Here is a 72,089-nt window from a genome sequence, read left to right on the forward strand (position 1 = left end):
GGGGGGGCTGTGGTTTGCGTGCTCTCGTGTAGATTCCACTACGCGTGCGCTGCTCTGCATGCGTTTATAGACCTGTGGGTAGATGCTGATGTGGACGGTTCGCTGTGAACGGGGCTGTTTGTGCGTCGCTTGGACCGGCTGCGGGATTTGCACTTCTTGGCCGCCGCCTCTCTTTCTTCAGTCTTCTTGCGGTATTTGCATCTTGTGCGGCAGGACTGCTCCATAGCCAGAGTGCTAGCAGTATCCCATTTACCACCCTCTCACTAAATTTGAGTGCGGAAAACAGCATTAAATACGCGGAAAGGTATTCTTTCAGCATAGGTTTCGTCCCTGAAACGCGTTCAGGCCCCTTGAAGGTTTCAAAAGCAAAAGTCATACCTAATTTACCTTTGTGAATAGGGAGGCAAGGTACCTTGATTTTATGGAGAGCCGTGTAGTAACTAAGCTCGTGGGTACACAGCCGACTGGCATCCCTCAGTTTTTCACTGTGATATAAATACTTAAAGGGTGAGTTCACCGAGGCTGATGTCTAGCACTTTGGTTTCGGTTCCACTACATCCTCGGGAGTCTTAACTCGAAAACCTGCATGAAACGAAAAATCGCGAATTTTTTTCAACTTCGTGAAATCCAGGTCTATCTGGGACAGCCTATAAACAAGCTCTCGTGATACCCGTTACCAGGCACAACGAACGTTTCGAGGTATTAAGAATTCATATACCCTGGAAGAACTGATAGAGCCGCAAAGAGTTGCCCAGCTAGAGAGGCTCACAAAGAGCTCGACTGGCTGTCAAATTGGAATCCGGTACGAATCTTGATTCGGGGCCAAACGTGAGATTCTCTGTGAAAATGCATACACCTCCCTACCATACCCGAGGAATATGCATCCTGAGCACAAAAAAAAAAAAAGAAGGCGAGAAAGAGCGAAGCCTTTACGAAAGAGATTCCAAAACACAGAGATCGTGGTCTACGTTGACGCCGCCGAATACGCGCCCCGCGATGCCATGACTGGGGTAGCAATCGACAGCAACGCCAATTGCTTGACTAACGGCACGATACTGACGTCGTCGCCGGAAGCGGCAAAAGAGGCGGCCATTGCCATCGCAATGGCTTTGACGAAATCTAAATTTGTTGTCAGCGATTCAAGAACTGCAATTCAAAAAGTTGCAAATGGGCGGATCTCGTCTGAGGCCCTGATAATTATAACCGGCTTCAAAAACCGGTGAAAGGTCCAAATCGTATGGATGCCGGCACACTCTTTTCTCTAGGTTTGGATAACAGAGCCGATTACGTCGAGGAAACACCTGAGCATTTCTCACGTGCTGGGGTGAGGAGTAACCGAATGGTCTTTTACAGGGACATAATTAACCATTACAGCCTGGAGCGGGCTCACTGTACTCTCAGCAAATTGGAGCTTGCCGCATGGCGCCTCTTACAGACAAATACGTTCCCCAATCCGGTCATGCATATACAGTCACTGCTACCTCGGGCTCTACACGAGTGAATGTAAGCCATGTACGGGCTGGGCCAACCTATATTATTTGAGAATGTCGCCAGAAGAAGAGTCCCGTTAGGTGCTCCGTTATTAATTCAGACGGCGGAGCAGTGGGAGACCGTTCTTCGCAGCTCCGACCCGGGACGTCCAGATCCGGGTTGTCCAAAGCGACTAAGACGCCGCCAGAGCCCAAAGACCTCTGGCCGCCGTCTGAGGGGGGTGAAGAGGCTCCGCCTCCTTTACTTCAAAACCATTTCGCACAAATAAATGTTGTTTCTCTCGGTACACTTGGGCCTGCTTACGGGACTTGAAGGCAGACGCCTGGTGATACTAAGTTATCAACGACTTATGTATGGCTACATGGTATTTGCGCCTTTTTGCTTTCGTTTTATCATCTTTTGGCCCGAATTACTTCGGCAGGCCTCTATACTGCTACGTGCCCCCATAATGATTATACGGCTACGAAATCCGCGAGAGTGGTTTCACTGTTACGGAGATTTTGCAATATGAAGTCGGGTATGCGTAGAGACATTCTCCTAATGCGCCAAACTATACCCACCATCACCATGCACACTATACACTGATGCCACCCCCTACCCTCACAAACCTGCACACTGTGTAGCTGTTGTTGGCCATCACACATCACCAAACACCACAGCGGCTACCATCCTAACTAGCAACACAACCACGGCGGAAAAGGCAGCCATTGCCCTCGCGCTCACCCAGCGCCCCACCCCCAATACGTCCTATGTGACTGTGAGCAGGCCATCCGCAATTTTATTCGTGGTAACATCTCTCCCATGCCATTGCAAATTCTCTCCAAAAATCCCCCATGCGACATCGTGACCCTGCTGTGGACACCAGCCTAAGCAGGCGTAGGCGCTAATGAAGTGATGCACGTACGTGCTCGCGAAGTAATTCACCGGGTCGCCATTTCTACTGCGCCTACACGCGATGACCCTGCAGGCAATCCAACCTCCCTCCTGCAATACAGGGATATTGCCCTTCACTACCGCCTTCTCCGCCGCCGATACCCAGCCCCGCACCCATACCTCTCTCCGGAGGCAGGCCACATGCTGCGCATGCTACAAACGCACACCTTCCCACACAGAACACAATTAATACACAGTCATCCACACCTCTTTACTGACCCTACCTGTCCATCGTGCGGGGCACTCGACACTCACTACCATTCCCTCTGCGAATGCCCCACAAACCCGCACCCCCCCGTTCCCTCCCCTCACCTCTGGGAGCAGATGTTGCGTGACTCGGGGGAGTCAGGCCAAGTCCTGACCACCTCCCGGGCCCTGACGGTCGCGGCGGCCCTGTTGGCCTCCTCCACCCCCAATACCTGATCCCGATGGACGAAAAAAACGTATTCCTTCCTTCTTTCGTTCTACCGCCTGTACGTTCGACCTATTGTAGAATTATGCTGCATCCGTTTTTCAATCTGAGAATAAGCAGGAAAAGACGACACGTAGAAAAGAACTCACATGATAGCGCGGTACTAGCAACTCGTATTTTATTTGGAAAAAGCTGAAAATTATAGTAAAAAAAACGCCAACTCATCGATGTGATCGCACGCGTATAAACAAACAAAATCACGCAGAAAAAAACGACAACAACAGAACGAGGCACGCAGATTACTACACGCACGATTCCAGAAATATCAATTCAGCTTTCTGCAGTTTCAGCTATGGTTGACTGACACACATCGACCCCTCCCGGCTGAATGGTACGCTTCAATTATCTCTCTTTGGGTTCTTTCCATAGAATGTAGAATTATGTAGAACTCCCTTATACCCGCCGCGGTGGCTCAGTGGCTACGGCGTTGCGCTGCTGAGCACGAGGTCGCGGGTTTGATTCCTGGCCGCGGCAGCCACTTTTCTGATGGAGGCGAGAGGCGAAAACGCCCGTGTGCACGAGATCCCCAGGTGGTCAAAATTAATCCGGAACCCTCCACGACGGCGCGCCTCATCGCCTGCGTTGCGTCGGCGCGTTAAACCCTACAATCAATCAATCAATCAATCAATCAATCAATCAATCAATCAATCAATCAATCAATCAATCAATCAATCAATCAATCAATCAATCAATCAATCAATCAATCAATCAATCAAGAATTTCCTTATGTAGAATTATGTACATGACTGTCGTCTTTTCAAAGAGAGGCCTGCATCCACGTTTTTCGCACTCCTTACAATGCTCTGCCAAGTGCGTGTAAGGCGTGCCCTTCAAAGGGCTGTTGTGCTCACATAGTCGGATGTTAAACACCGACCGGTCTGCCCGATGTAGGCTTTCCTGCAAGCAAGCGGAACACGATAGACAACTGAGTGTGCGCAAGGCACAAACTGCATCCCATGTTTCATCTTGCAGCCTCTGTTGTTGTTCTGCTCCGGCTTGTAATTCTTGTCAACCGCGGAGCAAATCTGGCCAAACCTTTTTCGGCGTAAAACACGACGTACACGCCGTATCAGGAACAGACTCTTTTTATGCTCTGCGACAGCCAATGGGCATAAGAGATTTTTTCTGTTCTCTTCTTTTCTTGTGACTTAGACGAGACAGTCTGATTTTTTTTTTGCACGTTGCGGAAACCCGCACCGTGTGAAACACTGAGCCTTTGAAGACTTTTAACGTGCGAATCAAAACTGCCGCCCATGCAGTGAACGCATGACTTTTCAACCGCTGAACGAAAACAGGCCCGAGCGACGCCATTCCCCAGGACATTCCCGGCTGGTTGAGAATGACAGAGGTAAGCGTTGAAAGCAAGGTGTATGGCCAACGCTTACCGTGTGGGGCTAATACAGAAATGGACACGATAAAATCAAAGCCCATATTTTAAAGGGACCATGCAACACTTTTTTCAACTTTTTTGGAAACCCTGAATGTTTTCAGACCGTAGTCCAGAAAACGAGGTGTCACAAAGTGCTCCCGACAAAAATTACTGCTCTTCATCACATAACTTAGAAACTGACTCAAAATAGTTTTCTCTCTTTGCCGTTATTGGCGTTCTTCGACCGCTGGAATTAGGTCATTATTGAGGTGTAGCGGCTATTGGCCGACTTTCCTTCGGTTGCGGCAATGAGCGCATTCGATAGCCACTTTAAAAAGAAAGACAAGAAAGCAAAGTAGAAAAGGAAGGCGTTTCTGTTGCGATGGGCAAATCACGCAGTGCCGCTCCGTGCTGGCGATAACTATAGCTTTCGCAATGCTTCCAGACGCGAAGGAAAGAATGAGAGCGTCTATCGAAAGTGTTGCAGAGTCCCTTTCAGGCTCACACCCCTTACCCACCGTTACATCGAGGCACAGATGACGTTCATTGTTGCGACACCGTCCCCTATCCCTTGGGAAACGAAAAACAAATGGAACGACCTCGACTGGAAACCGGAACAACGGTTATCACTGACAGGTGCTTAGATAGCCTCTTTGACCCAGAAATACTGTGGACCCGTGCCCCCAACGACAACAGGGGAAATACGATAAGCCCCTTTTGTCAAGTGTGCTTATCTTGAAAGGGTACTAAGAGTCCCGTCCTTCTTTTGCGCTTATCGGCGATAAATGCAAAAGGCCAGCGGTCCAGATAAAAACTCCTGTCGGGCATTCTAAAGTTGCAACTTCGACCTTCATTTTTATGCAACCGTGGCATCTAAAGTCGGAGTTTATCAGATATCTCGCGGTCGTCAAAAATTCTACAAATTCGACCGGGGATTGTTTTACGGGTTTTCTCGGAGTCATCTGAAAACGCGCAACCCTACAGATAAGGTGACGGGCTTTTAAGGAGGGGATAAAACAAAGCCTGAATTGTGAATCCCGAAAACGCAGGGGAAAGCAAGTTCGCAGTCTTCGTAGCGAAACATTAAAGTTGACATTGAGCCAGGCACGGAGGGGGTGCAGTTGTCATTAATGGTTACGGCCTGTTTTCTGCGATATCTGCGACAGCTGAAAACGCAGTTTTGGTTGCTGTTGCGTTTCGTTTTGTTTCATACTTACAACACGCGTCCGCAATGGGAGAGCAGCCTTGGGAAATAGATTAAGCCCTTAATGTCATTTCAAGCGACAGCTGTAAACACTGCTAGGAGAATAGGAGGTAACACAAACGCTGGAGCAAACCAATGCTTATTCTTAATGAGATTGATTGATGAATAAACTTTTTTGAAAACAACAAACGTTGTGGTAGGGCGCCGGTCTGGTGAGAGGCGTCCTTAGTCTTGAAGGTCACCTGCTCGAGCTGCTCTTCCTACCAACATGCCTCGTGTAGCGGGGTGGGAGCTGGCCAGAAACTCTACCCACTGATGTGCAGTAATGCTGGTGAGTGGGATTAAGGTAGGGGCGTGGGGTATTCTAGTGTGATGTGGTAGAGAGGGCCCATGTCTGGGAATACTGCCATGCGGCTATTCAAAGGCTCTTCGTCTGTAGTTTGCGGAATGCAACAGCTTTCATGGCGCTAAAAAATCCCGGTCTCCTCCACTAACGTGAAACGTGGTGAGGGGCGAAGCATGCAGTGTATGAGTGTATTCTTGGCACCTTGGCGTTTTTGCCCTCGGAGATGAAACAGTTGGGGCTAGAGGTGCACAGCTTTGCTGTAAAAGTATCACGTATTTAAGCACGAAGCGTTCTAGCTCGGGCGTAAACGAGTGTCCCGGTGTTTTTTTTTTAGTACGCGTCGCGTTCTAGCGCGAGGCGTAAACGATATATTGCCCCGGTGTTTTAGTACCGTGACTATATGAGACGACTGTTACGACGACGAAATTAGACGCCAAGAACCCGAGCCCCTAAGAGGCTTCGCCCCTAAAAGACCTAACTGAAGATATCTTTTTGGGCACGGCTGTACTCAGCTAACCTGACATAAAAGCGCGTAGAGTTGACGCGCCCTAACACCAGGAAAAGGACGGAGATCAACCGGTTGTCTTGTGTCTGTTTCTTGTTAGTTTACGTGAACTTCTGGCGCTGTTATGTCTTGTGGAAGAGCTATTGGCAGTGACGTTGGTCATACAAGCACCGTCACCGAAGCCCGTTAACGTCCATGCGATCAGTCTCAAGCCCACCACGCATCCCTGCCACTGGTGCCGCATCAGAAGGTGGGCTCTTATTTGCGTTTCCGTTTCATTGGCGGCTGAACCACGCGTCTTACCAACGAAGAGGTGGTGTGTGCGCTCGTCACGGATTTTAGCCTCTGAGGCACTACATGCGAGGAATGCTGCATGCACACTGACGCAATACTTTGGGATTGTGGGGGCTGTAAAAAAAGTCTACAAGAAAACGTTACGTCGTCAGTCAATACTATCAGACGAAACCAAAAAAGCCTACCCAATTTTACGGGAAAGCGCACGGGATTTTTAAATTAGCTTTATATAAAAAAAATTAAACCCAGTTTCATCCCGTGTGAAATCTGCTGATAAAGCGGAGCTGTGGGTTGTCTTTAAGAAGGTTTCGTTTAGAAGAGAGAGAGAGAGAGAGAGAGAGAGAGAGAGAGAGAGAGAGAGAGAGAGAGAGAGAGAGAGAGAGAGAGAGAGAGAGAGAGAGAGAGAGAGAGAGAGAGAGAGAGAGAGAGAGAGAGAGAGAGAGAGAGAGCGAGCAAACTTTATTTAAAGCGGCCCATGTCCGGGCAGCCGAACATGGAGTTCTGGTGGGCCTGGAATGCGTTCAGACGGGAATTCCGCAGGTGTCAGGGCCCCACACATGGGCAATGGGCCGGGCGAGGCGAGGCCAAAGGATGGGGCGAAGATCAGGCGGGGGAGCGGCCAAGCTTTTTCATGAGAATGGAATCTGGGATGGTAAGTGTATTTAACGTCGGGATAGGCACCACACACCTGACAGTGGGGCGTGCCATCTCGGGTCATTGTATAGTGAAGAACGAGGTCACAAGGGAGGGAGAGAGTCTGAGCCTGGCGGATGTAAGTGCCTTCGCGGCGTGTGAGGTCAGAAGTGGGAGGAGGAAGATAGCGGCGAGAACTGCGAAGATCCTTCAGCGGTTGCCTCCGGGCCTTGCGATGGGCGGCCCTTTCTTCCTTAGGGCTGTAGTCCTGGGGCCAGGGTTGAGGGTCGCTCGGGTTTTGATTCGCACTAGAAAAGACATGAGCCATTTCATTCCCTACAATTCCCTGGTGTCCGGGGACCCATTCCAGAAATACGTGCAGGGGACTGTGAGCTGCCGTGTAGCATGTCAGCTCGTGATGAATGTGCGGAAGTACGGAGCTAGTTGCGAATTCTCTGAGGCCACATTGACTATCCGTGCAGATGGTAATTTGGCCAGTTGAATGGGTTTGCAGCATGATCGAATCGGCAATGGCTTGAATTTCAGGCACTGTACAAGAACGTGCATTGCAGTCTTGACGGATGATGTCTTCACGTGGGCCTACCGCGACAGTTGTGGCTATGGTGTCGGTAAACGTGGCGTCTGTGTAATATGTGTCATGTGATCGGCTGGAAAGATGGAGGGCTCTACTTCGGCGCTTTCCGGAGTCTAAAGGCGGGTCCATGTGACGCGGGATGGGCTTTACCATTATTCTAGGTATTGTGTCCAATGGCGGAGGTTGTATTCTCTTGCTGAGCCTGGTGTAATGCGCACAATCATGGCTAAAAATTTCATTGCGCTAAATGTTCAGCGAGTCGTTCTTCCACTCGTAAAAGACTTCGTAACGGTGCTTGCAAGACAAATATCGTCAGTTTTTTATTTAAACTTCTAACGACCTTGACAAGAAGACAGTACTGAAAAATTAAAAAAAAATCCTAAAGATTATTCTATGCGGGAATACTTTTGTATTTTTCTTCCGTGTAATACCACGTGGCATAAGCTACAGTAATACCTCGTTAACTCGAACTCGCATGTCTTGAAAAATCGGCTATTGCCCGTGGCACTGAACCATTTTCCTATACCTCCCGTGTATTTATCGCCCTTTATTTTGAAGTATTTTTGGGACAAACTGCGGATATCTCGAAATCTTGACTGGGAGGGGAACGAAAATTTCGCAGCTGTGGACCGTTTCACAAGATTAGCGCGATGCTGCCGCGCCTAAGTTCCCCCATTTTTTTTTTCTCGTTTAGCCGCGCCTACTACAAAGTCGATGTTTTCCTCGAACGTGAAGTCTGAGCCTAGAGGCATATCAACTATGTCAAGCAACCGTGTGACATGTCATGTGATGGTAGAGACATGCGCAGAGGTACAGTGCACTAGAAGATAGAGGTGTGTCGTGCAGGGGAGCGCGAATGGAGAGCGCGGGTCCCAGCTGGTGAATGTCTTTTGTATGTTTTTTTCCCTTCCAAACCTTTATGAAAAGCAAGATTGGAAGCTGCTGCTGAAGAGCTGGTAAGCAGTAGCGCCTTTTTTGCAAAGAAGTAGATATTTTATGGCAGTTTACGAAACTTTGCTTATCTCGAAAATCCTCTTATCTCGAAATATTTCCCGGTTTTTACTACTTGAAGTTAACGTAATCCGCTATTGTTTTCACAAAACGAACTTACGCAGGCACGCGTGATCACATGGCGCAGCTTCGCGCATGCAGTCAATGTTTCACTTTTCACGCTTTCTTTGCAGATATGACACCAACATGCATTCCTCTTCAAAAACATTCGAACAAAACATATCGACCGCATGAGTTTTATCGCGAGTGATTCCCGGGTAGCGCCGAAAGGATAAATTGTTAGATAAGCAGAAGGAAATGCTGATTTCGGCAATATCGCCGTTACATAATTAATTTGTGGGCTAAAAGTAATTATGCTACAATATACGAAGAAAAGCTGGCGAGTCGGAACAAAGATGCGTCTTAGTTCGTAACGCATGAATGAGGGAAAATGAACCTAAGGGAAGTACAGAAACACGCATGAAGTATAAAAGGAAGCCTAACAACATACAGCTTAAACGTGTGCATTCAATGGACGTTTCTGAGTCAATGGTTATAGTTGTTCCACTTCAGCAAGATAATTATTAGTCCGCAAAACCGGACCCAATAGATATTATTGAACGTGTTATAGGTGTGCGGTTCAGCAAATGAATGGTTAAATAAATTGGAGTAAATAATTAAGTTGGGGCAATAAAAAACAAAGCATCAAAATGTGAGGGTATTGGATAGGTTTTGTCTAGGGGCTAAGCAATGCAAAATGGGTCAGATCCGGTAAACTTGTAAATCCGGTTATCACGAGGGAAAGGTGCTGAAGGGAACGCACAAACGGCCCAGTCTGCGTGTCATCCATGGCGAGACTAAGCGCCGTAGATGCAACCGTCACGTGGCACAACACCGGCGAGGCCCCGAGCTACGCCTTTCCGCAGCAGATCATGTGGCGTGACGTCACACCTGCCACACTTGCGTTTCGGCGGATCAAAGCGATTGCTGCGCGATTAATGACGTACCTTGCGAGATATGGCGTAGCAGAGCTTTCGCTGTAAAAAGTAGTGGTTGTTTCTCCACAATGTTACCACCAACAATATTTGGTTAAGATGTTAGAAAGACCTATGATGTGTTTATTGCGAATGAAGGCCTACAATGGACATATTTGATAGCTTTCTGTCAATGAATTGTTTTTTGGAGAGCCTACACTGTGAATAAAATGGTTTCTACAAGTCACGCATGCATCTCTTGTAGTGCCACCATCAACACCACGATAGCAGCATTGCCACGGCCTGCGTACGTAACTAGGGTCGAAGCTCTGGGTGGAGTTTAATTTGGGGACACATTCGCAGTGTAAAGCCCAGTCATGGTACGATCCTAATCTCTAATGTAAAGGCAACCTCTCATTTGTAATCGCAGCGCAATCTTGCAAGTGATGCGCAACTTATAGTATTTGCTAAGTTGCTTGTGCAGATGTCAGAGAAAATGATGGCCATGCAGTCCAGTTTTCATACGAAGGTGCATTCTGTGACCCTGATTAGGAATTGAAGGGGTGCCGACACCAAATCTTTGTTCTCTTCTTTTTGCTTTCAGCGATGCCCAAAGGACCAGTAATCCCGAAACACTTTAAATGCCTAGCGCGAGATAATTCATCATCATCAGCCTACTCAAGTCCACTGCAGCACGAAGGCCTCTCCCATTGACCTCCAACTACTCCGGTCCTCCTCTGCTCGAGTTCACAGCTTACCCCCGAATTTCCTTCTTTCGTCTCTCCATCTGATTACTAGCCTTTCCCTTGTTCTAAACCCATCTTTTGGTAACCACTCTGTAACCCTAATTGTCCGCCGGCTGTCGTCTCGTCTCACTACACGGCCAGCCCAAGTCCATTTCTTTTTCTTTGTTCTAATTATGGTATCGTCAACTGTAGTTTGTTCTGTGATCGAGGTAGCTCGTTTCCTATCCCTGAGTGTTATTCCTAACGTTATTCGTTCCATGGCCTGTTAAGCCGACCTGCGTTTGCTTTCTAGTTGTTTAGTAAGGCGTCAAGTTTCAACTTCGTATGTCACCACCGGCAGTATGCAGTGGTTGTAGATTTTTCTTTTGAGTGGCAGAGGTGGCTTATATTGAAAACTAGAGCGTGACTTAGAAAACGATACGAAGAAGAACGGCGGGACAAGCGCTCACTCGCAACTCGTGCCGTATTTGAAACATCGTCCCGTATTTATGCAGGTATTATCACTGGGAGCATGCGCACTGGAATACACTATGCAGAAAGAACCAAACAGACGATAGCCACAATCAAAGTGAAGTTTCCAAAAATTCAAACTCAGTGGCACGCAAAAGAGCAGATGTGTCACTGACGCACTTGTCCTTTTTTTCCTTAATGTAAAGGGCTTCCAAGAGCTCCCTCGCAACTCTACTATCACTCCTGCGGAGAATTAGAATCTGACCAAAGAAAGGTCTGGTCTGCATTTTGTTTCCAATGAGCTGACAGGCCAGCAATCTTTACAATGCGCGGGTAAATGCGCGCGCGTATTATTGCTAAGTGAAGAACTGTGCTCGCGTGCCTGGTCATTCCCACATCTGCCTGCATGGCCGATATGAAAACTTTATCTCATATACAACCCTGACGCCACAAGGCACAAAGCGCTTGGCATCCTTTTTCGCACTGTTTTTGTTTGTGCTGGCCTGAAATTTGCGGACACAGGCGGCCAACTGTTTGTGGAGCAGGAAACACCACCGGCACTTTGTACCTTTCTGCCACCTTTTTCAGGTTGTGTGTAACCCTATGTATATAGGGCAGAACAACAGGCTTCGCCTCAGGCTGTTCTGGCGGCTTCGCACATACTTCCATGGTCTCTGGCTCTCCGCAGCAAGACGTTGGCAACACCCGCCAAAACATAGCTCGGGTAACCGACCGACAGAAATCTCTTGAGTTGAGAGTCAAAGCTGTCTTGTGCAGAACCCCTGACTTTCCACGATTTCTAATTCCTCGGTGGAGCAGTGAGAGGGAGAACTGGTCAGCTCGAGCGCCGAAGAACAGCTTCGGCTGATTCACCGGGCTGAGACGGCTGGACGCTCCAACGGGGTCCTGGGCTGAGGAAACTTACCACTTGGGTCTTTTTTCTTTAATAAAGTTTACTGTCTCTCTCTCGCTCTCTTGAGCAGAATGTACGCAACACTTCTTCAGTGCGGGCTCTAGAAACGGAGACGCTATGGCTCTTTTGACCGTTTTTGAATGGGAAGATGATGTGGAAGAAGCCGTTTGCGGGCACGCGGGGTATGGATCCAACAAACATGGTCGGTTGAAAAAAAAATTACACCCTGCAGTTTTTAGACATTAATTTTAAGTTTTCGTGCGACAAGAAAATTTCGCGTCAGTACTCCTTCAAGGGTTACATTATGTTGCAAAATTAGCAAAGGGTGTCCGTCAAGGAGTATGGAGCGTAGCAGCTTACTTTTTGTCACGATATTGAAAAGAAAAAAAATTGTTTTGGGCGTCACTAAGCTGTTTCTGACGGTGCGAGAATACATGGGCATTCTCGTGTTGAGTGGTGAAAGCATACGCATGGGTGGGTACGTCGCTGCGAATGAAGAATCGGTGAACGGGGCTTGGGCCACTATGCTGTCATTGCATGTCGCCCGAGCTTACGTGAGGCCATACCACTTGACTGGACATGCGAGAGTGCCGGTTGGCATTTTGACGAGGGGTGAATTGTTTGGGGGCTCTCGCGGCAGCTGTCATCGTCATTAACTAACCCTTGGGATGGGTTTCGGGAATTTAGGGTTGGCATGCTGACGTTGCAGGCAAATGGTAGGGGGGCAGTTGGCTGCAAAATTCCCAGAACAGCTGTCATTCAGTGTACGTGGAGTGTATCCTCGTAAGTCTAGATAGACAGCGTGCAGGCTTTCTGATGTACAAAGTGATTTCCCATCAGTGAGGAATTGCCCCGAGTGTAGATGAGGTTGACATTCCGGCTGGGTTGATGTTCTGAGCGTAGCTTCAATGTTAACGGGGCTACCCTCTTGGCTAAGAAGCTTCAGCAGGTATACATATAGCTTAAATGATGGAGGAAAGGAAGCTTAGGAGAGGATCTGACGTCACCTCTACTGAAGCGGCAAACGCCATTTTACGCGACGCCCTTCTTTCTTTGCACTTTACGCACACTCACCGCCTCCTCCATCTGCGCTCGCCACTGTGGCGTCTACTCCGTCGGTGGCTGCCGACCGCTGGATATCAGCTGGGTGTGCCAAGACGTTGTGCCACGGGGAGGTTCCCGTTTGAACCCATTCCCATTTCACCCTTCCCGCTTGTTCCGTCCCGTTTCAACCCGGCGCAAAACGACCTTCCCGTTTCGCTCTTTCCCACTTGGCCCGTTCCCGTTTGAACCCGTTCCCATTTCAACCTTCCCGTTTGTTCCTTCCCATTTCAACCCGGGGCGAAAGAACCTTCCCGTTTAGTATTTTCCTATTTAGCCCGATCCCGGAATAACGTACCAAGTTTATGAAACGTTATAAAAACATTTTCATATTGTTTTTCATTTATTTCCGTTTGTTCACAGCCGCTGCGATAGCATGCTCAGTACATCCAGAGTCCTTGACTGCTTTTCAAACCTGGGCTTCACTTTTCGAATCTAGAGACGACAACATTGGGTTACAATTAGTCATACTAATTAACAAATCTTTTAAATTAACAAAGCCTAACAAACAAATTAACAATTAACAAATTAATAAACAATTTTTTTAAATTAACAAACAAGTCTTTTAAATTAAGAAACCAAAAAATGGTAAAAATAAAAAGCCCAGAAAAGCGCCGAGGAAGCACAAATAAAAAATCGCAAAAACACCCTCACTTTGAAAGAAATCGTATTTGGCGGACTAACACATTTAATCGTTATAATACCGCAAGTGTACATCAATGTCGAAAAGAAACAGATAAAAACTACAAAAGATAAAAAGATGTATAAAAATAAAGTAACCCTATGTATTTGGATACATATGCTATAAAAAATCGCAGTAATGAGAAGCAGCAAAAATTATAAACTTAGCTTTGCGTTTTATTGATTCTGTTTATTCCCGTCATTCTAGCGTACTCAATTTGCATAATAGGGCAAACTTTCAAAAACTCAAGCAGCGCAGGGTCGTCTCTAGCCTAAATTTTCTTTGCTACAGAAACTTAAAATTGTTGCGGGAATACTACCTCCAAGGGCCTTTCAGACGTTCAGCGAGAAGATATCATAGTAACACTATTAGGCAACCAATCAGCTGAATTACTATTCGAAAGTTCTCTTTGTGTACTCGTGCAATTTCTTACTAAAATAAGTTAACTGAACGAACAGTGAACTCGGTATCGTTAGAAGAATTTCCCTTACGTATTTTAAATATGTGTTCTGGTTGAATCGTCGTATTTTAAAATTGGAGTACATTACGAATGCATATCCTTGTTCGGACCCCTTTGCGTCTATTACATATTTATGTCTTTTACTTATTTGTGTGGGGCGTTTTTAAACTACGCCAACCAATACTGATGTGTTTTTATGTTCACTCCTGCATGAGCCCGACCAGGCCATGAAGTATCAGTAAATAAATAATAATATTTGCCCATTACTCACGTAGGAAAGGCATTTGTAGCCAATTCTCAGATTTCTGCACATGTTTTTGCTTTTTTTTAAAGTCTCTCCTACGGACATCTTTGATCTATAGATCTCTCGAACCCGAAGACAAAGCTACGCTCCAAACAATAAGCATAAGAGCGGCTGATAAATAAATTTCAGCCGCACGTACGAACACCAACTGGAGAAAAATCCAATGCGTGCATTCCTAAAGATATTGGGTATCTTTATAGTACACTTTTGCCACTACAAATTTTGTGTCAAGAGGGCAGTATCGGCCTAAGGCATTCGGAAACTTTTATCGGCCGGAAATATCGGTCGATTCCGGAAAATTTGGTGCATACAAGTTTTTAGTGCATGACCCGTTGCTTGTAAGCACATTTTGGGGAACAGTTTCGAAGACGGTAACGCATATTTTCAGAAATTCAAATGGGTTGCAACGATGAGGGTTCAAATGAAAAGGGCGCTTTGGGAGCGGGTTGAAACGGGAAGAGCGTTTTGGGAACGGGCTGAAACAGGAAGCGCCCAAACAGGAAGGTCGTTTCGGGAACGGGCGCACACGGGACGGGTCAAGCGGGAAGGGCGTTTCGGGAATGGGTTCAAACGGGAAGGGGTCAAACGGGAATGGGTTCTTTCGGGCTACACCCGTGCCACGGTGGGCCCGTCTTCGCCGCCGTTGCTACGACGCGGTTGCCAGTCGCCGCCAGGAAAGGACGAAAGAGCCACTTGATTTCCTCCGCACCTTTCCCAACGCGCCGGTTACCAGCAGCATTGATCTCGAGCTCTTCCCACTAGCTTACTCTGTGGCTAGTTCTGCCTCTCCTAAGCTATTGTTTTCTCTTTGGTTTAAGCTGCTACTGCTGGGTTTCCCCGAATCGGGGATGCGGGTTTAGTTCCGACAGCGCGCGGTTGCCGTTTGTTTGTGTTGTCTAGGAAATCGGATGCCATAGCGGTTAAAGCCTGGCCGATAGGGGATGTTATTTTAGGAAAGGAAAAAAAAAAGTGGAGGTGCGGGGTATCGATCCCCGTACCTCTCGCATGCTAAGCGAGCGCTCTACCATCTGAGCTACACCCCCAACGGCGCCTGTAGGGAGAGTTCTTTGTACTTGAACATCGCCTCCTGTATTCTTTCAATGCCAAATGCATCGCCCGCTTTACAATGGGAGTGAGTGGGACGCCTAATTCGCCGCATGTCCAAGATGGGGCCCCGAAATTAACATGGATTTTCGGTCGTGTCCCGGAGGGTAACTGAAGTCGAGAGCGGCTTGTTCCTTGTTGCTGGTTGCCAAGGCAACCGAAGTTTGAGACCGTTGAAGCAGCTGCGCCCTGGCCAGCAATGAGAACCTCGGCGCCGCGGCCGAGCACGTTTTTTCCTACGTTGCCGCTATCCACTACATGTCGCCCCAAGATTAACCGGTAACGTTACAAAAGCACTGTGAAGGCAAAGAATTGGGGAAGAGTGGACGGAGTAGAAGGGAAGGGCTTGATCGGCCGCTCGGGGTTGAAGGGTTTGGCATGTAAAAAATGAAGGAGGCGATGACTTGAGTATGAGCTAAAAAAAAAATAAAAAAAAAGTTCCTGGTGTGTCACCTACCAGTTTCCCCCCAAAATTTCGTGCGAAAGCCGGAAGAGTGGCTGCCTCTCACCCACCCTGACAACTTTCTTTTATTCCCCTCTTTTGCGCTAAATTTCCATTTTTTCTTACGCGGTAGCCATCGATCACACTGGCCGAACAAGCTGTGACCCAGGGTGCCTTGATGCCCGGCACGCGCATCGAGGCGCCTTACAAGGAACTTCGGCCAGCCGGTAGGTCAAGGAACGGAATGAAGCAGCCCGCTGTTCGATCTCTCGGTACTCGCTAGAAAAACGTTTTATTTAGTGGCTCTAGTACACGTAATTCGAGGACCTCGTCATCGAATCTGTCTGAGCGTGTACGTGCCATTAGTGCTTGTAAAAGCAGGAACATTCAAATAGGTGTCTCAAAGGTACCCGGCCGCCGGACGCATGAATCTCTCGTGTTTTCCGTATTTGTATTGATCGAACACTCGCATCATCTTGTGGAAGGCAATTAAACCTACGATCTGCACGGAACGTGTCTAATTTATGTAATCTTGGTCAGGAGCCTTGGCGCCAGTCCACGTACGCACCTAGTTCAGGCAAACTTAAGCAGCTAACGTACTATCTTGGCTGGCTGTGAGCAAATGCAATTTAAAGTAATCGTTTCGGTTTGCCTAGGAATGCATTACATGCGCCGTTATTTACCGGTTCGCGGCTGCTTTTCATAATGAACAGGCACCTTTGGTTCATATTTAAGAAGCTGCGTGCCTACTGTGGAGGCTACAGTGTTGTCAACAGTCCACCCACCGAGGGCGCCTAACTGACCGTGAAGGAAAGCCGAGGCGTTGCGGTTCCACTTGCCTAGAGGGGAGGAGGAAATGTCCTTTCAAGGACCCCTTCACGTTGTGTTAAGCGTGCTCAGTGACAGTGGGAGGACTGTCGACAACAATGTAGCCTCCACAGTGCCGCACGCAGCTTCTGAAATGAACTATAGACAAGAATTTCCACTTTGCACTGGGCGCCGCCATTTTTTAACGACTGGTGCGCCATCTGGCGGGCATTTCTTGGGGACTGCGTCGCGAGCAGACGACGCCGCAGTCATATGCTGTTGTTCCGTGCCGTGCGTGGATATCAGACGTCCCAGCGGCATCAAAAATAGGTAAGTGCCCTTTATTCGGTATGTCAGCAGCGCTTCAAGGAGAGCGTTCAAAGCGTCGAAGAGCAGTCAGGTGTGCCCATAAATTCCGTTGTCAACCCGCTAAGGCGGTGTGCCACCCTACGCACGCTTTGTCCTCACGGGGGTTGCCTGAGAGGCTATGTTTCGCCGCACCAGCAGGACGCCCGACTTTTTATCACCAACTGATGTGTGTTTTCTTAATTCTGGGCAGGTTGCCGTCATTGCCTTGACTTTCGATGTAAAGAATCTACTCGCCCGGGCGTCATTACGCCGTTGTTGGCTGCAACAACAACAATCAGCGGAAGCGCAAAGTGCTCATACAAGAAATGTGCGAAGTGCACCACGACAAAAGAAGTGTCTGCATGTGCGGAGTCTATTCGCAGCACAAATTTCTTGCGTCCCTTGAGTGCCGCCGCGAATGAGTACCGTATAAACCGGAATATAGGTCGAGTTTTTTTCCAAAAAAATCCGCACAAAAGTCACCCCTCGTCTTATATAGCGGTCATTGGCAGAATGTAAATCGTTGTCTGGCAACAATGTGCAAGCGCAGTCCGTCGCTATCGCCATTCGTGTCGGACTGCGCTCTCGCACTAACAGGCCTTTGTTTGGTTTCGCTTTTCTCTAGTTTTTCGTCTTTTACTCGTTTATTGTGCGTGCGTACCTCTCTGTTTCGAGATGAGTGGTGGCAGTCGACGCCAGTTCGCCGCAGCGTTTAAAGGGACAGACAACCGATTTTTGCCGAGTATATATTCTCTATCCCAAATGAAAGGGCATCACTTAAAGCACCTTGACGAGAAATGGTTTTGCTGATAACGCCCTAGAACTTTTTAAATCGAATTTTTTGATCTACGAGCCGTATGTGTCCCTCCCAAAACTAATGCTGGCAACCATGACATTGAGTAGCTCGGCAACATACTTTTGTCTGTATGCGAAATGAAAAACGATATTTAAAAACTTGTTCCCAGCTAAAAAAACTTTGAATCACAGGCTTTTCTGTTCCTTTATGTGTTTTTTAATGCAACGGTTTATTTTGCACGAATGCGCCATCTGTTGGGATAGACGATAGGTAGAATCTGGCTTCACGTTGTGGAGGCGGGAAGTTCGATTCTTCCCGGGCGCGGGGTTTTTTTTTTTTTTTTTTTAAGCTGCCGTTGGCGTATTTGGACACTGAAATCAGATATTTTGGCAGAACAAACGCCGCTGACTCAGGCAGAATAGTCACAGCTCCTTCGCTGGGTTTGTTTACTGATTGCGGCCGTTGATTCTGGGCATAGAGGCTCAGTTAGCCACACTGAGAAGCATGCTGAGAGGCACCCAGCGACGGCGGTAGGGTGCGCGGGCGGCGTGTCTCAAAATTTCAGAATAGTGTTTAGAAATACATATACAATTTAACCTTGTACAAAAACTTGTGTTAAAAGGTTTTCAATACGCAAATAAACGTTTGAGCAGTTACAGTAGCTGCTAGGTTTGCAGGTCACGTGACAGGGACACATATTGTAGTGTCAAGTTTCGACACTACGAACCGCCACCCTTCCGATTTCAGGAAGTTTGCTGCCAAATTAAAATTATTTCCGCCAGTTTGTTTAGAAATTGCTTGTGGTTATCGGGCTATATAAAACGCTGGCTTTCATATGAGCTAGAGAACATATACGCAACAAAAATCGGTTGTCTGTCCCTTTAAGCTGACGGTGATTGATTCACCGAGCAGAATGGGAATATGGCGGCGCAACGCCAGTTAGGCGTTTCGGAGGAACGTGTGCGGTACTGGTCTGGTGGAGCCAGAAAGCTAAGCTGTGCGCGTGCAACCCCCGAAACCGATCGTTCCGTGGACGTCAAGCGGTGCACCCCGAGTTGGAGAACAAAGTGGCGGACTTCGTCCGGGAACTTCGCTCACGATCGCTCCGGAGGCCATGCGCGGACGGGCTCCGCGAACTGTAGAATGAGTGGATAGCCGGCGACAACAAAAAGACCTATACGGGCCGGTTGCGACCGTGTTAAGCTGGGTGTCCTCTGGGCAGTCGCTGCCTGACGACATGGTTACGCGAGCGTTCAGGAAGTGCTCCATCAGCAACGCGCCTGATGGCATGGAAGATGACAGTTCGAAGCAGTCATCCTTGGACGACTCTGAGAGCTCGGACGCACTAGTGACTTTGGCAGGCATAGTGAGTGGCAGTGACGGACGGGTGTCGAAAATAAATATAGACATTGTGAGTGCGCTTTTGGTCCGAATTATTTTTTTGTGAACTTTTCCCACCTCAAGGTAGGGGGTCGACCTATATACCGGGTCGACCTATAATCCGGTTTATACGGTAGTAACGCTGAATCGGAAAGATTTCGAACCAGCAAATTTGCGAGGGCAATTCGTACGCTGATTTTGGAAGCGCTGTTTATTCACCCTCATGCTCAATTCTTATCGCACATTTCTGTGCTGTGGAGGCATTCTCTGGTCATTTTATTTACGGGAAGCCAACAAAAATCAACCCGACACATGTATGACCGCGCGATCAGAGGCATTCGCTGAATGTACCAAACCACTGACATGTTAGCGTGCATTCGCAGGAGACATATTTGCCGCTGCATTACGCTATTTCCTGCTACAACACAGGAGCAACGTATTGGGTACACCAAGATTTCACGGCCGTTTGCTTACTCAAAAAACTTTTACGTTGCAGCGGCGGGTGGGAACCGCCAACAGCAATTTAATTACCGACGCGACCGGGCGTGCTCCGCCACGGCGACGGTGCTATTTCGCGTTCGCCTCGTTTTTCGAGTGCCCGTGCTGCAGCTGCAGCAGGGTGGATTTTTGTTGGCTTCCCGTCAATAAAATGAACAGAGAAGGCTAGGCCTCCAGAGCACAGAAATGTGCGAGAAGGATTGAGCATAAGGGTGAATAAACAGCGCTTCCAAAATCAGCGTACGACCGTACTTTCCCTCGCAAATTTGCTAGGTTCGAAACCTTTCCGATCCAGCGTTACTACTTATTCGCAGCGGCACTCAAAAGACGCAGGAAATTTGTGCAGCGAATAGACTCCGCACATGCAGACACTTCTTTTGTCGTGGTGCACTTCGCACGTTTCTTGTGTGAGCACTTTGCGCTTACGCTGATTGTTGTTGCAGCCAACAATGGCGTAGTGACGCCCGGGCGAGTAGATTCTTCACATCGAAAGTAAAGGCAATGACGGCAACCTGCCCAGAATTAAGAAAACAAGCATCAGTTGGTGATAAAAAGTCGGGCGTCCTGCTTGTGCGGCGAAACGTAGCCTCACAGGCAGCCCCCGTGAAAACAAACCGTGCGTACAGGTTACGCCGCCTTAGCGGGTTGAGAACGGAATTTATGGGCAAACCTGACCGCTCTTGGACGCTTTGAACGTTCTCCTTGAAGAACTAATAAACTTTGCGCGGCTGACATACCGGATAAATGGCACTTACCGATTTTTGATGCCGCTGGGACGTCTAATATCCACGCACGGCACGGAACAACAGCGTGTGACTGCGTCGTCGTCTGCTCGCGACGCTGTCCCCAAGAAATGCCCGCCAGATGGCGCACCGGTTTCCGCAAAATGGCCGACTCGGCAAAATTCTATAGCTAGCTCGGCACCCGCATTACGTTAAATCCCCTAGTATCAGCCGTCAGAAGATTGATTGAATGTGTAATAGCCCTTCAGCGATATGGGGGGAGCGCGTCATGTAATTGATGCACGGTAGTTGGAAGTCTACGGGGGCAGCTGTATTCAGGGTGCTATTTTAGTTCACATGGTCGCTCTGGCCATGTTTTTCTCCATTGCCCCATCGGAACCTTCGTCGACTTACCGACATGGCCTCCTCTGGCTCAAGATGGGAATCCAACTTTCCGCCCACGACAGCTAACGCCCGGCTAGCTCAGGGATTCTGCTTCCGGCCACCACAGTGAACGGACGCAGGATGCAGGGCTCCTCAGGAGCGGTTAATGCGGCCGTTCCCGGCCGCGGTAACAGGTTTCTTGCTCAGGACGATTGTTATCAAGTTTCGTTGCCGACATTGCCTACAGGACGTATTGTTTTTAATACCGTTTTTTTGCACGGTGACATGCGTGCGCGCCCGTATCGCGTTGAAGATTTCCGCGATACTTTGGCTCGGCTGGAATTGCTCCCTGAGGTACTTGCCTTGGGGGCGTTCCAAATGAGTCACGTATGGGCGGTGACGTTCAAGTCGGAGCTAGGCGTCAAGAAGATCTTGGAAGCAAAGGAGCTTCACGTCAAAGGTCGACACTGCCTCGTCATCGACCCTGCCAACCAGGACCTGCGGCTGAAGCTCCACTGGCTGCTTTACAACGTGACCGAGGACGACGTACGAGTTGCGCTGGCTCCCTACGGGAGGGTCACCGAAGTTTCACGGGAGCGCTGGCGTGTTCAAGGCGTCCACGACAAGGGCTCGACGACGCGGTCCGTGACCCTCAAGCTCAACGCGGGCGTGAGGGCTGAGGACCTGCCCCACCAGCTCCGTGTCGCAGGCGAGCAGGCGCTCGTGGTCGTGCCCGGCAGGGCCCCGCAGTGCCTTCGCTGCTCTGGCACGGGGCACATGAGGCGCGACTGCAAGGTGCCGCGCTGCACTCTCTGCCGCCGCTTCGGTCACGAAGCGAACGAGTGCGTGCGGACGTACGCGAAGGTGGCCGGACCGGTGGGGGATGTGGACCGAACGGAGAACATCATGGACGAGGAGGAGACGGAGGCGGCTGCAGCAGGGGGCGGAGGAGACCCGGTGACGGAGGACGCGCCGCCTGAAAAGAGCGCTGAGGTGAAGGAGTCGGCCGCCGTCGTAGTGCTACCTGCGCAAAGTGCCAATGAAGGAGACCAGCTGACGTACGACGGCGACGGTGAGAACCCGGTGAGCGTCGCGGGTCAGTTTGCGGCGTTGGAAACTCCCGTCCCCCAAGAGGGCGTCGACTTGAAAACTGGCGACCAGGACCAGTCTGTGGCCAAGCGGCCGCGTCAAGACAGTGTCGGACAACGCGGAGGGGGCGACGGCTCCGTAGCGGTGGGGTCGGTGAGTGTGGGACCCACGTCGCGGCGCTCGAGCTTCAAGCCGAAGCTCAACACGCCCTACGACAGAGGACCCACGGCAACAAAGAATTCGTAAGAACGCCATCCTTGCCTTCGTTTTCGGACTGCTAAACGTATTTTTAAATTTTCTTTGTGTGTCGTTGAGGAGCAAGAAAAGTGCAGGGCGTGTTCTAGTCATGGGTTTAAGCTCGTTAGTTGTATTACGTGGGTTTTTGGTTCTGTGTCGGGTGTCGAAGGGTTTTCCTGGCGGTCATTGCGAGTTTTTTGGGGGGGTGTGTTGGGCGTCGAAGAGTTCTTCCTTCGTTTCACGGTGGGGGTTTGGGGTGTTTTGTATGTACGAGCGTCAAGTGAAGCTCTCTCAACGGGCTCAAGTTGGATCCGTTTTTTTCTATGGGGAGAGGGGGGGGGGGGCTGTTTTTGTCGTTTTACGGTGTTGTGTGTTTTTTTTTTTTTTTTTATTTTTTTTTTTTATTTGTCAAATGTACCAGCATAAATGATTTGGGGTCTGTTTGTTTTCTTTCTTAACCTGGTGTATTTAAACACGCCAATCCGTATTGCCACGCTTAACGTCCGGGGGCTTGCTGACAGGAGACGGCAGAATCAGTTGTATCGTTTAGTGACCGAACAGGACCTGGATATAGTGGCGGTACAAGAAACGAAGGTTGAGAGAGAGGAGCAGACAGATCGTATGGTGCGCCCGTTTGCGTCGAGGTACGACGTGTGCGTTGCTCACGCGGTCGGGATGTCTGCGGGCGTTGCCCTGTTGGTACGAAGGAGTTTGGGGGCAACCCTAGAGACCGTCACCGCGTCCGAGTGTGGGCGTTTTGTTGTGTGCGATTTTGTTTTATCGTCAAGCGAATGGCGCTTGATCTGTGTGTACGCGCCCACAAAGGCAGCGGAAAGGAAGGGTTTTTTTGAGGATGTTCGCGGGTTTTGCGATACGGAGAGGCTGGTTATTTTACTTGGCGACTTTAATTGCGTATGTTCTGCGCAAGACAAAAGTAGCTCGACAAGGTTCCGCGATGCGAGTACGATAGTTTTAACTGATATCGTTGCTGACTTCGCGCTGGAAGATGTGGGCGATAGCCTTGGCAGTAGCGGTACCGTTCGCTATACACACTTCCAGGGCAACAGTCATGCGCGTCTCGACAGAGTGTATGTTTCGTCAGAGATTCTGCCGGAGTGTGATAGCTACCGAGTTTCCCCCGTTTCCTTTAGCGATCACTGTCTTGTGACCGTAACCGTTGGCAGAATGGCAAAACCAGGCAACGCGTTCTGTTGGGGGCTTTGGAAGCTTAATAACAAGCTGCTGCAGGATGAACATTTCACTGAGGCCGTTAATGCATGCGCACGGACGTTTTTCGGTGGAGAAGAGAACGTTAACTTTACTCTCAATTGGGAGCTCTTCAAACAAGAAGTTAAGTTAAAGGCCCTTGAAAGATCATCCGCAATCAAATACGACGAGAAGCAAAGAGAAGCCTGGTTACGAAGTACCCTGGACGTTTACGTTAAGGAAGAATGTGAATCGCCCGGGGCGTTGAAGGATGACATTAGAGGATTAAAAGCGCAGCTCGAAGTAATAGATAAAGAGAAGTATGAGGGTGCGCTTGTGCGCGCACGAGCTGAGAGATTTTTGCACGGGGAAGCGCCGACTAAAAGAGCTTTCAGCGCGGAAAAGAAGTATGCGCGCAGAAATGCGATAGTGGAAATTGAAGCCGAAGGTGTGGTTTATAGTGACCAGGCTAATATAGAGCGCTGTTTTTGTGACTTTTATAAAAATTTGTTTTCTTGTCATCCTGTCGATGCCGTCAAGTTTAGAGAAGAGTTTACGTCTTTGTTACCGTGCTTAGACGAGGAAGTTATGGCGCATCTCGAAAGAGATATTACAGTAGAAGAGATACGCGGTGCTATCGACGAGTTAAGCCCAGGGAAGACGCCGGGCCCTGATGGCCTGAGCGCTGCTTTCTACAAGGCGTTTAAGGGTGACATTAGCCCGGTCCTATGTAGAGTTTACTCTGAGGCGTACCACAACGGTGTGCTGCCACCTTCTTTTCTCGTGTCGCACACTGTGTTTATACCGAAATCGGAGGAGGTTGCGAAACTCAGGCAGATCCCTGGGTATCGCCCTATTAGTCTGACAAATGTCGATTATAAGGTTTTAATGAAAATATTGGCAGGCCGCTTACAGACTGTCATAAAGGACCTGGTAGGGCCGCATCAAACGTGCGGGATCAAAGGGCGGTCGATAGTTACAAATATTCATACTGCCCGAAGTGTTCTGGAGTGTTGTGACGCCATGCAAGGGACTTTGGCAATGCTCCAGGTAGACATGGCTAAAGCCTTCGATCAGGTGTCGCACGAACTTTTGTTAAATATGTTGGAACACGTGAATGTTGGTTCTGTTATTCTCAATGGTGTGCGCATGGCGTACACTGGATGTTCTACTAGGCTTGTTATTAACAAAACGATCGGCGCACCTGTTCCTGTTCAACGTGCCGTTCGTCAGGGTTGCCCATTGTCTCCGTTGCTTTTTTGTTTGTACATTGAAGCCTTTTGTTTAAGTGTAATCAGGAGCGAAGATGTCAAAGGTTTTAAACTTCAGTCGTGTGAAGTGCGGGTGTTAGCTTACGCTGACGACATTGCTCTTTTTTTTGTTGATAGGAGAAGCATAAGCATTGCTGTAAACACCTTGAAATGTTTTTGTAAGTACAGTGCCAGTGGTGTTAATTGGCAGAAATGTGTTGGTTTCTGGCATGGCCAGTGGGACAGTATGCCTAGTGTTTTCGAGTGTATCAGCTGGCAGACGACGCCGGTGAAGTACTTGGGAGTGCCCCTCGAGAACTATGTAGACAGCGACCCTTATTGGCGCAGTCAAACAGTCGAATTGCGTGAAAAGGCCGAGAAATGGAAGGGAAGCGGACTTTCAATATTTGCTAGGGCATCAGTGTGTAATGTGTTTTTAATTAGCAAACTGTGGTACGTTCTACAGGTGTTGCATTGTTCGCGGGCACGTGTACAGGCCTTGCACCGAGTTTTTGCTATGTTGATTTGGGAGTCGTCATGGGAGAGAACAAGCCGTACGAACCTGTTTCGGCGCGTGCGTCTTGGTGGCCTGTCATTATCGCATCTGTTTTTGCGTCAAGTGGTAAATCGTTTTTTGTTTCTTCGGGATGTGAAGGACTCCTTTTTGCGCACTGTGTGTCAGGTGAAGTTGGCCAGAGCGCTTCCTGATTTTGTTGTAACGTCAGCTTCTTTATCTTTTGGTGCAACGAAAGGCTACTTCCGTGAGGTGGTACAAGCCACCATGTTTTTGCGTGCACGCTTCACGCTAGAGTACTTATCTAGTGTGACGCGTAAAAGATTGTATAATGACCTCGTTGATTCCGTACTTCCCGTTCCATTGTATAGATCGCTGTACCGTGTAGGGCCAGGACAGGATGTGCTCAAGCGTGTGAAACGTATGGCGATTGGCCCATGGGTTAAGACGTTTTTCTTTAAACTTCACTCGGGCGTCCTTGATGTTAAAACGTGGCAGAAGGAAAAGGGAATGTTTTTGCCGGGTGGGGTGGACTGCTACCCGTGCAGAAAACCCGAGACTGTAGAACACGTGTTTTTGGACTGCTGGGACGGGGTCTTCTTTTGGGACGTGCTTCAGCGGACCCTCAAAAAAGATTTTCCCCTGGACGCTCACGGCATTAGGTTTTTACCTATTGAGAGTGACGAAGTACCTTACGACCTCGTGATGGTCCTGGCCCTACATGCAATTTGGAAATCCCGCATGGCCATACGCCACAGGGACGTTGACGCTAAATGGTCAAGAGAATACTTCGGTGATTCAATGCGTATGATTATTGAAGTGTGGAGGGCTCAGCCTGAGCCTCCAGAGTGGTTGCCTGTGATGGAAACACTGACCAACCTCAAACAATTTTAATCGTTTTTCTGCTGTCAAGGTGATGACAAGCAGTTTTATCGTTGCTGTTTCTTGTTTGATGGTGCTTGTTTTGTACTGAAATGTTGCAATAAAGAAAAAAAAAAAAAAAAAAAAAAAAAAAAAAAAAAAAAAAAAAAAAGCCCGGCTAGCTCAGTCGGTAGAGCATGAGACTCTTAATCTCAGGGTCGTGGGTTCGAGCCCCACGTTGGGCGGCCGTTTTTTGTGAAAGTTTTTTTTACTGAGTCATGACTGTCGTGGCGAAAAGATGCGAAGTTTACCACGACAGCTTTATCATTTTTTTGCTGGACGTGGCACGCGAGAATTGGGCTCATGCTTCGGATGCACATTAATCGAGAATGCGCGGGACAGCAGTGGGAATGTCAGTCCAATTTCACGGAAGAACGTGCTCACTTGCAGGTCATACAAGATTAAAACTCGCTCACGAAATAAGAATTCTGCGCAGAGAAAATTATGAACGGAACGCGCTAAGGCGTGCTTTATTTAAAGCAAGGCTTTCCTGTATTTTTGATGACCGAGAACAAAAACTTGGCCGCTCATCTGCTCCTTTCGTTGCAAACGCTATCGTAAACATTTGCGAAGTAAATACCTCCCTTCTCTATCCCGATCACCTCTCATGCCATTCCTCTTCCGTCGCGCTCCTACCAAGGTAAGCACGCCAGAGGTTTGCTCCAGTCAATTTAAATTTACCGCGTTCCACTGCTCCAGGCCCGTCGCCTCGATGCCAGCACTGCCGTACGGCGGGGGGGGGGGGGGGGGGGGGGGGGGGAAGGGGGGGGCGCGTCAATCGAGGCGCCCTACTTTAACGTTTATAGAGCCACGTTGCCCTATTCCACGTGCGTTCCAAGAGAAACGTAACTGTTTGCGTAGATTTATTAAAACTCCGCTTGAATCTATAGGTTGCGCGGGCGACAGCAGGCGACGGAGTGAATGTTTTTATGCTGTAGATGCAGCATTTCATTTGAATCAGGCATCCATGAATTTGTTATAAAGGAGCACTGCAAATATCAGTTATGTATTGATTTTCTGCCTCTTATTTGCGTCATGTTTTGTTCTTGTTCAAAAATTCTGACAGGTATGAACATTGACACAGGACTTAAACGTTTACATTTGGCTGTGGGTATAAAAGATTATTGGGCAGCTTCAGTTTCTCTTTGGCCGGGTGGCTCAATCGCGTTACAGACAGACAAACATACATACAGACAGCCCAAAATTTTCGCCTTCAAGTAGCCCAAGACAGACTATTCTCTTTAAAACTCTCGAAGCTTACCGTGTCTTCAAAGTGCGAGGCGTTGGAAAACGACGTCCAGGTGCGTGTGTGTGGCACTGTGTGCTGGTAGCACGCAGTGACCATCAAAGTCGCCCGCCGTTCAAAACGGGAATTGCACCTCAAGTTTATACATCTATTTCATCACTTGGGTATGCATCTTGTGTAGATTAGTTAATAGAAGGCAACATTTACAAGATAAAGAAATGGCTTAGACCTCAAGCGTATGTCTCATCCCTTGGAGACGAGTTTTTAGCAGATTAGTTATCTATACGCAGCATTTTCAGCATCAGTGGAGTCAACATAAAGGCGCGCTGGTGATACTATGCATGTGTTTCTTAGGCATGGCCGCTGTCAGCGCTCTAGAGGGAGTGAGGGAATAAGTTTATTGGGCCCGAGCCGGGGGTGAGGGAACAAGTGAGGTGGGAGTCCCCTTATTCTGTGTGACTCGTGTCGCGACTCTGTGTCGTGACTCTTGTGCAACTGCCGTGTCATAAAAGGCTTCACTAGTCATCCACCTTCACCGAGTGGAACGGCTTATCGTTTTTTTATTTCCAAAAGCTTTTTATTATGAATGGACCTACTCACCATTTTGTGAGTAGCGGCTAGCGCTATTGACGGGACGAAGCGAAGACGGGACAAACACATTCGTCCCGTTCGTTGCGCTGCCGCCCCAACTTGATACGCCCTCAACTTGGATTCCAAAGTATTGACATAGATTAATTGTTTTAACTCGACGCTTCCAATATGTTACTGTAAATGGTCACGACTCCCCCTTAACAGGCGTCCCTTCAGGTGTCCCGCAGGGACTCGGTCTGGGGCCCTTGTTCTTTATCTTTATCAATGATTTACCGGCTTCCGTTTACTCCGGTATTCATTTGTACCGTGAGATTACCGATCGGCAAGACGAACAATTACTTCGGTCCGATTTAAGCGTCATATCAAAAGGGTATGTTAAATGGGGGATGGTATTAAATGAGCCAAAATGCAAGTCAATACGCATTTGGACCTTACTGAGTATGTTTAACTCCAGAAAGTGACAAAATCGAGCCGCATTCATTACGGCACGCAATGGTGTCGGGATGCAGTTTTCGTTTCTCGATCGATACCCGACGACCCGTCGGCCGACCGGTTTGGTCGGCGTCTTCGGGCGGCGAGCCACTCACACTAGGCGGAAGATCAACCGGCCGACATGCTTGTGTCGCCTTTGTCGTAATGGGACAACGCGGTCCGCCGACATGGAAATCAGCCGAGATGTCGGCGACTCGGCGGAGGCGCCACCGTGTCGGTCTAGTGGTACCGGGCCTACATTCTGCATGAATTGCTAATTAACCAAAGTTGCCGCCACGACCCGCCGACGCTGAGTCCTTGTGTCAAAAGCTCTTGAGAAGAATAAAAAAAAACACTGTCGGCCCTCGAAGATTTGTCTAAAATACAGTCAAATGAATGAGCGAATATCAGCAATTGGGTTTCACAGGATAATTAACGTCGGAAGCCATGTTGGGGCGCCGGGAAAAAAGTTAGGAAATGCTAGGAATGAAGAGATGTTGCTGTGCAGAGTATTCTCCATTATCATACACGGTATGCTTTCAGAGATATCGGGCGGTAGTTATAAGGACTGTGGGTGCAAGCAGATTTATGAATGGGAACAACCTTTCCGATTCTCCATTCCAATAGCAAAATCCCGATATCTAAAGACTTCGTAAATTTTCTCAAGGAACATTGACGAGTAGGTTTTGGTCTGTTTAAGAAACTTCCTGTTTACATTGTCGGTACCGCAAGATGATGGTAATTGCAAGGAATCAATGATTTTTATGATTCCTGATGGCTAAAAAATGACCGCGAACATTGGGGGGAAACAGCATCGCCGGAAGTTGTGGTTAAGGAGCGACAGAGGAACAATTGAACGCCCACGAAAAAGCACCATTAAACAGTGAAGGGCACTCGGAAGGCGCTATGGTTTCGCCACAAGAATAGGCCACGTGATAATCTTGTCGTTCTTTTGTTTATTGATTGCAGAATTTCTTCGTATATACGCTTTAGAATTTCTTCGCATTTAGAATTCAGAAATTCTTCCATCTACGCTTATGCGATCTGTATGTTCCAAAATCCCTATTTTTTGCACACATTTTACTGGGCGTGCGGGAGCGACTGTGAGCTATAAAACACTTTTTGTGTGCAGTATAAATTGCTAGCAGGATTAAAAAAAAATGATGTGGTGGGGGTTAAGAAAAGGACCTGGAAACACGGTCTAGCATTCACAGAATAAACGACTATAAACGATTATAAAAAGACGATAAAACGACTATGACTAAAAACGAGAATAAACGATACAGAATAAAGAAAGAGAGACTTCCGAAGCTTGCGGTTGCACTTCAAATGATTAATGTGCAACCGCAAGCTTCGGAAGTAGCCAGCAGGCGCCAGTTAAATCAACGGAAGTTAAGGCAACGACGCGAGCGAGGCCACTGGCGGCTTGGCTACATGGCTAGCGCGCAAACTTTATTTGCATTGTTTTTCTTCATCCGCGAGCACCCTTCCCCTGAGATGCTTACAAGCTGTGGGAAGTAGAGAATGTCCGCTTGCACGCACCGCCGCGGCCCTTACCGTCTTTTACCTGCGTACAGTACGTGCGGGGCTACCAAAGAACGTACGTCAAAGTTAGCGTTTACCGTCTAGCACGGGTACAGCTCAGTAAAATAAAAAAATAAAAAACAAACAGACAAACCCATGCGAAGTGCGCCAAAGAGAGACTTTAGAAATTCCACGCCCCCTATCCCCGCGCATACTCCCGTTTACAATTGGGCGCACTTCTTGTTCGGGGTATTCTATTCCTCTAGCTAAATGCAAAAGCGCATAGAGAGATGTATTGGAGGATTGGGTGAATGTAGTGCACACATGGCGCAATTGTCAACGCTGTTAAGTAACGTGACAGCACTGAAATGTTGCAGTATAACCATGTCGTAATCGCTTCAGCCACCTTCATACGTCCTTTATCTGGGCGCATTATGTGAGCTGACACCACTTGCTCTTCGGCGCTGCCAACTTGACGAGATCCACTGAAGCAGGGGTGGGGAGTTTCCACAGTGGGGCAGAGTGGCCACGCTTACTGCTGTGGGTTCAAGGGAATGCGTGTCCACGGATACGGCGGCAGCCGCGTGAACAAAACTTGGCGTACTGCAGGTGCCAGAAAGGCGTGACCCGTCTAGAGCTTCTCTTTTGACTGATTCTCTGAGGGTCACTCACGACTTGCATCCGCATGGCATCCACAAAGTCGCATTAGTCGCAAAGAGGCTAACGACAACGATTGACTGCTTCGGTTGCAGTGATGCTCTTTTAAGTTAAGATCCAGCTTGGCTGTAGATTCCAGGTGAAGATCCATACAACTCGTCTAGGAACCAAGATCATTCCATTCCGGCCAAAAGCCGCCTTATTTCATTCCCCTTCCATTCCTCCAAGCATAGTACCCGTTCCATTTCCATTTTCACTCAGGGACCTCGAAAAAAATGGAATGAATCTGGAGTCATTCCAATTCGGGAGAGGTAACTCCGCAGGAATGACTCTGGACCAGGATGGTCGGCACGACTATAGAGGGTATGCCGCTACAACTGGAAGACGGTCCCTAAGGGAACAACGGTCATTTGCACTGACGCCGCATATAACACAGACACGAGAATTGGGAGGACAACTTTTCACCGCGACATCTGGTATGGAGCAGTTACGTGCGCTCCGGGACCATTGTGCACAGCTCTGGAACTTCAGAGTCAACGTCTTAGGAGCACACCAAGACAAGGTGAAACTAGTCACAATGGCTGACAGCAAATCCGCAATTTCTGATCTCCGAGGGAGCCATATGTGTACCCCCACATGCGCCACACACACCAATATCACACACAACCATTTCGAGCTTCCTACTACTGCGGTTTGGGTGCCGGGACACACAGGTGTAAATGGTAATTACAAGGCCCACGCCTTAGCCCTAGCGGCTCATCTTGATGTGTGAACCCACGGCCTCTCGATTTGAAGCCACGTCTGCTGCTTCAAATCGAGAGGCCGTGCCCTTGCAATACCCTGCCCTCGCTTCTTTTACCTAACAAAACACCACCAAAATTGCATTGCACTCGCAGAAAGTACTTACGAGAGGTCATAAATTGAGGAACCGTCCTCTCCTATCCTACAAAATTCATCCGTGCTGGAGCTGCCCTCATTAAATGAGCACAAGCCAGGGCGCTGCCAACAGAGCCCAGCCAAAACTAGATAGACAGGCTTGCAGGCACTGCAGAATGCTCACATTGCGGCCAACTCCCCAAGAATAAATGCGGCGTCTGGAGATGCTCATACATACCATGCTATCTGAGATTCCCTGCAACGAGTTCCGCCACAGAGAGCCTTTCTATCTGGGAATCATCGTTGACGCCCACTCAAACGCTCGAAGAGATTCATTGTATCACATTACTAACACACATTTAGACTGGATAAGTATGTTAAGGCTATCAGGAAGCCAAGCAGTCTAAGGACACATGCATTATAAAAAAGATTTAATATCTCCCTGTATCGGTTTCTTAATTCCGGGGAGCGAGCGACCGCAGCCGGTGACCACGTGACCATTTGTTTCCTGCCTTCCCCGATTGGCAGCAAGGTCGCCGGGACCTTTCCAACAACAGCTGCGTTGTAGCAATGGCTGGGAGCAGTTAAACATGTTGATTTTTGGAATCATGCACGATACAAGAGAACCCCGTGGTACACTTTGCTGCGGTCGGATGGTCAAGGAGAGCCTCTTGTCATGCTGGCATAAAATTTGGCGCACTTATCTCTTAGGTAATCACCGTGCTGTCGTTTTATTGTCAGAACAATGGGTGGAGTGGTACCACTAAAATATTAGACCGAATTCTTAAAAATGTGCGTCATTGGCGTATCTTTCACTACTCCCCGCATATTGTATCAATGTAGAATCGATTTTGCAGTTAATGATGGGCGAACTTCATAAACAGTTATTACATTTGACAACAGCTTACAATATAGAAATCAAACACACAAAAAGGATCGGAAAGGAAATTACTTCGGGAGAGCTGAACATTGCATGTGCACTTGAAAATTGTGTAGCGAAGCTGGAGAGCTCAAATGGAGCGGGTCGAACGTATTCTATATATATTATTTCATATATTGCGTAATGAAGCTATTGATTACTAAGTTTGTCTCTGACCCTTCCAATACAGACATTGAGCTTAGAAGAAGGACGTGCTGTTGTCAGTCGCTTCCTCTCGTTGTACGGTGTAATCGCTACTTTTCGCAACAGTAATCGTCTCACTCGTATCGTTTGCAAGAATTCGGCGGGGTGGTGTGACGTTGCGTTTGTTCCTTTCGGTGGCGGCCTGTTGGAGTGATGTTACGCATGTTTCCTCCGTTTCATCCTCATTTACGAGATCCTGGCGTGAGGCCACCACGTCGCCGCTTGCAACGTCACCGGTGATGGCGTCGTCTTGTTCTTGTGGTGCGTTTATCGAAGTTGCCTTGGCGGGCTTGCCTTGGCGAGCTCCAATTGACTCTACGTCGATGGCGGCGGTGGTAGAGTCTGTGGAGTCCTTATCGGTTTCTGCAATTGGCTCTACGCCCGTGGCGGCAGTGGTAGAGTTTGTGGAGCCCTTACGGGTATCTGTTGTGGGCTCAAAGATATATTCCTCGCCGGACCCGTTTGCGTAGAACACGGAGGCGAACACCACTACGGCGATGGTGAAGAGCACGCACACGGCGATCGAGCAGGCGGCCACCCGGAAGTTCTCGTCGTGCCACAGGGCTACCCACGGCGCCGAATGGTGCTCGGTGAGTACTGTATGGGCGTCCACCGCCGGCCGAGGCTCAGGAACTGGCGCCTCTGGTGGTCCTTGGAGGTTGCTCTTCGTAAGCCGGCTGGGCTGTCTGGGCGGTTGGTTTGCGGTCGGTGCGGTCTCAGGCTGAGGAACTATCTCCCCAGTTGATCCTTCGAGGTTACTCTTCGCAGGTGGGCTGGACGGGCTCTTTACGGGCTGTGGGCTCGACGGGCTGTTTGCGGCCTGCGCCATCCCGGGCTCGGGAACTGGCGCGTCAGCTGTTTCTTTTGAGGTCACTCTTGGCAAATGGGATGGGCGCCGTAGCTGCCGTTCTTCTTGTTCTTCTGCTTCGTGGTGATAGGACATATCCACTGGGGTGAACAGCCATGTTTAGTACTAAATGATTAGGTTGCTAATTAGGTAAAAAAACCCGCCGTGGCAAATGCGTGGGCGAAAAAGTCTTTTTGGCTATCAGAAATCCGGCTAACAAATTCCCAACACTCCGCATTGGCTGCCAAGCAATACGAAAAAAAGGAGCGCAGCGTTCAACTCGAAACTGAGCGGGATATACGGGATGACCTGAGCGGACACTATAGAGTTTTTTGAGGCTTTGATGTCTAAAGTAGTCAACCTGTACTCAAAGGTTCAAGCAAACTGCCTTTGACTTGACTTGCCATGGATGATGACGTACTAAGCTTAGCTGATGGTGCCACAGCGGTAAGAAAGGCACGGGTATGCGCTTGATTTACTTGAGGCACTAGGCTGTGATGCCCAACGTCGTCAGGGGTACCAGCAGCTCTCTGTACAATGACTTTTACATTGCTTTGCATGTAGTTATGCTTAACGTTAGGGCTACCGAAGTTAAAGGGCTGCTGAAGAGCTTTTCAAAAAAAAAAAATTGTTGGGGACATTACTTTATGGTTGCCTTGACGCTGAATTCGAAAAGACATGTTGTTTCTTGTGAAATTACACCCAAACCATCTCTTTCGTCAAAACAATTGACCGCAGCCCGGGGGCACCATCAGAGCCCTAGCTGCTTTTCGGTATTGGCCGGCGGCAGATGACGTCACATTAGTAAGTGTCGGCGCTGCTGTGACCGCTCGGCTTGAAGGGCTCATTCTGTTCCCGTTCAGATACGGGCTGGAAAGTCCTCTGGTGAATGGAAGACTCACGCAATCTTTCCTTAGAATAGGAGGGCCTGAGGGAAGTATAAGCGGAACAAGTTCGCTCGCGGCGAGCTTTAGAAACGGGTTCTTCCCCAACGGCTCATGGCAGACTTCTGTTTCTAGGATGCAGGGAAGTTGTGCAGATATTGATTCGCCGCTTTCACCACCAGCGTTAGTCGCGATTCCTAGCCCAATTTTTAAATACATCATCATCCCCTTTCTCGCATGTGTACACTTTGGTTTTACATTCGGGCAGGCTACCGGGTAACAAGCTGTGTACAGCGGCCTGCGATGAGCGCAGGCAGCAGCTGTAGATGCGGCCGCCGCCGATTGCCGCATCTCGCGGAGAGGCTGCGTCGCTGCGCGGCCGGTCATTGGAACGTGGAATTGCTGCACATACGCAGTTTTAAAATAGGGGAACCTAGCGTTGGTGACCCCCCCCCCCCCCCCCCCCCCCATTCCCTAAAAAAAAAAGGTAGGGGAACCCAAGTGCAACACGCTTGCGCACGAGTTATAGAAGAACGTCTTTTTCAACAGCTGAGAGGTTGAGAACTTCAGGCTTAGCACAGAGGCAGATATTTCGTCGCCGCTATCTCTACAATTACGAATGACTATCCTTAACACAGTTTTTCATCGCACTATTATCCCCTTTCTCGCATGTGGAACTTTATTGCCACGTTGATAAGCAGTTTAGCGATCGGTGCTGTGTTCATTCTTGCGCGCACGTAGCGCCATCCGTCGGCCTTTCACCGCATCTCGTGCTCGGGCAGGTGCATCTGCTGCCTCGATGCGATCACCTCTTTCAAAAATCGCCTCGAATGACAATCCAAATTTTTCGCCAGACTACCACCCATCCTCTTACACGCTTACCTTGCGTTTCGCTTTTCGCGACTGCATGCCTTGATTGTGGACTGCAGCGAAGAGCGGTTGGTGCCGGGCGCTCCGCGGTGCCGGGGCATGCGCGGTTCGAGCCGCTTCGTGGGTAGTACGGGCATGAACGACCGGCGTGTGTGCGGACCGCTTCCGCACGCAGAAAACGCTTCATACTTTCTAATTGATTGATTGTGGGGGTTTAACGCGCCGACGCAACGCAGGCGATGAGGCGCGCCGTAGTGGAGGGCTCCGGGTTAATTTTGACCACCTGGGGATCTTTAACGTGCGCCGAAATCTCGCACACACGGGCGTTTTTGCTTTTCGCCTCCATCAGAAAAGCGGCCGCCGCGGCCGGGAATCGAACCCGCGACCTCGTGCTCAGCAGCGCAACGCCTTGGCCACTGAGCCACCGCGGCGGGTACTTCATACCTTCTAGCTTGCTTAATTTGTTGCTAACGAAGCGTGAAATATACCTACTTAGCTAAGCTGTCGTCATAGCCAACAATGTTGATCGGGAAAACGATCAAGAAGTTTGGGAAACCCACAGCGTTGTTGTCTGAGAAATTTTGTAATCCCCTTCTAATAATGTATGAGGAACTTGGCGTACCTACGTATTTGTTTGACCCCGTCGCTTTGCGTATGAAGCATAGAGCACCCGACGGCACTGCCTGCCCCGAATACTCGTGAAGGCAATGTTGTAGCCTTGGCGCTCGGGCATGAAGGTATCTAAGCGTCGCTTTAGGAAATCTTTTAAAACACAGTAGCATTATGGTTAAAAATCGACGCGGGAGCAATTCTAGACAATAAAGATTATTGAAGTGAAGATTGCACGCCCACTTAATTCGGAACTGCGCCCAGAATGCTGGGACAAAGCGAAGCGGCGGCGCACGTCCCTGGCCGTCTTCCGAAAATGACGCTACGTATGGTTGCTGCTTCTCGGTCCCTCGCTCTTTAGGCGATGCGGAAGGGGGCAGTGGGTGGGGCGTAGGGTCCGTTTTATCGACAAATACCGCTTTTTTTTAAGCTAAAAATGCCGAAAAAAGGGTTACAAGCATGAACTGACCAATGTATTATTTGTAAAAAAATAGAAGCTTACCTGATTTTAAAAGCGTTTCAGTATAGCCCTTTAAGGCTAAGTTTATGTCGAACAAGAGCGATTTTCCAAAACAGAGGAATCATTATTGAGTACCAAGAGGATAGCTCAAAGGCTCTCTCAGAGATCTCGAGGTAACGAAGAAAAGGAAAATATGCAAAGAAGGAATATGATCAGGGTCGTAGCCAGAATTTTTTTGTGGGGGTTGGGAGATCGGGGTTATTCGAAGGTAGAAGTGTGGCGAAAGACAACACTACCCCTTGCTTCTATGCTGCCTGGAAAGAAATTGCGTGGGTGAAGGAGGGCTCAAACACCCCCCGGCTACGCCTAAGATTATGATGATGATGATAGCGGGAGGAGATGTCAACCCAGCTTCCCACTCCCGCAGCTGCTTATCAGCGGTCACCACTGAGCGAGAAAGCTTCGCAAGGGGCGAGATTCCGTTCCATGGTGGTTGCCCTCCGCTCACTTCCTGTACACACCCAGCGCCGCCTACACTTTCACTGTTGTTTTTTCCATGTTGCTTTGTCTATGGATGTGTGTTAGAAAGTGCTGATGTCACTCTAGGGAACACTCTTTGACGAGTTCTCCAGTGCAGAGTTTAATGCTGTGTGGACTGAAATAGCTGCATACACGGCGTCTTGAACGTCCGCAATGAATTTATCTACGCTGCCGCATTACTAGGTTCATTGTGCGATTTACCGTGAGCACTAAGCGTCTGCAGCAACCACACTTATTAGCCGTGCTCATCAATAGTCTGCGGGATGACTTTATGGCCATCAACGGAAAGGGGCGGCGCCGGAGACCAGAAGCGGGCGCCCGCCTAAACCATGGAATCGGGCGCAGCGGCAATTGGAGGGCGGAAAGGACGAGGTAAGCCGGTAGGCTAGCCGACAATGATTCCAGGCAGGAAACAAAGGGTGCGGAATTCCAGCAAGCGCCCCGCCTGCGCAGTGGAGTTTGTCCTCCTCCCGTCGGCTCCATGCGGCAGTGAGTCATTTTTTTAAAAGCAAAGCTACACAAATCTTCCTCATCTTCTTGAGGAAAAATGAAGGAACTATCGTTAAATCAAATATCGTCCAGCGGTTTCGCCGTCGCGAAGGATTTCACCTTCATTTGAACGCAGCTGCACCGCACGTGACTCGCCGTGCCGAGGTCCGCCGGCAGGGCAGGCTTGGCGCATGCGCTCTCGATCTGCAGCTGGTTCGCTGCCTGATCACGTGACTCTGACTCGGCGCGTGCATGAAAACTTGGTCATTAATGGGAGTGGTGACGGGCCGTCTTCTCTTCTCTGAGCATTGAGCGGGAGCTGGGGGCTTTGAGCCTTCAGCGGAAAGCGGAGTCTGACCTCCCCTCGAATATCGTCAGGCAAGCTGCTTCACAGGAGGATTGCCAACGTGTGAGTTTTAGCGCCAGAGGCTAAAGAAGAGCGAGCCGTTCGGCTCGGAAAACGCCGGAGCCTGGACAACCGTGGAGAAAGGCAGGTTTTTCATGAATAACTACACCTAAATCAAAGGTCAGACAAGTGAAACCAAGACTTAACCAGGCTAAGACAAGCTTTCGCTTTGCATATCCAGGGTTAGCTGAAGTGAGTAGCAGCCATTTTTTCGTTTGCAGAGGCATATGGGCGCATTGCACTGATATTCGCAGACCGCGGAGCAGCGCTTACACGTGGGCTTAGACGTTACAATTGTATTCAGGTGAGGGGTGTGATGAGAGCGCTGAAAATTTGAATGGAAAATCGTAGCCAGCTGCGTGAGAATCAGCGCTGAGAACATCTATAAAAATTCAAAGTAGGAGAGGTTTCATTTGAAATGAGTCCCCGTTTCTCTTACTTTTCTCGTCAGTCGAAGGGTGCAGAATTCAAGTCTGGCGTTGCTGAATTTCATTATGAGTGGTTGCGAGGTGCACTGAGGTGTCTTGAGGTGCTTCTGATAATCCTGTTTAAGGTGACACCTGAAGATCACATTTTCCAAGGCAAACTTGGAAAGCATGCAACGAGGAAGTTTGGGGAGTTTGCAGAAGGAATTTTTCGAGACGCGTTCTCCCTGCTGGTGTTTTAATTAGTTCGGAGAACGTCTTCCAATGTGTAAACGCGCAGTTTAACTCATCCGCAGTTGAAAATTACGGCAAGGAGAACAGGCAGTAATTGTATGCGAAAGTACGCAACTGAATGAGTCACAGTGGCTAGAAAATACAAGCTAAACTTCCAAAGTTCCAAGAGCAGTCTGAGCAGCAGGAATAGTTTCGCCCTTCAGTGCACCATCCCGTTCGCCAGATCAGAGCATTGAAAGGAAAATGAAACACGTGTAAAGGCTCCAATGGACAAAACGACAAAGGATCAAAGCAGAGACGTAGAATCGTTGCAAGTACAAAGAAGGTCAGCGGAAACAAGCTTCGGCCGAGTGTCTGGCCGGTGTCATGGTGGACTAGCCGCACTATTTCGGTTATCGAAGCACGACTGAGTGGCTTTACACACAAGTTATGTACAAGACCAGGAGGCTAAGCGCCACGATTCGCTATTTGCAGGTTTCGGATGAATTGCAAACAGCGAGGGCAAGAGTTCAGGCTGTATCTTTTGCAGCGTTTTTTCTTTCGTGGTTTTCTCTGCGGTATATGAAATGACCAAGAAAGGAAAACAGAAAGAAGTAGGATAGTAAGTAGGATAGATGAAAAGCAAAGTTGTCGAGGAGCCTTTCCGGGACTTACGAACACGTAGATACCCGAAGCCGAGTGGCGGACTTGAAGTCCAAGAGCATGGCATATTGTCTTCACTGCTATAGCGCACACTACATGGTGCTGCTGCAAATTTACAGGCGAATTCGAGGTTGCGGCACCACTTGTGTAGCAGAGCGATCAATTGTCGCAGCTGCGACAAATACCAAATGCTTGGGGTGGTAGAAGTTTTCGAGCGAACGCTCTTCTGTGGCGTAGACCGGCCAGACCGGCGCCATATAGTGGCGAACAATCTATTCAAGACTGAACGTCCCTGTTTCTAGGTGATGTTCAGGCTTACCTAACGGGTTGAGAAGGTAAGATGTTTCTTTTTTTTTTGAGGAGCACAGTAATCTTTGCCCGCGACAGACGTAATTATGTCTGTCAACAACGACGTGTTTCTGAAATGCGAAAACAGCAACGTTGGCAGGAAATCTAGAAAGCAAAGCGAATTTCGCAAGGGCGGATAATCGCTGAATTGAATTTACAAAGGTGACGTGCTTGCTATGACGACAATGCAAACCGAGGGCTCTGTGTATGAACCACAGCGCGACATTGTGTGGATAGGTAAGAAAACTACGAGACACTGGTCTCGTAGCTTCCATGCGAAGGGTGCATATGAAATATTAAACAATACAGGCACTAGTACGGAACCCTGCGGCAACCCCTTCCCCCGACGCTTTTAAACAGGCCGACAGACTTCCTGTCCACTCGTTGTTGTCAACCCAATCGCTCAGATATTTTAAATATTGTGAGAGTGCAGGAAACGGGTGTACTTGCGGTGATATACCAGCTGATGGTTTTTCTGACCTGGGGATACCCACTATCACTGAGTGTTTCCACTCAAGCGGAAACCTCCTCAGCATATACGTCGTTCAATTAATCTAAAAGTGCGCGCAAGGCCCTTCTCTACGTTCTTAGACAACCAGTACCGGATTGTATTGTACCCCGGAGGTAAGCTGGCTTTTGATTCTTCAATGGCAGCGATGAAGCCGCATATCGTAAATGGCTCTGTTAAACCCAGGACGTTTCATAAGTCAACACAGGGAGGGGAAACGGGATGTTGTTGGTGATTAGGGAAGGAATTTAGAGCTGCTTTTTCTGTGGTCTCTTCTGGGCAGATTTTCGAGAAAGGCGACTGCTAGCTGATAGGTAAACCTGGCTACCACTCCGCTCCATGGCTCGAAAAGTTTGCAATTCGACCTTGTTCCAGCGGCAGAACTATGGCTCGGACACTAGTCATGCCGCTGGCGACGTGACAGTTGCCTCTCGCAGAGTTGAGCGTGCCCCAAGACATCGTTTACAGTGTTACGAATGTAGAGTGTGCCGCTGTGCGCCTGGCGGTGCTCAATCATGGTAAAACCCGTAAAAAAAGTTCAAGAAATAAACAAAATATGACACGCGCTATGCGCGGATGACCGTATGGTCCACTGGGGGCTCCTTCGCGCAAAACAACGAAACTCTACAAGCAGCCGTACACTGGGCACAAGCTCTGGCCAGAGAATATGGACTAAGATGCACATCCGAAGAAATCAGAAATAACAAGAATACTTAACGTTCGCTGCCAAAGAGCTGGGAATATCAAAGTTCTCATTGAAGAAGCACGGGAATCCCACGCGTGAATAAAATCAGAACACTGCGCGTGTATGTGCAGAGCAACGGCAAATCGAGACGCACAATTGATATTCTCAAGCGAAGGATGCAACAAGCAGCGCGCATGGTTAGAAGGTCATGAAATAAAGATCAGGAATAAGCAGAGAGAAAACACTTCGAATTACACAAGCCTTTGTCATCCGCTGAATAGCACACAGTCTACCGTACCAACAACTTAATGAGCAAAACCTCGCGCAAATGGAAACTACGTTAAGACGAGCGTACGAAACTTCCTTCGGACTCCCACGACACACGGTCAACGACCGCTTCATCAAACTGGGAATCAATAAAACCGCTGAAGAAATAAGGGGCGCAACCTAAATAAGGGGCGCAGAAATTTTGCCTATAAAACACACCAACGGGAAGAAGCATCCTTCAACAGACAGGAACTACCGTAATCAGCTACTAGTGCTGGGCCACTAGTGTTTGACCATGACGACAACTAAACAGCTGTTTAACAGTCACAGATGCAAACCTAAAAAAAGCTCAAACTGGAGCGATGGCGTTCGCTTTACTGTGTGGAGGGACGCAAGAAAAAAGCCTCACACTATGAGAGACACCGTAAAGGCAACTCGAAATTGCTTAAACGGTAGAATGAGTTGAAGTTTTCCCCCAAATGTTTATTAAACCCCCATATTACTCCAGAAAACCCATTGGATGACCTACGCCAGAGAACATGAATGACTTGAGGGAAACGACGCCGTCCACCGGACTGCTCGTGAACTTACTAACCGGGCGGTCCGGTTTCTTACTCTCATGATCTTACCTTGCCATCCCACTCTTTTGGAGAACTCTGGAGAGTCAGTGGCGCGCTCAGGTAATCCCATCTAACCCACGCAAAACATGAAGTGCCAAAGAAGCTCAAATGCGGATGAAAATTGAAGCGAACACCTTAAACCTTCATAGATATTCCAAATGTATCGAAGAAAATATTCGCGAACACGCCAAGCTTGCGGAGCTTCCGCACGAGTAAGAACAGCCTGTTGGCGTTTGCCATATGGGAGGGAACTTTATTTAGATTGACCGATCACACTCCTTTCCGTGAGGCTGAACTTCCGGCAATGGGTCCACGCACAAAAAATTCCCAGCTGCACGTTGTATATATTTTTGATAACTGACTGCCTGTCCGTTAGTAACGCGTTGGAATAAACCGAAAACTTCATTATTCTAAGAACATTAGGTACTTCTTCCAAGTAACATTATCTGCGCATATAGTGTCGGTCCCTTTGCGTGCAGCGGTAGCGCTCAATGAGATTGGGTATATTTTAGCTGACATCGCATTCCGTGGTCCTTAGTACATGTGCGTGTAAGTCTGACATCTAGAACAACAGCACGCGTCTGCCCCATGTCACTGACTTAACTGAACGATTTGATCGTGAGCTAAAAACTACTTTACTGATTTAATTCGGACGGAGCAGCCTTCGTCACGCGAATTTACTCGTTCCTTCAGGATTGCATCAAGACCACCGGAAGACTTCCCTGTTGATAAATACTTCCCATTTATGTCTTGCCCGCCTGTGTGAATATTTTCTCTACCTATGTCAATGCTTGAGATTTCTAACCCACGCATTTAAGATAATAGCCAACACAAACCCTGGCAAATCCCTGTTTTGGATGCAGGCCATACCCTAAAGGGGAAGAATAAGAAGGAAGTGCAACAGAGAGAGAGAGAGAGAGAGAGAGAGAGAGAGAGAGAGAGAGAGAGAGAGAGAGAGAGAGAGAGAGAGAGAGAGAGAGAGAGAGAGAGAGAGAGAGAGAGAGAAACTCTTTAATAAAGAGGAAAGCGCAGGGAAGTTTGCCCACATGAATTCGCCGACATTCTACTCTGCAGGGAAAGGAGAGGGAAAAAAGGTGCTAGGTTGTTAAAAAGAGTAGCAAAAGATAAAAAAAGAAAAAATACAGTCCTGCTTCAGGGCATTGAGCTAACTATTTCTTGAAATGACGTGAAGACTGGTAGTGGTGGTGATAATGTTTATTGACGGGTGGACCTAGCCTTGCGAGGTATGCCGGAAATTGCTCACCCGATCAGCACCTTTTTACCGCTATGCGCGGGAATTCACCATGACTCGCTGAGGCTTGTGACACGTAAAAATGGCAGGATCAAACGAAAGATGTCCCTCCTCGTGATCCAATGGCCTTCCGGGAAAATTAAATCGTTCAAAGAGGCATATGCGGAGCTGCCATCCTTCGCAGTTCTTTAAACAAAGCTAACCGCTCCTCCGCATGCTCTCGGCAGTCCATAATAAAATGACCGATGTCGCCTGTAGCACCACACGTTCCACACAGAGGTGAAGCGATAATGTTCAGCTTATGGAGCCACGCCGGTGTCCGCGCTGAGTTGGTCCGGATGCGGAACAGTAAGGTTGCCTCTGTCCTCTTCATTCCTTTTGTGACACAAGGTCGATGTCTTGGTCGCCAAAGAGAGCGGAAATGATCTTGTATGATTGTTTTTAAAATGCGCCGTTCATCTGGAGCCACCTTCAGAAGACGAGTGCACGATGTCGCTTCACGAGCCAACTGGTCCGCAGCCTCGTTTCCAAGCACTCCTACGTGGAAAGGGACCCACTGGAAGCGAACGCAAAATCCGTTTTCCTTTATCTGCTGAAAAAGACGCAGGGAGCGTTGGCAAATTTTATCTGCGGCAAATCCAAGCTGCAAGAGTTGTAGGGCCGACTTGGAATTCGTTAGAATTACCGCATGCTGCACCCGAAGCGATTTGATCTTTTTCAAGGCCGCCTCGATCGCTATGCACTCTGCCGTTGTTGATGACGTCAACTGGTCAATGCGAGCCGCCCAGGAAACGTTCATGCCGGGAATCACAAAGGCCGCTGCGCTGGTATCGGCTTCTCTGTCGACAGATCCGTCCGTGAACACATGAACAGAATCTCTGTACGACCGGTCCAAGTGCTCAAGTGCTAACATTCTCGCTTCCGCCACTGGTGTATATCTCTTCGAGCGGATGCCCGGGATGGTGAGCTCGAAAGACCACGGTAAGACAACTATCGAAAGATCACGGTAGACTACAACGTCGTAGACACACCAATTTCCTGGAGAAAGTCGAATAGCGCAGATAGGACTTTGCGTTGAGCAGAGGGAGATGGCCACGGTCCAAGTAAGTCTCGGTGTCATTGGTCCAGGGTGGAGACAATCAATTTTATCGTGTAAACGGCACCTTGAGTTGGAATAAGCAGAGCACTCGAGTAATATATGCTGGACTGTTTCAGATGAGCCGCAATCATCGCAGTATGGGCTTGATGCCTGGCCTATGCGATGTAGGTAGGAGTTTGTAAATGCTGCTTTGAGACGGAGCCTATGAAGTAACGTCTCCAGTCGACGGGCTGATGTTCCGGCAGTCTCATTCTACTATAGGGATCTATGGCATGTAAAAAAAACGTGATGGTACTCCGGCAGGTACCATAGACGGTTCCTTTCCGTCTAGGCTTATGTCTTCGTAATTGTTGAGGCATCATGTTTAGTAAATAAGATATTTCTGTTCCTAATTTGTAGGCTTCTGCGGGCAGCCTCATCCGCTTTCTCATTTATCAAGATGCCACTGTGCCCTGGAATCCACTGGAGGGTTGCCCGGTGCCCAGCGACGTATGCGAGATGATGTAAATACCTCACTTCGCGCTGGGCAAGTTCGTGAAAGCTGAAGCAGCTAGCACGTTGCAGGCTTTGAAGAGTTGCTCTTGAATCGCAGAAGACGGTCCAGTACGTCGGCGGCTGACGTGTATCGTAGGGCTTCTCTAATCGCGTATAACTCTGCCGACGCGGGTGAAGTCGGTCGCTCAAGCCGATACGACAATGCTTTGTCAGGTGATGGGATACAAATTCCAGAAGAACAGTACTCAGGTGTTTCCGATCAATCGGTCCAGGGTGGGAAGTTACGTGGCATTGTTTGCGGAGCTGGAGTTGGAATGGAGAGATTAAAGCTCTTAATGGTTTGCCCAAAGCTAGAATTGTGGTTTTGAGGAGCAAAATGTGACAAGACATTGGTGTTTGCATGTAACCTGCGGCTCAAGTGAACGCGGAGCGTTTCTTGAAGCCGTAGTACGTCGAAGGGGAGACAACCGGTTGGAGAAATTGTCCCAGAGCACGACGATCCTTTAGGAAGTCCTAGGCACTTTCTGAGACAGTTATTCCTGGCCGCCTCCATTTGGTTTTTATTTGTAGGTGATAGCTGTTGCAGGGCAGGCAGGCTATAGCGAAACACTACGTCAGCGTACGCCTTGAACAGCACAACCATAGAGTGACAATCGCTCCCCAGTGGCTGCCCGCAAGGTACCCAATATTTTCGATGCTGTTGAAATTGGCGTCCGTAGTCTCTTCACCTCAGGGGCCCATGAGAGGTTTCGGTGTGAGAGGATACCAAGATATCTTTGGTTCCGTACGTACTGCAGAGGCTGGCCCGTAGTAACCTCACCAAGCTGCTTCCTAGGCGTATCCTACAGGGCATTTTAGAAGGGCACGTTGCTCATTATCCACGTCGTGTGGTTATTGCCTCTGATGGCTCGCAATATGAACGTAAATCAGCGGTTGGTATTTGCCCTTCTGATTTAGATTGGAGTTTTTCTTTCAGATTCGCAGATTACATGTCCATGCCTGAGGCAGAACCACGGCCATGGCTCTGACCATAAAAAGAAGTCCTAGCTCTGCATCGTATGTAATTTTTTACGACTCCCTATTCCTTTGCACTTACTTTGTCAAATCTGAAAATTCTATTCATCTAAAATATTTCACCACTTTTTTCAAAATCACATCCCATATGTTTAGGTTCTGTGGGTGCCTGGACATACAGGCATCCCGCTCAATGAGAGGGCGGACTCATTAGCGGGTTTCGCCTTCGGTGGACGTGTCGTAAAGGTATGTTAAAATTTGTGAACTATAACTGTGACACGTCTTCATATATATTTCTTACTCAAGGGGCGGTCCAACGACATCCTCGATAATCCAGAGCTAAAATTAAAATGGAATTCATAGTTTTGTTGTAGTATACGGGGTTTTCGCATCTGGGAGTTTCGGGGATTCTACCACCAGGGGGCTAACCCCGGGGTATATATATGATGTCACTGAATAAATTAGTCTCTTTTGGCTTGACTCTTTCACCGGGCGTTTGTCTCCTGCTTCGCCCTTCGGGGCCGTCGCCGACGCGACACCACAATGGCGCAGTCGACTCAAGAACCGTCCGAAATGTAAGCGCTCGACATTCCTGCAGTAACATGTAAGCCGCCGAAAAGGCCGCAAATTTTATTTTCAAGTAGTGAGGGCTGAAACAGTCAGCGGAGAGCGATAGAGAGTTAGGCCTACGCGGACGACCGCACCGGTGAGGAAAGGGCGGCCAGCAGCATAGTGCCGAAATCGACGTGCATCGAGCGACACGCAGCAAATACGTCCAGCGACATGTAACCTTCAGGTAATACTGCAAGATATCGTCAACTGGCACCAAGTATTTTTCGCACCAGGATTATATAAACTTCATAAAGGAAAGTAAAGTGGCACCACTTCGTTCATTATCGTGTCAAGATGGCTGACATAGCCGCGAAGCCGCAACCATTTTTGCCGGACCCGGGGAGGCCGGTCATTTCATGGCGCGAGTGGCACCGCTCGTTCGAAACATACCTAATCGCAGCAGGCTGTGAAAAATTCACTCCGCGACGCAAAGGAGCACTCTTGAAGCCCTTTTTGGGAGCGGAAGCAAATCGAACTGCGCATATGATCGAGTCAGCCAGACCGACGGGCGCAAGCACCGGCAACGACTATGAATATCTCGTTCAGGGCCTCGCGGCTCACTTTGGCGTCTCGACATCACAGACTTCAACTAGAAAGTTCAGTTCTTTTTTCATTCGATGCTAGCAGTCCAGGCAACGCAAGAACAAATTTACTTCCTCCTTCACGAGCACATCAGGGCTACCGGAAGACAAATGTTAGCTGATTCGTACAATCATTTATCTGGCCCCGCCGAAGGAGCGTCTGTGTTTATTTCTATTATCCGTCAAAAATTTACAATTATAAAGAATCTTTTTTGAATAATTAGACAAATCTTAATGCATGGCCAATCGCTCTCAGTAGGTACGTGGCATTACCAAATCGAGAAGATGAAGAAGATCCGAGGCCACGATTCCCATAAACGAGACGGTCGTCACATCAGGCATGGAGACCGAAACGACGAAGCCCAACGCGAGGAAATTCAACGTACTGCTTGTTCTGGCTGGAGCGGGCACTTCAGCCTTCCTTCTGGTCTTGCTGCTGTCGGTCATTTTTGGAAAGACCGAAACGTACCCCCACCGGGAGCACCAACGCTCTTTTTGCTGCTCCGAGGAGGCCACGATAGTGCTCGGCGCACTGAACACCAGCGTGGACCCCTGCGAAGACTTCTACGCCTACGTCTGCTCCAGGGTAGACTCGGGCGCTGTCACTCACTACCCTCTAGTGACCAGGGCTGTCGTAAGCTCGGCGTTGATCGACTACGCCCCTTGGGGAGCTGAAAATACTCCTGCAGGCAGATTGCTGGCCTTTCTAATCAAAGGCCCGTGGCAACAGTCGACTTCACCTGCTGAACAGCTCGTACACTACGCAGAAGCGGTACTGAAGGTAACAGCTTTAAATGGGTCTACGGCCTTAGACATAAACAATACCCTTTGGCTATTTGCTCGGCTTAGCCTGAGGTACGGTGTCCCTGGGGTCCTTGCTTTTACCGCCTCAACGACAGGAGAAGTTTTGAAAATAGAAAGGCACGACGGATGCTTCGTGGACCACGTGAATGAAGTCACCAGCACTCCTGCGCTTACGGCCGTGAACAATGCCTTGAAGACATCTGTGACCATGAATGACGTCCTTATGCTTGAGAGATCACTTCCACATCGACGGGACGCTAGGCACACGGAGAGCACGACTGATGAAATTACAAGGTCACCTTTCCAAGCACTCTCGGATTTCGACTGGAGAGCCCTTGTGAACGAAATAGTAGTTCCCGTGTATCCGAATGTCACAAGTGTTATTACGAGAAAGGAAGACAAGATCGGCGATTTCATAAATGTTCTTGCCAACATTACTCACCAGCCTGTTTTTATCGCCTATACCACCATATGCGCTGCCATTAGATTAAGAAACCTGGTGGAAGAGCTTGGCGAAACTCACCCACATCAAATTACCACCACTGCTTGTGAGGCACTCGACGTCTGCGAACTGTTTGATCGTCATCAGGCCAGTGTTGTCAGCAATCGCGTGGTGGATGACTATATCCGCGAGTTTTTCGCACAGATCCGCCGTAACGTCATAGAGCAGGCTTCAAGCCACGCTCTACTTGACGGCGTATCAAATAAGTCATTGGAGACGGAATTAGGCCGACTGAAATTGATGCTTCCTGAGCAGATTGCCGCCTCAGACATAATTGTCCCCGACATTTCAGAAACATTTCCCGACAGCTACTTGGCGGCCCGCTCTTACATTTTTGACGTTCGGAGCGCTAAAGTGGCCCGGAAAATACCGAGCAGCGACAGCCTGTTCTTTCCAACGACGGTGATTCGCGGCGACGTCATCTACGTTCCGACCAGCTTGTATCGCTGGTTGCACCCCTCCCGCGGGAAGCTGAGGGAGCTGCTGGATTTCGCTCTGATAGGCTTCGACCTGGCCCAAAACCTGTGGTCTTACCTGTTGGAGAATAAGTGGCTGAACAAAACCCGCAGCAACGTCGAATACCGAATGAAATGTGTGCGCAGTGCGTATCTGAACGACTCCGGCTCCACTGGTTTCCGGAGCACGGTCATTGCAGCGTTGGGCTTGCCACCCGCGTTAGACGCAATGGCGTTGAGAGAGCGGCGAACCACCTACACCGTTAACACTACAGAGCTATCGATGGGACGGTTGTTGTACTTGTTATGGGCGTACCATCTGTGCCGTTCCGTCCCTACAGTGGAGCCTCAGCTTGACGTCAACTTCGCCTTGAAGAATTCTCTAATGTTCGCTGAGACATTTGCCTGCCCGAGGAGCTCCCATATGGCGAAGAGCATTGAATGTTTCGACAAGAATCGGACGGTGATGTGACTATACTGTGAATGAAAATCCTTATAATAGACACTGAATGCAGTTCTTCATTGATATGCGTCAATTGTGTCGTACGGCGCTGTATATTTGTGATATTGGTATTGTGTAATCTTTTTCGGCATTACTGTTCTTGTTGCTGATTTTGTTGCACTAGCAGTGTTTTCTAAGGGATGAAATGCTGTTTAAGGGCATACATGGATGTATTTTCATTCTTTATATTTCTTCCTTGTTTTCTTTTATTTCAATTTTTTTGCGTTATCGCACTGCGCCCCTGATCTGCCTGCCCACTCACAAGCACTGCGTGCTTAGGTGTGGCAGTAAATATATCATGTATATAAAATATTGAATAAAGCTTATTATTATTATTATTACCATGCACAGAGATTGTGTTTGAAAGCACAATTTGGGTATATCGAATGTGTAATATAGTACAAAACCGCAAGTGGGTTCTACAGCGACCTGTATTAGAACGCTGGCTCAAAGTATTGAAAGTGCGGTGTGGCACTGTAGGTTAGTGTAGTTCACGCGCATTGCAATAAGGCTAGTAAGAAGTGGAATTATGTGGGATTTGAAAGTTCATTTATTAGATAACACAATTTCCAACGCTTCTTCCGAGCAACAGAGGAAGCAGAGTTACTCATTAGAGACGAGTTGCGAAACTCCCCATGGGCCCCGTGGATCGAAAGCGGCAGTAGAACGGGCTATTGGGCTAGTTGGTAGCTGTTCACATGGTGTTCACAGCGCTCACACAACCTGGACAGAGATAGAGAGAACGACAACAGTTCTGGGTTAATGCGGTGTCGTCTATTTTTATGCTTCCCTGTGTTGTGACCGCTTCGAACACCAAGACGATCAAAAGCCGGGCGCAGTTGGCCACCCTGAGCTTTGGCAAACAGGGCCAATCACGGGACAAGTTAACTAGCCTGTCATCCGCCGGCTCAAAGCTGAACTAGTACTCAAGCGCTAGCGGCAGCTGCCGTAAGTCAGAAAAAAAACCCTATAAATTTAAGTACATATTACGTCATGCGTGTTTTCTGCTTTGAAAAACGAGCTTTATATACTGAAGTTGTGTTATTAAGTAAATGTTTAGCGACGTCCAGTTTTTTGTCCCCCAGGTGTCGCGCCAGTACGCTTGGCCCTTAGCTTTAACGAAGCAGGCGGGCCCGCGCCACCGGGATTCCCAAGCGGAGTTTTGCAACTGGTGGATATTGAAGAACTCTCGGACTAAGTACGTCTCTGAAAAGTACTTGAGGTGGTACTGTTCAACTTGCAAAAGAATGATTTGAGAGAAACCAGAAACAATGCTTCGACGCCTGCTAAACCTTTTACCGTTGATGAGATGAACGGCCACGAGGCTGAGATGGTTTTTTCGGAAGGAGCCGTTGCTGCTTCCTCGTGTGGCTCTGGCACGGTTGACCCACGCCAGTGCAATTTATTGCCTTCTGTTTTCGTTAGGCATAGAACGAAAGCAACAAAACGCTACCCCCGGCCTCCCTCGGATTCTGCAGCGCACCAGGCAGAGGTCAACAATTTGCAGACATACGACGAGAAGAGTACGTGCTGGCACCCTCCTGGAAGCTATCCGAACTGCCGTGAGGCGCCGCAAGGAAGCTCCTGGTCATTGTTGGGATTGGGCGTACCACTGCAGTAACCAGTGTTGTGAATCGCTTTCCCAGCTTGTCACCGATGTTGGGAATCAGCTATCGCGACGCTGTCACCACTGTTGGGACTGGGCCCTCTCACCGCAGCCACCACTGTTGCGACTGCCCATCCGAGCGCAGTCACCGGTGTAGCGGCTTTGCCTTGCTCTGTCCGCTATCGACGCTGCGCAAAGTAGAGCGATGAAGTTCTCGAGCCGACGAAAAGTTGAAGCAACATTTATATACAGTATGTACAACGGCAGCTGTGGTTGCGGCGGTGTGACAGCACCTAATCCAGACATCCTACCGTACGCAGGCCCTGCACGTTCCTGTTTTCCACGCACCTCGACAGCGACACAGCTATCACCGTTTCGACACGTGTGGCGAACAACGTCTGACGTAGCCGACGATCTTCAACGCCTGGACACGTGACAACCGCCAGCGCCACCAGTCCCCACCGTGCCTTTCGGCTACAAAAGGACGACGCATCGGAGGGATTGCCACTTGGCAGCTGTGGTTGCGGCGGTGTGACAGCACCTAATCCAGACATCCTACCGTACGCAGGTCTGTTTTGAGTACTTGGATTTGGGTTGGTTGCTTTTCTATACTGCCGCTTCCACTGCTGCCCTGTTCTAACGCGTTGTGTGTCGCGATGGTAACTAATGCCGTGTTAGCGAAGGATGTTGCTGAATTACAAAAAGGAGTTGAAAGCATGAAATCTAGCCTCAGAATGTTCAAAACCATCGTAGAAACAATGAAAGCACAGCAAGCTGTGCTAATAAAAGAAAACAAGGAACTTGCTCGCGAAAACCACCAGCTAGCGCGGCGCGTCGCAGAGCTGGAACAGTATTCCCCCATTAACAATGTTGAAATCAAAGGCGTACCCTCGACGCAGGGGGAAGATTGCGCAGAAATTCTCGAAAAAATTGGAGAAAAAACTGAGTGCCCTGTTTCAGCGTCTGATATTGAGGTTGTTCATCGCATACCCGCAAAAGACGGTCCGCACATTCTCGCTCGGTTCTGCTTGCGGACAAAGAAAGCGGAGTTCATAGCGAAGGCAAGAAAGGCACGACTCACGGCTGGCTCTATTGGATTCACGTCAGAAAATAAGTCTCAAGCCCGTCTTCGTCAACGATCACCTCACTCCCGAGAACAAACGACTCTTCGCGCAAACATTGGCTCTCAAAAAAGAAAAAGAATGGCAGTTCCTCTGGGTCGAAAACTGCAAAATCAAAGTGCGCAAGACAAAGGATAGCCACGTCTATCGAATTTCGGGGGTCAGTGATCTTGCCGTCTTGGCATGCACGCAATCGCGCATCAAGTCGCTAATGCGATCATGTATTACACTGTACACCAGCTAAATACCCTACTAAAAAATTCAGCCACATCCCACATATCCGTTATTCACTTTAACATCCGTAGCCTACCTAAACATTACGACGATCTTGTGAACTTTTTAACACTGTCCAACCACAACTTTTCCGTTATTTGCATGCCGGAAACCTGGTTATCATCTAGTGATGACAGGCTGTTTTCTTTGCCGAATCACCATGCTGAATTTAATCACCGCCCGAATGACCGCCATGGCGTTTCAGCTATATTAATTTCAAACGCATTATCTTACAAACGTCGCAATGACATAAGTTTTAGCACAGCAAAAATTGAATCAGTCAGGATTGAATTCGACCGCGTTGCCTTTCCATTTGCAAGAAACACTATCATAGCATCCGACTACCGCTCACCGTCCGCCTGTTACATTGACTTCTGCAAAGAACTGGAACAAATCTTAAACAAATTAAATCTAGAAAACAAAAACATCATTATTGTGGGTGACATAAACATTGACATCACTGACGTAACAGATGGCGCATGCTCAGAGTACAATAACTGCTTCGTTGGTAACGGTTTAGAATCTTTAATACAATCAGCTACTCGGTGCGTGCCAAATGATCCGCACACGCTTATTGACCACATCTTATCTAACTTAGTTTCCCCTCAAGTTCCTGGAATTGTCGACTTTAATATCACAGACTATTGCCCTATTTTTTTACTGCTCGAAAGTCGTACCCAATCTAAACCTCACACCATAACAAGACACTCGTTTGACTCCAGTAAATTTACCGAAATCATATCGCTTATTGACTGGAGGGACGTGTTGGAGGAACATTGCCCAGAAGTGGCATTCAACTTATTCTCTTCTAAAATAGTAGAATCAATTAACCTATGCACGTCACTGACTCCCGTTCATAAGCGATACTCTGCCCCTAGGAACCCATGAATAACGAATGATCTCCTACGCAGCATTCGTAAAAGAGACAACCTTTACAAGAAAGTTAAAGCTCGGCCCTTCAATATTCCTCTTAAAATTCATCATAAAAAGTATTCGCAAACCCTCGATGCAACGTTGAAGCAAGCTAAAAAGAACTACTACCAAAATAAAATTCTTCAAAACGGTAACAACACCCATAAGAACTGGCAACTAATCAGAGAATTCCTTAAGCTGGGTGACGAGCAATCTTCTATAACTGAAATTGACGATGGTATGCAGATTTTAAGGAATCCTATGGACATTGCTGACTCATTTAGCACTTTCTTTTCTAAAGTGAATGTAACACAGGCTAGTAACGTTTCATGCCTCCATAGATGTCCCCATTGTTTTTACCTGCGTCCTACCCCAGCTGACGAAGTCCATAATGTAATTCAAAGTTTAAAAAACACTGGCCCCGGGTTAGATTTAATTCACCCATTTAAAATAAAGCTAGTTTCTTGTGACGTGTCCGCCGTACTTGCTAGCATAATCAATAACATATTTACGACCGGCGTTTTTCCGTCTGAACTTAAACGTGGCAAAAGTGTTCCAGTCTTCAAAAAAGGAGAGCGTAATTTTTTAGCTAATTACCGCCCTATAACTATTCTTCCTCTCTTTAGTAAATTAATCGAGAAGCTTATTTCAGATCGTCTAATGGCATATTTTGCTAAATTCAACCTTCTAACCAACTGCCAGTTTGGTTTTCGCCCTAATCTTTTAACAGAACTTGCGCTTATAGAATTTACAGATAAAATTAAACAGCTCATTGACAAAGGACACTGGGCTGGAGCGGTATTTATTGATTTCACGAAAGCTTTCGATACCATTAATCATGAAATTCTTTTTTCTAAATTAGAATCACTCGGAATTTGTGGGCCACCTCTAACACTTTTGCGGAGCTATTTAGCAGACAGGACCCAAGTGGTACGCCTTTTAGACGCAACTTCCCAACCTATAACTGTAAATCAAGGCGTTCCGCAAGGGTCAATTTTAGGTCCACTTCTCTTCTTAGTGTATATTAATGACTTGCCTACGTGCCTAAATAATACAACTTGTATTCCTTACGCCGATGACACAACAATACTAACAGGTGATCCTAATCTAGACGCCCTAACAGCAAGGCTAAACAAAAACCTCGAAAATATTGCAGCATAGTGTAATAAAAACGCACTCCAGATAAACCCCACAAAAACAAAATATTTAATATTTCATACCTCTAATAAGCATCCAGTTTCAGTTCCAAGCCTTTGCTTTGAACGCACCGCCATTCCTATGTCACGCACAGTAACATTCCTCGGAGTTCTACTCGACACTCATCTGAAATTTAATCTCCACGTGAAATCACTTACAAAAAAAAATTGGTTTTGGCATACGCGTACTAATTAGATCTCGAAGCTATTTTCAGAAACATATCCTGATATCTCTATACTATGCATTTGTTCACAGTCATCTTAATTACTGCGTATCGTCATGGGGAAACACATATTCTACTCATTTGTCATGTCTCCATCATTTACAAAACCAAGCAGTTCGCCTAATTACATTCAGCCCTTACAACGCATCGGCGCTTCCCATCTACACCAGTCTGAAGATTCCACCGCTAAAACTTGCTTTTCAACTAAAACTGGGTGCTATCATCTTTCGGGCTCGCACACATGGCATAATTATTAGTAGCTTCTTGGATTCCCACCTAACAAACACCAACCCCGCAAGATTTGCACAAGGCCTTAACCTACTGCTGCCTAAGGTCTACACTAACTACGGCAAACAAACAGCCATTTTCGCAGCCATTCAACTATGGAATTCATTACCAATAACAATTAAATTGTCTTATTCTATGCGTTCATTCAACAGCAGTTTAAGATCGTTTTTGCTTAACAATCTTTCCGAATAATAAAGTCTCGTATAGTAGTTAATCCTGTTTTTCCAGAGCTAATATTGTATAATTTCTTGTTCTAGTGCTTCCATATTTTATTGGCGTGTTACACTGATCCGTACCTAACTGCGAAGTTTTAGTACTTGTACAAAATATTGCTTCTTCATTGCACAGTAATTTAAGACCATGCTTGCTAACTTTTTTTTCTTTTTTCTGAATAATACTTTTTGTGCTTCCCCCTGTTTATAGTACTCAAACCTTTTTTTTCTGAGATATAATTGCAGAATTTTTTGTTATAGTGTTTGCATATCCAATTAGCGTGCTAAACTGACCCGTACCTCGACTGCCTACATATTTTTTAACATTTTCGCATTTATTAACAGGAGGCCCCCCCGACAGTTTTACTTTGGGACCTCCTTCTGTACTAATAACTACGTGCAATGTGTATGTACCGAAAAATGTTTAATAAATCCTTGAAATCCTTGAAATCCTTGAAACAACACTGTTACATGGCTCGCACAACGGCGACAGCACCACTCCAGTCGGTGCCTCTGAAAACGAAAAGTGCCGCCGAAGAATGCCGACGATAAGCGCCTCCGGGCGGGTTTTTATACCCCCGAAAGTCCGTTGTGGCCCCAAAAAGTTTGAATCGCTCCAACCAGGACTCGCGCTGGCCGAAGTTTGAAGTCCAACGAATGCAGGCGAAGCGGTTGCGTCAGCCGAGCCGCCCCGACGGGGAAAGGGAGGGCGACTTCGTCGCCGTCTATGCGAAGCCGCCTCCAGAGTGGTGTTGCCTCCAGGCGTGTGGTAGCATGTCGGTTGCCGGACGTTCACCCGATGCATGATTCGGCCGAGCCGCCGCGACAGAGAGGGATGAGGCGACTCTGCGGCGGCGCATGTTTGAGCCTGTCGGCCGCGGGCGGTGTTGTCTGGTTTGGACGAGGCGTGAATCGGCCCCGCTGTCGGCGCGTCGCCCCGTGCAACGAATTTGGGCCGGGCGCTCTGGCACAACACCATGCGCGCTTTGGAGTGAAACATTGTGCAAGCAATTTACAATGGTTTAAAAATGTTCAATTTCATGGCTTGGGTACGAAACGGCTTTGTTCCTGGGTGATTTGCCGTAGATGTATGCACAGAGGACCGATGAAACTTAGAAGTTTATCTGGCGCCTTTGCTCTCGCAGTTCACTACTACGAAGCGGTTAGACTAATAAAAAATACCCACGCCACAACACAGTAAGCAACATTCCAAACACCTGCTTGTCTTGAAGCAGGTACGTTGGTCGCAAAACTTCGCGTGTTTGCTTAGTCTTTTTCAAGCAAAGCTTTTTACCTCTACCCCCCAAGGGTTCTTTCGCGACCGTTGGTGTCACCAGAAAACTCCAGCGAACAAATAAAAGAATTTAATGGCACCGCCGGGAATCGAACCTGGAACTAATAGACTAACAAAGCGAGAGCCCATTGTCTTACCGATTTAGCTACGAGCCCACGGGAAGACGGGGAAGACAGGTGGTGTACTCATCAAGCACATCTACGTGATTACCCCTGCGTTCTCGCTGAATGCCACGTAAAAGCGTCACGCGACCACTCACGCCTGTCTAGCGGTCCTGTGCTCACCTTGCTCATGTTCTAAGAGTCACAAAAATTCAACGAAGGTCACACAAATGCACGGCACCTCATTTCTAGTACGCCAATGTGCTAAAGCCTGTGGCCTCCATTGTTCACGTAAAAAATCACAGCTCCTTGGTGTCCGCCCTCACGCCAAACCAAGGAATACATTCAAATACTCCTTGATGGCCAGGCCATCACTCCAAGCCACAGCATCAAGATCCCGGGCCTACATCTCGAGGCTAACAGCAAGAGTGACGTCTCCTTACAGCGCCTCAAAAATAGCATTAATCAAATCATACACATGATCAGGCGAGTTGCCACCAAGACGCGAAGCCTAAAGGAATCCGATACCTTTCGATTAATTGAAGCTTTAGTTCTCTAGAAAGCCACTTACGTCAACCCCCTGTCTTCTGCTCGACAAAGAAGACATAGAGATGCTTTATATAATAATCAGAAAGGCGGTCGAGCAGTCCATTGATCTTCTCATGAGTACGTCCACACAGAGGCTGCTTAGCACGGGGCTCCACAACACGGTGGAAGAGCTGATAGAAGGCCATCTTTCTAACCAGAAGGTCCGACTCAGAACTGCGGTGGGTAACCGCATGCTTCACCAGATTGGCTGGGCAGCCCAGAATGTCACTCCACTTGACGTACTCTCAGACTCTTGGCGACTAAAAGTAAAGATACTCCCTTTGCTTAGAAATATAAATCCCTCACATGACGAGGGTCACCGAAAAGCATGGGCTCAAGCACTATACACCACCCTCGGTGGTGACCATGCAGTTGTCTACACAGACGCCTCCAAACATCGAGGGCAGCAATACGCCATCATCGTGGCTACCTCCAGAACTAACCTCCTTGCGTGTATCACCCTTAGGACCCAAGAAATGACGGCAGCAGAAGAGGCAGCCATCGCCTTGGCTCTCACTTAACCAGGGGTTCGGAGGGTAGCCACCAATTCCCAGCAAGCCTACTGGAATTACCAGTCGGGTTGGGTGTCCTGACCTGCACTGCGCGCGCCAAAAAACACTTCCAAACGGTTCCATTCAGCTGATCTGGACACCCCCTCACGCTTCAATGGAGGGCAACAAATACGCCCGCTCAACAGCCTGCGCTTTTAACTCCCGTGCTATTGAGCTCCACGAGGACAGTCACCCGCTTGTCACGTTCAGGGAGATAACCCAGCATTAACGCCTTATGAGACAGACCGTAGCTTCGCCTTACCCTGACCTTTCCAGAGATCAACAAACTACCCTACGGCTCATACAATCCGGGCTCCTTCCCACAGCCTACGCGTGGGCTCCTTCCCACAGCTACGACGCTTAATGTAAATTTTGCTCAGAAGTAGGAACAGTCCGCCCCGTAATCGGGGTGTGCGACTTTAGCACTGAGCACCCTTTCTTTCCGTCAACTACCCAACAAGAGCAATGGGAGATGCTGCTGTCCAGGCCCTCTCTACCTACCCAGCTTCTGCGGGTGGACAGAACACAAGCCGCGCGGACTGTATATGGGCCCCACAGAAGAAGAAATCACTCCCCAGGGCTGCACTCTGGGCCGTTCAGAAATCTGAACAGAAGTATTTCTTCCTCCTCCTCCTCCTCCTTCTCTGCCGCAAATCTCGTCGCCTCCGTCCGTGGCGCAGAGACGGAGAAGTCAGATCGTCTAACACCGGGTTGGAGCTTACTTTAATTTTATAGAAAAAAGTTTCCACTCTTGCGCTACACCCATACAACTCAACGAAACACCGTTCATGCATCATGCATTGATTTAACCTTACCAAGAATATCTCTGTGAAGTAATAAAAGGTGTGGTTAAGTGCATTTTACTTCTCTCTGGTTATACTATTTGTAGAGCGATGTGAGTGAATTTAAGTGACGTCGCATGGGTAATCGTTATGGGTGCCGTTTACAGCTTTGCTTTCCAACCACATTCACGGGGTGGATTGGCGCGATTTTTTTACCACCCGCTTCCAAGTATGCGCGCAATATGCTTCACCGTTGCGCTGCGTGATTCGAGTTTCATTAAAGGCCGTTCTCTCTCTTTCTTCGCTATACGCCTCGAGCTTCGCGATCGCTGCGCCGCCTGCCGCCGCTTCACCGCGGCGTTGACGGGATTTGCGCTGCGTGGCTGATAGGGGTTCGTGCAGTGTTTTGGTTCTGTTTCGCTTCTTTTCGCCTTTCCGCACCCTAAAAAAAACTTGTTATGGTGACGTCTATAGGCAAAGAGTACGTTTAGGTCACTTAAAAACGTAGACGCAGAGTGATGGGCGGAAATCGGCCGGCGAATCCTTGGGCTGTCCGTTGCATCACCGGAAGTTGCCTTACGCGAGCGCTGACAGATCGTTTAGCGGCGTTGTTCGCGTGAGTGTGTAACCTCTACTACCTCGCTTTGCATTGTTTGTGGTTTACGCCTATGTCCCACTTTCACTAATTTCAATGGCAGCTTTTGTTTGTCCCTTAGAGGAACCCGTCGTTTTCGCTCATCAGCGCACGTTCTTTGTTCATTGTTCGACAGACTGAACAAAACTGGCCATGGTATTTGTTTTTCTTGGAGAGCCTTTCAGTTTTATCATATGCAAATGTCGTTTCAAATCGCGCGCCATCAGCCGCAAAGGGTTCGCACAACCTCCGACAGATGGCGACGAGTGTACTGGCCAGTAGGAAGACGCATTGAAACATCCCCCTCGCGAGGGGCACGATCAAATGCAGAGCATTTCCGGGGGCGCACGACGTTAAGTAGTTTGCGTTACGTTAATGCTGTTGCACTTGTGGCAACTGCTGACGAGAGAGCGCTCATCAGCAGTAATTTGAATTGGTCAAGGATATAAGGCGCGTCCGTAGCCTCCAATTCTGTGTTGGCTTTGTGGCGCAGTGGTTAGAGCACAATGTACATTGCGTTCCGCCCGCAGGGTCGAGGGTTCGAAACCTGGCGCTGGATAGTATTTCTTTTTTTTATATAGTAGGGAGGGGTGCGGTGCGGACTACGGACGCCAACACGGGTGACAGGGCGCTGCACATGGAGGAAAGAAAAGCTTGGGAGAGGCCCTGACGTCACACCCAGCGCAGCCGGAAACGCCATTTCTGTAAGTCGAATGGCGGACCATTGGCCCTCCATGCCATTGGCGGACTCTTTTTGCCTCTCTCTCTCGGTGCACCTTCTCCGCCTCCTCCGTCCTGTATCGCCTCTCTTGTCGTCTGCATCTGCCAGCGCCGAGCCGGCGGAAATCAGCTGATAGGCAGGTAGAAGGCCGTTTTGCAGCGCGTGACCGTGAACCTAAACGCGCGGTTACACTGTTACACGTCTTCAGTGTGGCCGCAGCAGGTTTGCGAAGCGGCTCGCTCTAACAATGCCGCAATGCTCGGTGCCAGGCTGCAAGTCACGATCGGTACCCAAGGAATTGGGCGTCACTTTCCACCGGTTAGTGCATCATTCCGCTGACAAGTATTGCTGTACATTGGTGTGCATTCATCCTTTGTTTGCAATCGCCGCCGTTTATAGGTTCCCAAGCGATGGAGAACGCCGCAAACAGTGGGCGAACGCCGTGCGGCTACCGGACTGGAAAGTGCCCAAGTTTGCGTTGCAGTTTCACTGGCAATCCCAGAGATGACTAGTCAATTAAATGGCCGTTCTATATATATAGGTAAGCAGTACTTCATGCAGATTTCACGCTAAAAAATTGTGGAATTTTTTTACCGTTGTTCGCGTGCCTTCGATATAATTTTTTTGCGAAGGAGGAGGAGGAAGAGGAGGAGGAGGCAAAACGTTTTATTGAGTAAAAAAAAATGAGAGGGTGGGTGGCGTCAATAAACTTTTTTTCGCCAAGTTTCATCTTGTCTCAGTGTCAATAAATTCAAGGTGATATCAGTTGAAAACGTTCATACACTAACCTCGCAGTATGAAGCGTTGAAAAGCGAAATTCAGAGCGAGACCACAAAAAGATCCAGATTCCAGATCCAGCACTCTTCCAGTCAACAGACGGACACCTACTAAGGTAATAGGACGATGGAATTATATCAACTGGGAATCTACCTTGTAACAGTTGCAAAAGCACTGCCGCGCATTGTCGGCCTAGCAAACTATATATTGCAGCGGCGATAACCAAAAAATTGAGTTGCGAATCGTTCGGTTGCAAGTCGCCTACGTACTGCACACCGTGTATCACTTCCCGAAAATCTACCTGACGGGTGTCCGCGCGTACGACGGGACGGCGCGTTCACGATATCTGCACTTCAATAGGCGCGTCGTGATCGCGACCGGAGCAATAGCTTGACGCGGTACAAGGTGCACTTGCAAGTAGAAATTAAATGACATTTTCACATCGGCGCAGCTGTCGCAACTCGCAGCATCCTTTTCGAGTTCCGCAAGACCACAGCGCAGCAAAGCGAAGCAGCAATCTTCGCAATCGGACGACAAGGCAGGCGCTGCCTTTCCTCCATGACTGGCGAACGGCGGGCGGGCTGTTGCTAGGACGCCGTTGCTAACGCGACTTCCAATGGCCGCCGAAAACACGCGACTTCCTCCACACTTTTGCCAATGCGCGGGGATAGCTGGGGGCCTCTCCTAAGCTTTTTTTTCCTCCATGGCGCTGCAGGTCACCTCGGTCATCTGGGCTGAGGCCACCGCCCCAACCTGAATCCCGGTGTCTCACCAATAAAGTGTTTTTCTCTCTCTCTCTCGCGAGTTACTGAAATGCTTAAATGGAAGGTTTAGCGCAAACAAGACGAGGACGGTGGCAAACGGGACGTTAAGTCCTCGTCTTGTTTGCGCTAAACCTTCCATTTAAGTATGTACCAACTCGCCCAACAGCACGTTCTGTTACTGAAATGCTCTGCATTTAAAAACAGCTGCGTCTTCGTAGAATACGCGATCGCCTGCAAGAGCTACCCGGGGACGCGGTTCTGCGCGCTTCGTCGCCACTCTTACGGGCGTCGGCGACGGCAGCAGCATATCACCAAAGTCACCTCCAAAACATCAGGCACAAATGAATTGTAGTGTCGCCTCGTTTAGACCTGATACTGGCACAATGAGAGGTTGGCTTCATTTTGCAGCGTGGACAACGAACGCGGCTTCGTTTCGAATATATGCGTCGCAGAAAAATGTGTTTCGGGGGTGTGATTACCCAATCCCAGGCAATAATAAATGCCTGTTATAAGAATATAAACCATGCGAAAACGTTAAGTAAATTACAAGCCTGCGTGTCGTTAAATATGTGCCCACACACGCCATATAGCAAGAACCAAGTCAAGTCAATGAAACCACCGGAAAATTATGCTGTGCAAGTGCGGAATTAAGAAGCATAACAGCTCTAACAGAAATGAAATAAAAAAAAAAACAGTGCAGCTTCTGACATGCTAAAGACGTTCCTCGAAACTTAAGCCAGGTAGGGTTCACTAGACCAGCTATACGCGAAATGCACAGCTTTTTTCGCGAGACATCGGTGGGGGGCGGGGGGAGGGGGACGCTGTGTACAAATGCGGAGCGGAATCAAGCAATGAACGGTTTAGTAATCCCACACACAAATCTCGCGTTCACTTTCCTTTTGTTTTTCTACTTCAACGAAGAGCTCATCGAACGGCGGACGCATTTTCAGAAGTATAGAGGGTAGGCTGTTCAACAATTAAGCAATGAAAGGTGTTGTTGGAAGAGTGTGGTATGCGATAAGGCCCTCTGATTTCAGTTTCTGCTTTATTCTGCAGGCTCCCTGCGCCGTATGACGATATTTCGAAGAAGTATTTAGTCGCGGACGCGGATTATATTCCAAGCCCGTCTCCGCACTGCTCGCAGATGATATATGTAGCAGATGAATGTTTGTGGGAGCTCACCTCACGACAAGACGACTCTGTCGTGTGTTGATCCCCGAGTATAATTATGCATTGTCCATCGTACTTTTGTTGAATATCCCCAAAATTAAGACAGACTGGGTTGTAAGTGGTGGTGATCAATATCTGAGGTATAATATTGGCAAACGTAGCTGGCGTGCTGTCAGGTGTGCTCCACCGATTTAAATCGTAGTGTATAGCCGTAGCATGAACATCTGAGGAACCGGTGGTTACGGAGACACGGCTAGTAAATTCAGGTCAGTGTAACTACAAACATCATACGCCGGTTCCGCGACGCTGGCCTGTGACACACATTTGGCGCTTATACTGACCGAATATACCACACTAAGATCGCCCCAGAAACATTTACACTCTCGTAAACACACCCCATTTGCGAACAGAGCAACTGCTCCACATAAACATGGAATTAAAACGCCCGCAAACGGTAAATCTCAGTCGTGAACGGGCCGCAAAAGCAGCGGCGGCACTCGGGAGCGGGGCGCGGACTCCCGCGGCTGCTTTCGAAACGGGCCGCTAGGGGGATTTCAGTGGCGCCCCTACAGGCCGCGCTCGAGGCGTATAGGTTTTAAGCAGCGTCGACGCTCCCGTAGTTTGTCTAGAAACGCCAAAGCGCTACTTGGTAGTGCAATTGTTTCGGTCGTGTTTTCTAGAATCCTTGAGGGACAAAGTGAAATTGCCGACTGTCGGATTGAGTGTTCGCGATCGAAACAATTACAAGTATACCTAAGCACTCCTGATGATGCAGTGATGCGAAAACATTGGTGTCAAGTACCCTAACGTGTTCTTTAATCATTATCATCACCACCATCACAATAATAATAATAACAATATTAATAACAATCATGATCATTTGTTCGCGCTTTTTTCTTCTGCTTTCCGTTAGTATAACCGACAGCCGCGGCCAATCGCTTTCGTTGGCTCTATAGTCAAGATTAGGCTTTTGCAGCTGTAGCTGAGGTCCTTACAATGAGCTAAGCGAAGCGCTGAGTACTTCAATCTGCGGGCACCTGTTAAGGACGTCAGAGCTCACAGAGTAAGGTCAGGCCTAACGCCACTCCGGACGGCACTGCTCGCGCATTATCTGTCTGGACATAGCCGTTTCAGTGGCACGTTTCAATGGATGCCGCATGATGGCAGTAGTAACGACAGGCCGGAACTAACCCCTTTTTCGCACCGCCAAACGGAGAGGAAACTGCGCGGGAAAGTGCTTCAGTAGAAGGGCCAGGTTAGCTAGTTTATTTATTTATTAATTAAAAAATACCCCTAAAGGCCCTCACTAGGAGGGCATTACATAGGGGGCAGGATACATTGAGAAAGAAAAAAAAGAGTACTAGCAGCACGTTAATAGGCAAACAAATAAATACAAGTGGGTGTGAGGCAAAAAAAAAAGAAAGCAAGAAAGACGGAAAACAAACAAAAAATCTTGAAAGAAGTCTAGAACCTATAAAAGCACTTTTTAGTAAAGTTAACATACGAAGTAAGTGTGTAAAAGTTCTTGGAATTTGGTCGGATCTGTAAAATTTACAATGTGAGATGGTAGGGCATTCCAATCCACAATGATGCGAGGTATGAAGGATTGTGAATATTGGGAAGTGTGGCATTTCACACGTGTCACTTTTAAGGCATGGTCCCGTCGGGGAAAGATGGTCGGTGTCGATGAAAAGAAATCAGGATGAAGAGAAGAGTGATGATACAGTTTATGAAACAATGATAAACGTGACAGTTTACGCCGATCTGATAGGATAGGTAAAGATGCGCGAAGGTTTAGAGCCATGACGCTGGTATGACGTGAATAATCTGAAAAGATGAAACGAACGGCACGATTTGGAAGGGATTCAATTTTGTCAACTAAGTATGCTGTGTCAGGGTCCCAAATGGCAGATGCGTACTCAATTTTAGGACTGATGACAGTTGTGTATGCAAGTTTGCGGAGGTTAGATGGAGCATGTTTTAGTCTGTGCTTTAAAAAACCCAATGAGCGGTTGGCGGATGCAAGAATGATGTCGATATGATGATTCCTTGACAGGTCACAGTGCAGGTTAAGTCCCAGGTACTTGTAAGTGTATCGGGGACTGAGACTTAGTTGGATCTGATTCGTGTGTATCGTCTGTCCGCGCTTTAAAATGGGATGTGCATGCCTGCCTTTGCAGTTATAGCATGCTCAAATTACTCATGTAGGCCCCAATACGTTTCTTACGCACGTTTCTAAGTCGTAGCACTAGTGTCACTAGATAAGGGTACAGAGTATCGGCACTCTTTTTTGTCATTTGTCAGTTCACATTGCGTGACATTTCTTTACACTGCCACAATTCATGGGTAGCGCCATTTTGTTGCTTACGCGTTTTCTGTCGGTCAACTGTGGTAGCTTTAGCTTGTCCTCCCTGCCCTGCGGCTGCGCGCGACTGGCGTTGTTCGGAACGCGAATTAAAGATGACGCGCTTCGCAGCATTTCAGCTGCAGAAAGCGTGTCCGAAGATACCATGTAACTGAGTTTTCGGCGATGTTGTTTACTGATGACCTCGTCAAACTTAGCGGTGAGGACGCAGAAGCAGCAATTTGGCAACACTGATAAACACCAAAATGGCCGCCGCTGCTCATTTGCGTGCCTCTCTGTATCTTGCCTAGTGACCGCAGCTACAACGCATTCAGCGTGGCCACCTTTAGTCGTCTATAGTCATCGAGTTGTGGTAGTGGGGGAATGCGTGGTAGTCTCACGTCCCGGAGGTGCTGGGTTCCCCGGACGTTTTCTCAACAAAGGGCAAATTTTGGCTGGTTTGTACTTTTATAAGTCGCGGTTAGCTTTTCGTCCGGTGGTCGTTAGTCCTGTCCATGCGCTGTTTTTCGCAGGTGGCTTAGTTCCGCTGTCGGGTGGCCGGCCCGTGCCGTGCCCGTGCATTCGTTCAGCTGAGGGGTAGCCCGGTTCGCGGTGACCGTGCATGCATGCGCAGTCGGGTTCCCGCACACGCGGAACACACGGTACGCTAAAGCTCTGTGATGTTATTCAGGCGGCATTGCCGTAGCGTAGTCTAGGAGGGAACACAACGCGTGTAGCACGTCTCTTTGGGGGTTCGCATCTCAGGCAGGTGTTCTTTTTTTCTCCAGTTGGCCGGCTGTCGGCCTGGCCTAAACGCACCTTCTATGACCCGGTGGATACTAGCAGAGTCCTTCAATGCCTTTCTGGTCATGAAACTTCGCCGTCACGCTGTGGGAGAGCTTCGTACGCTGCCGCACCGCGGCGCTGGCGTTGATCGGAGGGCAGCCGGGGGCGTGGTCAGAGCGCGTTTGGCAGGAAACGGACCACGAAGTAAGATAAAGCAGACGCTCGCAGCCTTATCAGCAGTGCGCATTCGCTTTACGTGTCGTGGGCCGCTCAAATGTACTTATCATTTTGTGAGTGGCGAAAACATTTGGTTGGAACGGGCATGCTGCTTCTGCGTTCCTGCCGGCTGGTCTGGCTACAGAGCAGCGGTGGCCGCCCGATGCCCACCGATCTGCAGTGGCGCCCCTCGCGGTAGCCTTTGTCCCCGTACGAAGCTTGACCGGGAGTTTCATGACTAGAGAAGCATTGAAGGACTCTGGTACTACCAACTACGGAGAGGAGATAGGCGAGCTCCGTAGGTGCGGAAGGAACGCCTCCCAGTTTTGGTAGCTCATTAAAACGTTTTCTCTCTCTCTCGCCGGATGCGATGGGCAGGTCGCTATATATAAAACCGGCCGTTGTGTGGACAAGGGTGACGTCGGCTGCGGTGTCACGGCGTACGGGCCTCTGGCGGCTCGGCGATATGGCAAGATCGAGATGGCGGCAGCTCGAGCACGGTTGGCGTTTCTCGGCTGCTTTCGCACGGCTCGCGGATTTTTAAAGACGATAGTCTTTCTTGGGCTACTTAAACCAGAAAATTTTGGTCTGTCTATCTGTGACTCGATTCAGCCACCCCGCCAAAGTAAAACAATTCCCGCGCAATATTCTTATATAGTCACAGCTAAATCTACCCGTCTAAGTCCGGTGTAATGTTCCTACTTGTCAACATTGTTGAAGAAGAACAAACCATTAAGAAAATATAAGACAACAAATTAATACAGAAGTGATATTTGCAGTGTTCCCTTATAAAAAATCATACACGCTTGACTTTTGCGAAATGAAATACTTCATCAACTGCAGAAAAAAATTCACTCCGCCGTCGCCTGCTGTCGCCCGCGCCACTATAGCTTCTAGCGCCATTTTAAGAAATCAACCGGCAACAGTTACGAAAGGTTCCACTAGATAGGTTCCACGTTTTGCTTGCAACGCACGTGGAGTAGGGAAACGCGGTTCTATAAACGTTGAAGTAGGGCGCCTCGATTCACGCGCGTCTTCGCCGGACAGCAGCGTTGCCATCGAGACACCCGGTTTAGAGCAGTGCAACGCGGGAAATTTAAAATGATTTAAGCAAACCTTTGGCGTCTTTACCTTAAGAGGAGCGCGACACAAGAGGAACAACATGAGAGGTGAGCGGGAAAGCGAAGGGAGGCATTTACTTTGCAAAAGTCGGTAAAGACTATCGTCTTTTGACGAACTTTGCAACGAAAGGAGCAGATACGCGGCCTATTTTTTTTTTTTTGCAAATGGTTTGCGAAAAACACCCTTTTACGGACAGCTGAAGCGAGAATAGTCCTTGCAGACCATCGACTCAAAAAAACAAATAATGACATATGTAACACAAAAGAGGTATATTTGGGCACAAAAAAGCCCATATAAGCCCATATAGTCAGAATGGGCGCTAAAAAGCCCATATAGTCAAAATAGGCACTTATAGGCGTAATAAAGAATAGCTTAAAATGTTTCCCTTGCACCAGTTCATGCTTATAGAGTAAATATGCTTGATAAGGACTCAAGGAAAAAGTAGGCATTTTGCTTGAAGTTTCGGTCTCTACTCGTGACCATCCAATGAGCGCTTTGTGTCCCGCCTGTCATTATGAATCTGTGTTTGGAAGAAGTTCTTTATATATGGTCGTCTTCTTTGCATATAAGGAATAAACCAAATAGATTTGAATCATTTATAACACCGAGCCATCACTCTCGACCGGTCACTGAAGGACAACCACAGAAAACAAATTGCAGACAGTCACTTGGTCTCCTTCGCAGAATATTTTAAAACGTAACCAATTAAATAAATAAAAAAAAACTTGGGAAGAAAACCAAACGTGCGCATTATGACTGTAATGCAGGTGCCGGCTCCCAGAAACTTTGCCGCTTCACAGAAACTGTTCCATACACAGGGATTAGATACCAAATGAGAAAAATAGCCGCATTTATAGCTGGAGATTTGCATATAAGTTGGAAGCCCGCATTATGATGGCGGAGTGGTCACCCAGCATCGCAGACATTACACAATATAAACGTTTCCGAGTACGAGCCTGGCGCTGCGACTTAATGGCGAGGTCAGGCATAGCACGAGGCAACACAGAAAGCGAGCAAGCGTGACATGCCACGTCAGGGCGCTTCGGAAAGTCTCTGCGCCGGTCGGGGCAGACACACGTGACCCCAGCTTTCATCGAAGCTGCACGAAGCAGCTGACAGCGCACCCTCATTTCGCTTTCGATTAATTATTTCGGGCTCTTGACACCAATAGGAAGAGGATGAGTAACGTAGGGAGGACGCATCTCCATTCGAATAACCCGCGCTGCTCGCCGTCTCTTTTTGTGACGGGAAGCGAGGCTCCTGCGTCCCTGGCGCAAGAGCAGCCATCGAGCAACACAATATCCCAGCGGTGCCGCTTGGCCCATGACTGTGGGAAAAAGGCAAATGACGCGAGCGAAATATGCGCTCGTGAATCTACCGCTTGTCAAAGCCTGGGCAGCGCAGGCGTGCATGCGCCTAGCTCGCCTTGGCGAATGCATCGTCCTTCCACCTCGGCTCGAGGTGGAAGGACATTCACGGCTAGTGGTGCCGTAAATGTCAATGCACACAGCATAGCGTACGCTGTTTACACACAAACCTACACGCGCGCGCGCACGCATGCATGCACGAACGCACACGAGTACCCAATGCCGAAGGTGGTGCTTCGAATTTTCATATCTTAAGGATCAGGAAACGAAATAAAATGTCATTGCACTCCAATAGAACACGCATAGAATGGTGTGGGTGGAGCGCGAGTTGGCCTGTAAATATCTTCACCTACAGTGTACGGCTTGGTGATATGTCCTAGTGTATAAAATGAAAGCGTGTTCTCAAGCTCGTTGCATTGTACTCGATGAAAGCGATGGCTGTCGTAGTGCCCGAATAGCGGTTGCTCCCTCGGGGACCAATGCGGCGCTGTTGGGTAAGCCAACGCATGATTGGAAGAATTTTCGGCGAACAGGATGGCCATTTTTGGTGCCAAGATGTATGATTCCTGGCAAAATTACTCAGTCGTATTGGCCTAGGACTTTCGATCACTCCAGCCAGTATTTCTTGTCTTAGAGCCATGAATTATAAAATCATGCCCTAGACCAGAGGGACTGAACTCCTTCTTTTTGACAACAAAGGGGGCTGGAGCACCCCTGAACCCTTTTTGAGGCACCGTGTTTTGTTACAGCTATTTTTTACGCGAGTACGCAGACATTTAGGCTTCTTCAGCGTTTTCTTTTATCTTTTAAACGGAGCATGTAAGTGCGAAGGAATTAAACGCGGCTTCGCTCGCGACAACAGGCTAGCACAGTTTATTAAACGACGCTTACAAAGGCCGTGATTAACGTGTGCAAAACCAAAGGGTCCTCTTTTGGTAAGGTTTAGGTTTAGGTAGTTTATGTCTTACTACCTAACTTGAAAGGCGTGCCGGCAATTGCTCCGCGCAAGCACCACATTAAAAAAAAATTGGTCGCCATCCCGCCCTGCGAATGTCGATGTCCAGCAAAGCTGTTATAAACCATTAGAAATGGCGATGGAGGATGGTATGAAACGTTTCTCGTCGTATTGGCGGGCTTGTCGCTTGCGCTCGGGTAGTGTCACTAGATAAGGGTACAGAGTATCGGCACTATTTTCTCCCATTGTTCCGTACTGCCGCCACGACCATTGGCCAGTTCGCATTACGTGACATCTGTTTACACTGCGATGGTTCGTGGGCGCCGCCATTTTGTTGTTTATGCGTTTTAGTCGTGCGCGCGACTGACGTATACGTTCCGAACGCGAATTAAAGATAACGCATGTAATAGCCTTTCAGTAGCAGAAGTGGGTCCAAAGATGCGGAAAATGCTGGTTCCTGCCTAACCTGACGCATGCGCTCGGCGTCTTGGGCGTCTAGTCTTGGGCGTCTACAGTCAAACCCGGCTATAACGAAGCGAATTATGCTGTATATCGAACAAAAATATTTCAGTTACGGAAATACATGGGAAGCATATTCCTTATAACGAAGTTCACATCCGATATATCGAACTCTGCTCGCCTAGAATGGCCGCTGAAATGCATGATCTCGGAGCGGTGATTGAGATGTGGATTGGCCGCGACCACGGAGCAAGAGCCGCGACTGAGAGCGACGTGACGCCCTATAGTTTCCGGAACTGTTTCCGATGCGCGGGACTCGCGACGGAACCCGCCCAGTCAGTGAGTGCGGACCAAAGCAGCAGCATCGGTGAACTGTGGGAAGAGCTCGCCAACATTCCCGATGATGTCGCCAGTGAAATTCGTCCGACGCTTATAATGAAGCGCTTTCGGCCGTCGATGTGCTCCGCCAATGCTTCTTAGATTTTTGAGGACACGGACTCGAACTGGTGCAAACAATCTTTCGTGTAGAGAATGCTATGCTAGTTGAAGCCGCCAAAACGAAAGGGAAAACAAAAATCCCCCCCCCCTCTTTTTTTTGCAACGTGGGCAGTTAAGGCGGAAAGTAGCTTTGATACTTGCAATAAATTGATTATTTTGGTCGTAATGGTTACTGGTGTTCGTTTCTGCATACGCGGATGGCGGAGTTGGGGAGGGGGCGGGGGGCTCTCACGGATTGCAAACCCGTAACAATAAGCTCGTTATAGGCGGGTTCGGCTATATCGAACTATTGGATATATCGAACTAATCGCTGTGCATATTGCAGTTCGCTATAAACGGGTTTGACTGTATTTAGTTACACTAGTTCTGCCTATAGCCTTAAAAGATAATCTGTAAACATAATCTTTACCAGGAACACATATTGGGGGGGGGGGGGGTGCCCATTGTTCATAGGCGCCTTATCATCCATAATGCGGTCTCGATGTTTGTTCCGGGTTCTGAGCACTATGCCGTTTGCTTGATTAGCCTGAAGCATGCGCTTGGCGTCTCAGGTCTTGGTGCATTGCGTTTTTGCCCACGGAAATAGTTTTTCCCAGGGCGATGAAAGCTTTGGGGGTACAGCTGTGCAGCTTTGCTGTAAAAACTGCATGGCAAATCACGAACATCGACAAAGGCTTATGTCTTTCAAAAACGGCAGGACTATGCGCAAATACACCCCGCCCAGTAAGGAATCCAGAGTTATATAACGCTTTCGAAAAAGGAAACCGTGGTGGATCGCTTTCAAAGTTTCATAAGCAGAAAGCTACATCCCATGCATGCTCTGGACAGCCAGTAACAATATGCCTGACGTGACGTCACCTGGTACGCCACATGTAGAACTCAGGGCCGATGAGACAAGGTTCAGCTCGTAAAGCCACACTGGTGTTTGGTCTGAAATCGTCCGTATGAGTAATGGCAATGAAGCCTCACGTGCGTAGTGCTTTTGTTCGTCCGCAGTTAAAAGTTTTGTGTGATTGCAGTGGTATGTGCGGATGAACTTAGCACATTTTGTTCATTGTTTGATTGGCGTTGCGCTGTAGGAGCCGCTTTCGTAGTGGTTTCGGCAAGCTCCTGTGATCCCCCTCCGTCGCAATTCCTGTAGATGCAAGGCGGCTGCAAGCGAAAGTAAAATGGGAGCCAGCGAGGCTTAGGAGGCGCAGGCAGGAGATTGGACAGCCGTACGCCACTTCATCTTCCTCCTTAACACAACGCGCTCTTTGAGCACCTCCATCGGTCAGGCGTCTCAATGGGGTCAGCGATTCGGAAGGAGTTGGAAAGGGCAGGGAAATGACTGCGCAGGGGTGATGGGCGCGCTCGCAGTGATGCTGGTCAGTCGCACAAGCACGAAGACTGCCGAACAGTGGCCTAAGTTTTTTCGGTGCTATCCAAAAATGAGGTACCTCTTTTCTGGAGAGCTTGTGGAGGGAAGCTGCTCGCGTGCTCGACGTGGCAGTTCGAAAAGTGAGCGCTTTTGTGCGTGAGCGCGATCTTACGCACACCGTTCCCATCCCACACAGCAAGTTTTAATACCGCCATTTGATAGGTCTTTTTGTTGCCGTCCAATTCCGCACTCACGTGTGGTGTCCAACACAAAAAATGCTTTACTGAGAAGTCAGCTATCTCACGAATGCCCTGCAGCTCTCAGTCTATTGTACATATCTTGTAAACAATCACACTGTAATTGGCCACTAAAACGACTCTATCCTCACCCTGAGTTTTATTTGCTTGTCGGAATTATTTCAGCGTGGATTTGTAAACGAGTGCGAATTTCCATCTGCTGCTTCCACGGGACGTTATTGCGTAAACAAAACAGCTGCAACTCTTGTTTTATTTCAACTATCTCGAAACCAATTACGTGACAGATGCGCGCTAAGGCGACTACATTATTACGCCGAGTTTCATTTACTTGTCACAATTAGCCGGAATCGCCGGTTTTTAATGCCAATAATGTGAAGACGCAAGTCATTACAGCAGCACCAAAAACCCACCGTGGGACGGCCAGCCCCATCTTTGTCCGACAGGGTAAAACCACAGTACTTGTAAGTTACATCAAGCTAATTCACCGAGAAATATACTAAACCGCAAATTACATACAATCGTGTTATGTGCCTTGCACTCGTTTCACTTGCGCCCCAGTCAATGGTGCTTCGTGTGGTGCACTCTTCTGACTGTTGTACAACCTCGTTCGCGCCGTATAGTTGGAAAATTTGTTTGCGTCAAACAATTAACAGAAAGCCATTGAGCGGTTCACTGATGCCACGAATGGGCATGAAGGCAGTTTTTTGATTCAT

The 72,089-nt window shown here is 48.4% G+C and overlaps 1 protein-coding gene and 2 non-coding genes across 3 annotated transcripts; 2 read left to right on the forward strand and 1 right to left on the reverse strand.

The window, feature by feature from the left end:
- Positions 1-15,432: 15,432 nt before the first annotated feature.
- Positions 15,433-15,505, reverse strand: Trnaa-agc (transfer RNA alanine (anticodon AGC)). Its single transcript has one exon. It is a non-coding gene; the product is annotated as a tRNA-Ala (tRNA).
- Positions 15,506-21,050: 5,545 nt separating this feature from the next.
- On the forward strand, positions 21,051-22,509 carry LOC144145287 (uncharacterized). The gene has a single exon (XM_077676837.1). The coding sequence runs from the start codon at positions 21,085-21,087 to the stop codon at positions 22,276-22,278; it is 1,194 nt and encodes a 397-aa protein (XP_077532963.1). The 5' UTR covers positions 21,051-21,084; the 3' UTR covers positions 22,279-22,509.
- Positions 22,510-26,272: 3,763 nt separating this feature from the next.
- Positions 26,273-26,345, forward strand: Trnak-cuu (transfer RNA lysine (anticodon CUU)). The gene has a single exon. It is a non-coding gene; the product is annotated as a tRNA-Lys (tRNA).
- Positions 26,346-72,089: the final 45,744 nt, after the last annotated feature.

Source organism: Haemaphysalis longicornis, unplaced genomic scaffold (assembly GCF_048455015.1).
Source record: "Haemaphysalis longicornis isolate Haplotype H1 unplaced genomic scaffold, Haemaphysalis longicornis Haplotype H1 scaffold_7, whole genome shotgun sequence".
Classification (NCBI taxonomy): Eukaryota; Metazoa; Arthropoda; class Arachnida; order Ixodida; family Ixodidae; genus Haemaphysalis; species Haemaphysalis longicornis.

Bases quoted from the DNA above. Each gene is read 5' to 3' on its own strand.
- LOC144145287 (XM_077676837.1), top strand. From the start codon at position 21,085: ATGCAGGGCTCCTCAGGAGCGGTTAATGCGGCCGTTCCCGGCCGCGGT.